Source organism: Salmo trutta, chromosome 14, assembly GCF_901001165.1.
Source record: "Salmo trutta chromosome 14, fSalTru1.1, whole genome shotgun sequence".
Lineage (NCBI taxonomy): Eukaryota > Metazoa > Chordata > Actinopteri > Salmoniformes > Salmonidae > Salmo > Salmo trutta.
The window spans coordinates 84,213,259-84,281,147 of NC_042970.1; the positions used below are offsets into that span (position 1 = coordinate 84,213,259).

Consider the following 67,889-nt stretch of genomic DNA (forward strand, 5'->3'; position numbering starts at 1 on the left):
ACCAACATTACAATGGGGTCTAGTTGAACTTAGTTTCTGGACCGGACCATAGTTGTATTCCAACTGTCAGTTATGAGGAGAATGTGTTTGAGTGTGTCTGTTAGTCATGGGAAGAACACTCCTGTGGTCCTTGCAGCTCCATGGCTGGGGGTGGAGGGGGTCTGGGAGGGGGGTCTGGGGCTGAAGAAAACCAGGGGGCTGGGAGCGGGTCTGGGGCTGGTGGGAGGGGAGAGGGTACTACAGGACCCCCCCCCCCCCCCAGTCAATAACACAGTCAATACAGTCAAATTCTATTTTATTCATGCGTGTGTTTATGCGTGCGTGTGTATATAGTAAAAATCACATGTAACCCTCTCACCAGGCTCGAATATGACTCTCACAATATTAACTTATGCAGAGTATCTCAGCAGCATGGGATGTTAGGTGAGAAGGACATCTCCAATAAGAATTCCTATTGTAAACTATCTAGGGTTATGACAATAGGGTATTAACTTCAGAATAAATGATTATAGGTTTTTGTTATTGAATCAGGATAGACCATCCCATGCATTAAATTAAATTGAGACAATCAATGACTCCACCACCTCAATATACATAACGTTTCATATGTGTATTAAAACATTTTCAAACACAAATACATTTTCAGACACAACAAAAGAAATAGAAAATAATAAACCCCAATGAGTCCAAATTATTTCAAGTTCGCTTAAATAAACCGTTGGCGCGCGTTGGAGCTCAAAAAATTATGACACCCAAAAATATCCTGAAGCACCTCACGTGGTGGTTACTCACTGCTTGGTAGATATTCCCTCAGCGAAGTATGGCAATTCCATGCAGGTTTCCTCACAAAGTCCAAGGCAAGCACAGCTACCCATGCAGACAGTACTCCTTAGCCGTAACCGATATCCCATGGGAACACGAACTCGTTAAGCTTCCCAGGCAATTATCTCCCAGTGTCACACGATGCTAGGCTAACCTCAATGCTGACAAATACCTCCACGACGAGACGGTAGCTTCAGTCTTTACTGAGTTTTAACAAAATTATAACAACTCTTTTATAAAATAAAACATGTATTTCCCTTCATGTCTTAGTAGCTATGGGTTTTGTTGTAGTTCTGTCGTCGTCTTTTATAATTTTTCTTCACCAACCGTCCTGAGGTAAAACGACCATCCTTTCATCAACGTCTTTTTTCCTCTCTTTTTTTCCCAGGCCTCCCGTTAACCAGGTCAACACCCATTGGCCACAACTTAACAAGCGACCTTATTGGTCAAAACTTACAATTCAAAGTAAAACAAACTATTCACTTATACATTAAATAAATATTTCTTCAAAAGCATAATGCATTAACAACATTACAGGTTAGGAGTAATTCAATTATCTTTTAAATATATAACCAATTAATTATAACAAATAAACTCAATACCTGGTTCAAACAAGGGTATTACACACATATAGAATTTAATGGCAGGTTGTCGTTATAGGTGATATATGTGTGTTTGTCCTGAACTTTGTTGCTCTTTTAAATTATGTGAGAGCTCTGAGGAGTATATAACTTGCCTAAATATTCTGAAATAACTTTACATTTTTTTGTAAGATAAGCAAGCATGAGATAGGCATGGTCTAACTGACAACCAAAAACACACAACCAAAAACACATATCTAAGTTTAGCTTTCTTAATTAACCTGAAAATGAGTAGTTATCTCTGGTTGTTTATCAAAGTTGTCACGACTTCCGCTGAAGTTGGTTCCTCTCCTTGATCGGGCGGCGCTCGGCGGTCGACGTCGCCGGTCTTCTAGCCATCGCCGATCCACTTTTCATTTTCCATTGGTTTTGTCTTTGTTTCCCACACACCTGGTTTTCATTTCCCAGTTACTGGTCATGTATTTAACCCTCTGTTTTCCCCATGTATTTGTGTGTGATTGTTTATTGTCAAGGTTGGTATGTTTCCGGCTGGTTTTTTCCAGGTGCTGTTTGCAACCGTTATTGTTCGCACATTGGTATTGTTACTTTGTGCTATTTTCTTAAGTAAAGTGCATTGTTCACTTATCTCTGCTCTCCTGCGCCTGACTTCATGCACCAGCTACACCCACCGCCTGACAAAAGTTGATAAATGATGCTACTTTGTAGTATACCCTTCTGTTGAGTAAGGTTTCTCATGTATTTACCTGCAAACTACGGTTTCATGGAAGAACAACCCAGCAAATTTATTATGAAGGTAACACATTGCTAACCAAAAGGAGCGTCTGACTGGTTGAATTGAGATAATGAAAGTTAGCTCATTAAGTATTGATTTATGCAGATAGAAATTGAATACATTTCTGGAGGAATATACACTTTAATTAAAATGTGATCCTCATGTCAGATTTCACTCTTTCAGCTTGGTGTCACGACTTCTGCCAAAGTCGATGCCTCTCCTTGTTCGGGCGGTGCTCGGCGGGCGACATCACCGGTCTTCTAGCCATCATTGATCCATTTTTCATTTTCCATTGGTTTTGTCTTGTCTTCCTACACACCTGGTTCCAATCCCATTCATTACATGTGTATTTAACTGTTGAATATTTTATCAACGTTTATAATGAGTATTTCTGTAAACTGATGTGGTTCTCTGCAAAATCACTGGAAGTTTTGGTGGCAAAACATTTTCTAAACATCACGCGCCAATGTAAAATGGGGGTTTTGGATATAAATATGAACTTTATCAAACAAAACATGCATGTATTGTGTAACATTGAGTCCTGGGAGTGTCATCTGATGAAGATTATCAAAGGTTAGTAATTAATTTTAGCTGTATTTCTGGTTTTTGTGACGCCTCTCCTTAATTGGAAAATGGCTGTTTGGCTTTTCTTGTTTAGGTGATGTCCTAACATAATCTAATGTTTTGCTTTCGCCGTAAAGCCTTTTTGAAATCGGACACTGTGGTTAGATTAACGAGAATCTTATCTTTAAAATTATGTATAATACTTGTATGTGTGAGAGATTTGAATTATGAGATTTTTGTTTTTTGAATTTGGCGCTGTGCTATTTCACTGGCCGTTGTCAAATCGATCCTGCTAACGGGATTCGCGTGTTAAGGGGTCACTAAGAGGCTAAGAAGCTCAGCTTGGCGGACCGAAACTATGTGGGGGACCGGGAACTGTTGGCTGTCAAAGCTTTCATGGAGACATTGGCTTAAGGGGGCTAAACACCCCTTTCTCATCTGGACTGACCACCGCAATCTGGAGTACATCCGGGTGGTGAGGAGACTGAATCTTCGCCAGGCAAGGTGGGGCCATGTTTTTCACCCATTTTGTTTACCCTCTTTTACAGACCAGGCTCCCAGAACGTTAAGGCAAGCGCACTATCCCGGCTGTATGACACAGAGGAGCGGCCCATGGATCCCACTCCCATACTCCCCGCCTCTTGTTTGGTGGCGCTGGTAGTGTGGGAGCTGGACGCGGACATTGAGCGGGCGTCACGTGCAGAGCCCGCTCCCCCTCAGTGTCGTCTGTACGTTCCATCTGCTGTCCGCGACCGGCTGATCTATTAGGTCCACACGTCACCCTCTGGTCATCATGGGATCGGTCGGACGGTGCGCTGTCTTAGTGGGAAGTACGGGTGGCCCAATTTAGTTAAGGACGTGAGGGTTTGTTTCCTCCTGCTCAGTGCAAGGCTTCTAGACACCTGCCCAGAGGTAAGTTACAACCCTTACACGTTCCACAACGGCCGTGGTCGCACCTGTCGGTGGATTTCCTAACCGATCTTCCACCTTCACAGGGTAACACCATGATCCTGGTTGTTGTGGATCGTTTTTCTAAGTCCTGTCGTCTCCTCCCTTTGCCCGGTCTCCCTACGGCCCTACAAACTGCGGAGGCCCTGTTTACACAAGTCTTCGGCACTACGGGGTGCACTACGGGGCACTACGGGGTGCCTGATATAGTGTCTGATCGGGGTCCCCAGTTCACGTCAAGGGTCTGGAAGGCGTTCATGGAACGTCTGGGGGTCTCGGTCAGCCTTACCTCAGGTTTTCACCACGAGAGTAACGGGCAGGTGGGGAGAGTTAACCAGGATGTGGGTAGGTTTCTGAGGTCTTATTGCCAGGACGGGCCGGGGGAGTTAGCAGCGTTCGTGCCCTGGGCAGAGATGGCCCAGAACTCGCTCCGCCACTCCTCCACTAACCTTTCTCCCTTTCAGTGTGTATTGGGGTATCAGCCAGTTCTGGCTTTTTGGCATCAGAGTCAGACCGAGGCTCCTGCGGTGGACAACTGGTTCCAGCGCGCGGAGGAAACATGGGACACCACCCATGTCCACCTTCAGCGCGCTGTACTGCGCCAGAAAGTTGGCGCAGACCGTCACCACGGTGAGGCCCCGGTGCGAGGGTCTGGCTCTCAACTTGAAACCTGCCCCTCCGCATGCCCTGCCGGAAGCTGGGTCCGCGGTTTGTGGGGCCGTTTAAAGTCCTGAGGAGAGTGAACGAGGTATGTTATAGGTTACAGCTTCCCCCAGATTACCGCATTAACCCCTCGTTCCATGTGTCTCTCCTCAGGCCGGTGGTGGCTGGCCTGCTCCAGGAGGCTGAGGTGCGAGAGGTTCCTCCTTCCCCTCTGGACATCGAGGGGGCCCCTGCGTACTCCGTTCGATCCATCCTGGATTCGAGATGTCGGGCGAGGGGCCTTCAGTGCCTCGTGGACTGGGAGGGGTATGGTCCGGAGGAGAGATGCTGGGTTCCGGTGGAGGACGTGTTAGATACTGTCACAACTTCTGCCGAAGTCGATGCCTCTCCTTGTTCGGGCGATGCTCAAAGGTCGACGTCACCGGTCTTCTAGCCATCATTGATCCATTTTTCATTTTCCATTGGTTTTGTCTTGTCTTCCTACACACCTGGTTCCAATCCCATTCATTACATGTGTATTTAACCCTCTGTTTCCCCTCATGTCCTTGTCAGATTGTTTTGTTTGTATGCTTGTGAATTATGGATTGGTGCGCAACGGGTTCTTGTACCCACTTTTATTTATTATGTACTTTGGGTTTTGGAGTTTTGTTAAACGCTATTAAACTACTCCATTTATACCAAGTTCGATTCTCCTGCGCCTGACTTCCCTGTCACCTACACTCACGACATTACACTTGGAAACTCCATTGTAAGTATAGGGCATTGCACTGTGCATTGCCTTCTGGTGTTCTTTAAAGTTCTTCCCACAGTGAGAGACTGATAAAAATCTGTTGGTAATCCAAATTGGAAAATTGGCACATTTCAGTTAAACACAGAAATAAACTCTCACATAATTTTTTCAAGTGCTCGATTAACATTTATATTTTACATAGTCATTCCACGAGTGATTACTGTGCGCATAATCTGTGACTAAATTAAAATGCAAAAATCTGATCTATTGTTACCTGAAACTTTCCCCACAAGTGTTCCCTTTCAATTGCTACCACGGTTATGCATGTGCTTCTCATATTTTTATTTTAAAGGATTTGCATTTGGGCCAGTCCATGTAAGCCAATTTCTTCAGGTGTAAAGGGTTAAAACTATAATTTTGATGTTTTGGATGGTCAGTCCTTACATCCATAGCTCAGTCTATGAATTTGAGTGTTTACATCTCTCCAGCCTCATACCTCAGATGTTTACCAAAAAAAGTGACCCCTTTGTTGTTGTTGGAAACCCAGATTGCTCCATTAATTAAAGTACAATATTTATGATATGAAAAAGCTGTTTGCTGAGTAATAAGTCCACAGTCACAAAGGAAGTGTATGTAGATCCACATGTTTTTAATCAATGCTCAACATTTCACCATGAAAATCATATTTTATGCAACACAGGAAAATGGTAAGACTGATCTTCAATACTTTGGTCTTGTTTATTCAGCAACTTCTTTTCCCTGTAAGAAGAAAGATAGAATATAATGGATCAGTAATAATAATGAACATGATAAATATATGGATAGAATATAATGGATCACTAATAATAATGAACATGATAAATATATTATGAACACTTGGAAAGAACACTGTATAATGGAACAAGCATTCTAAGACTCAGTGCTCAGCTTGAATTTTCAACTTTTAAGTACCAGCTTAGATTGAAATAATTAAGTTTTTTTGCCCTACTTGAAATGTGCTTCTTGCAGATCTGTATTGATCTCTGTGAATAATTAATCATTGGTGCTGTTGTGGTCAAATTTGAACATGAGTCAGGTTCAGGTTTAGCGGCAGTTCTGTACCTTTCCAGTGTCACGGGTCTTGGCTCTGAGCTTGTTGACCTGAGTCTCAGCGATGTCAGCACGCTCCTCAGCCTCCTCCAGCTCATGCTGAACCTTCCTGAACTTAGACATGTGCTGGTTTGCTGCTTCCTCCTGGGTGAGATAAAGAGAGGGAGAGCAGAACATCAGCATTCATTAAATACTTTTTTCTGAAGATAAATATGTTTTCGAATGTATGCTTTCAGAGTATTTGACTAAGTCTGTGACTCACCGCTTCCTCAGAATGCCTCTTGTAGGCCTTCACTTTCATCTGCAGCTTATCTACCAGGTCCTGAAGTCTGCCAACGTTCTTCTTATCTTCCTCAGTCTGTGGGAGAAGATCAAAGAATCAATGTCTCATAGTTTTATACACAAACCTACCTGTGTTAGAGTTAAGTGTGTGAAGGATGCACTTTCTCTTACCTGGTAAGTGAGCTCCTTGACTCTGCGCTCATACTTGCGGACTCCCTTGACTGCGTCTATACCTCTTCTCTGCTCGACCTCCACCTCAGTCTCGAGCTCACGCACCTTTGTGAAAAAAATAAACGTATGCATTTGTTTGAGCTGGTAAAATCAGATGTAACAAATCTTTGTAAAACAGGTAGAGTCTTCTACCTAGTCAAGGAGCACAATTGTTGTCTGTTCCTATGTACTATTTACAATTTTTATTGAAGGGGTCTATAATTATAACAACTTTTCATTATCTCGGTCAGTGGTTCCCAAAGTGGAATTTACATTTCAGATGCCCTCTCCGAGTTGGGCATCTCCGGCGCGGCTCACTCTTGGATTACGTCCTACCTGACAGGTTGCTCCTACCAGGTGGCGTGGCGAGAATCCGTCTCCGCACCACGTGCTCTCACCACTGGTGTCCCCCAGGGCTCAGTTCTAGGCCCTCTCCTATTCTCGCTATACACCAAGTCACTTGGCTCTGTCATATCCTCACATGGTCTCTCCTATCATTGCTACGCAGACGACAAACAATTAATCTTCTCCTTTCCCCCTTCTGATAACCAGGTGGCGAATCGCATCTCTGCATGTCTGGCAGACATATCAGTGTGGATGACGGATCACCACCTCAAGCTGAACCTCGGCAAGACGGAGCTGCTCTTCCTCCCGGGGAAGGACTGCCCGTTCCATGATCTCGCCATCACGGTTGACAACTCCATTGTGTCCTCCTCCCAGAGTGCTAAGAGCCTTGGCGGTGACCCAATCCTGTAGGTTCATGCTCTACAACATTCGCAGAGTACGACCCTGCCTTACACAGGAAGCGGCGCAGGTCCTAATCCAGGCACTTGTCATCTCCCGTCTGGATTACTGCAACTCGCTGTTGGCGGGGCTCCCTTCCTGTGCCATTAAACCCCTACAACTCATCCAGAACGGCGCAGCCCGTCTGGTGTTCAACCTTCCAAAGTTCTCTCACATCACCCCGCTCCTCTGCACACTCCACTGGCTTCCAGTTGAAGCTCGCATCTGCTACAAGACCACGGTGCTTGCCTACGGAGCTGTGAGGGGAACGGCACCTCCGTACCTTCAGGCTCTGATCAGTCCCTACACCCAAAGAAGGGCACTGCGTTCATCCACCTCTGGCCTGCTCGCCTCCCTACCTTTGCGGAAGCACAGTTCCCGCTCAGCCCAGTCAAAACTGTTCACTGCTCTGGCACCCCAATGGTGGAACAAGCTCCCACACGACGCCAGGACAGCGGAGTCAATCACCACCTTCCGGAGACACCTGAAATCCCACCTCTTTAAGGAATACCTGGGATAGGATAAAGTAATCCTAATAACCCCCCCCAAAAAAAAATATATATATAGATGTGCTATTGTAAAGTGGTTGTTCCACTGGATATCATAAGGTGAATGCACCAATTTGTAAGTCGCTCTGGATAAGAGCGTCTGCTACATGACGTAAATGTAAATGTAAAATGTTGATAACAACAGCAGATTTAACTAACAGGGATCTGTGGAAAATGTGTCCAATACAATGTAATAATATTAACCCACAATTGATGTTCTTAACCCTTAGATGCACAACATGAGCCTGGGAGGCTCACAGTGATATTGGTATCCACAGTACTCCATCACTGATCATTTTTTCCCCCAACTCAATTCTTATTGTATTTGTAATATACTGTATATTACTATTTATACATTTTGGCATGTATTTAACAGTGTATAGTTCAGTACCCGTATGGCCTCTAGAGGCCGACACTCGCCTGTTTTAATGTTGTGAGGTTGCTTCCACCACAGATAGCACGAGCTCCCCATGGTAGAAACATTGACTATGGCAGTTAAGAGACGTTTGCCAAGTAAGTCAAAAGCGAGACAGAAGCACCGACATAAATTATTTTTGAAGGTAAGTGGGAAAGCACTATATCAAAGTAATGTTTCCAGAGTATGTACATGTGTTTGTTAAGATGTTATGTTGTTTTTTCACGCTTTTATGAACTTATGAAAATCCGCTAACCTACAAGCTAATTTAGCCTTCTAGCTGGTAGCCCCACATAGCAACGCTAGCTTCCCTAGCAACAGCCTTTTTGCAGCAGATTGAATGAGTCAAGTTGCAAGCGATCTAGAGAGAGAGAAATTAAACAATGTAACGAGATGAAGCCTAACAAATGATTACAATGAGATGGATTGGATGCATGTACAGTATATTATACCGTGTGTTGATATTTATTGAGAATTGTTATTTATTATCATGAATGAAATGGCAGTTTAGAAGAAGTCTGCCAGGACAATTGTACAAGCTTGAACGAAGCAACTACATGAATACATTTGTATATCTTTATTTTAAGGTCATGGCTACAATACTTCTCAACTCCACTAAATAAGTGTAACATATTCCCCAAAATTATGATTTTGAACATAAATGTAGCCTAATTCTTGCGCCTATCATCCCGTTAGCGGGATCATTTTCCAGCGAAAACTCCTAGCGACATTAGCATAACGAAATTCAATATTTTTTTTTTTCAAATATAGGGCTGTCTCATATCGTTTTATAGATACACCTCTCTTGAATCGACCCTCGTTGTCCGATTTCAAAAAGGTTTTACAGGAAAAGCACAATATTAGATTATGTTAGAGGAGTACATGGTAAAAGTCGCATCATATGAATTTTCCGAGCAAGCACACCCATCACATATAACCAAAAAACAGCTAAATGCAGCACTAACCTTTTACAAACTTCATCAGATGACACACCTAGGACATCATGTTACACACAGCATGCAATCTTTTGTTCAATAAAGGTCATATTTCTATATAAAAACAGCATTTTACATCGGCACCTGAGGTTGACTAACTATTTTCCCATATAATGCGTCCCGGGAAACAGTGCTACAATTTTATAAATTACTATTCGAAAACGATTTTTTTAATATATATTGTCAATCTAAGATTTATAGATGAATATCTCTTGAAAACACCCGTCGAAACAGATTTTAAATTAACTTTACAGGGTAATCACACTTTGAGATCAAATGGGATGCGATACCCAGAAATTGAGCTCGAAAACCTAGCTCGGCGCCATCTTTGAACAATAGCAAGTAACATCTGATATTGTATAATATCGCCAATAATCCCTCACCTTTAGTTGTCTTCATCAGAAAACACTTCCCGATGTCCCAGGTCCATGACAAATGTATTTTCGGTCGAAAAAGTCCATGCTTTATGTTCCATTAGCTTCCTGTTGTTAGCGCGTCCTAAGGCTGTAATCAAATGTTGTTCCGTGCGCGGCACCTGTCTAACGCAAAATGACTGTTTACGGTTAGTTAGGTTCGTTCAAACATGTCAAACGTTGTATAAAATAATCGTCAGGGCCTGTTTCAACAAGAGAGCCAATCAGATTCGAGTGGGACGATGTCATTGTGTTTCAAAAGGCTTCCAAAGGTGGGGGCAGACACGGCCGCCGACGTCACAATGCTCATGGCCCTACTACTCTGACCAATTGCCACATCGTCTCTTTCACTGAGTTTCTACCGCAGAACCCTCAAAACACTTTGTAAAGACTGGGGACATCTAGTGGAAGCACTGGAAAGTGCTCAATTATAATTTTTTTACGTTGTGATTTATAGGTAAGGCTGTGAAGTCGAGTCCACAATTCAGATTTCCACTTCCTGGTTCAATCGGTCTCGGGGTTTTGACTGCCATACGAGTTCTGTTATACTCACAGACACCATTCAAACAGTTTTAGAAAATTTAGGGTGTTTTCTATCCATATAAAATAAGTATATGCATGTCTTAGCTTCTGACTTTGATTAGTAGGCCGTTGAAAATGGGAACAATTTTTTTTCAAAATGCGCTGTGGCGCCCCCTATCCTAGGGTAAGTCCAACAGGCTAATTTAAGCTTTTAAAACTGCAACATTTTCTCTCCGCCACATGGCAAAATGTGTAGAATTTCAAGAACTTAGCTCTAAAATTACAAAATATTATTTCTGTCCAAAGGCAAAATGTGTAGAATAGCTGAACATTTGTTTTAAAACTGCAAAATGTTGTTTCTGAGGCCAAAAGGTGATTTTAAAATGTTCTTTCCCAGGGGCCGAGACATGATTAGTCCAGCCATGCACTGTAGAAGTCGTAGCAAATTCAAAGATGATTTGCACCTATCCGGTATACATGACAATAAAACATCATTTTTAATTGAGAGAAATCGTCTCCTGTGTAATTTTATATGATCAAATACATGTCCAGCAATCATTCTTTTAATCCACCCTGATCCACCCTGCTGATAACTCACCCTGGACTCCAGTTTCTGGAGCTGCTTCTTGCCTCCCTTCATGGCCAGATTCTCAGCCTCATCCAGGCGGTGCTGCAGGTCCTTGACTGTGACCTCCAGGTTCTTCTTCATCCTCTCCAGGTGAGAACTGGTGTCCTGCTCCTTCTTCAGCTCCTCAGCCATCATAGCCGCCTGGAAAAGTAGTTTGTTTAATTCATCATAATGTTCCTCTGAGAACTTTGTTGTGCTTAACCAGCCCTGCTACCATTGGACCTTGAGGACAAATCAAATTGATGTAATTCAAGTACTCACGTCAGTGATGGCCTTCTTGGCCTTCTCCTCTGCATTCCTGGCCTCCTGGACGATGTCGTCCACCTCTCCCTGCACCTGCACCAGGTCAGTCTCCAGCTTCTTCTTGGTGTTCAGAAGGCTGGTGTTCTGAAGGAGGAAACAAGACGATTTGTTTGACTCTCAAGAGAACTTACAAGGTTGAAATTCTGAAAATCTAAAAGCAAGGACTGTCAAATTCCAGGTGTGTGTAAATGTTATGCTTGGTTGATTTTCATTAGAAATGGCTATTGACCCATACCTGGGAGTGCAGCAGTCCAACACGCTCGCTGGCATCTACCAGCTCAGTCTCAGCCACTTTGCGGCCTCTCTCTGTCTGCTCGAGAGCAACTCTCAGCTCCTCGATTTCAGCCACCATCAGCCCGTTTCTGCGCTCTACCATGGCTACCTGCTCCTTCATGTCTTCTGCAGCACGGACGGCATCATCAAGGTGCAATTGGGCATCCTGTGGTTCACAATGACATATGTTCATTAGGACTTGTGGAAGTAGGGGTGATAGGATGGGTGATAGAAACGTTCTTTGTTAAGAATTTACTCAATATCCCTACCTTTCTACAGTATATAGTTCAATCTATTCAATTCCTCTGTTCTATTATTTTCTACAGATTCACAAACAAATCCCTAGCCATGTTCAGATTTTAGAGCCTGATGTCCCAGTCCCTTTACCTTGAACTGTCCCTGGATATTCCTCAGCTGTTTCTGGGCCTCAGAAGCCATCCTGTTGGAGTGGCTCAGCTGGATCTCCATCTCATTCAGGTCTCCCTCCATCTTCTTCTTCACCCTTAGGGCATCATTCCTGCTCCTGACCTCAGAGTCCAGGGTGCTCTGCATGGAGTCAACCACCCTCTGGCTGTTCCTCTTGATCTGCTCCATCTCCTCGTCCTTCTCAGCGATCTTCCTGTCTACCTCACCCTTGATCTGGTTCAGCTCCAGCTGCACACGCAGAATCTTGGATTCCTCGTGCTCCAGTGTTCCCTGGACAAGCAGAAGCAGTCAGGCCAATTGTGTTCAATATATTTAGATGTAGGAATTAAATATATATGACTACAATAAACTCCAATACAGGGATCATTGAACTGTAGCTGGTGTTGGCTAGTGTAACACTGCTTTTCCATCAAACAGCTGTAGTTTGTACCTCAGCCTCCTCCAGAGCAGTCTGGATCTCAGACTTCTCTGTCTCCATGGTCTTCTTGGCCTTCTCCAGCTCATGGATGCTCTTGCCAGTCTCTCCGATCTGCTCAGTCAGGTCAGAGATCTCCTCTGCACACACACACACACACACATAGGAGCAGTTTAGACTTGGGAGATTTTCAGTGGATATTGCCAATGTACTGAAGTTAACATTGAATCAAAATAACAGTTAATTAAGCAACAGCACTTCATATGGTCTTGCAAATCTAATTGCCCTACGCATCCTTTGGTTGTTCAAAAGGAATAGTGATCACAAATAAAAAATATAGATATTTTGATCTGTACATGAAAACTCTGAAATGGTCTAATATTAGTTTTGATGATTGCAGTTCCCTCCATTTTCAAAACACTAGTCAAACATGAGCCAAATAGAACTGCTGTCAAATGCTCACGTTGCAGGTTCTTGTTCTCTCTCTTCAGAGTCTCCAGATGATCCAGAGCCTCCTCGTAGGAGTTCTTCATCTTGAAGAGTTCAGTGCTCATAGAGCGAGCCTCCTTCTGAGCTCCTTCCAGCTCAGCCTGACCCTCCTCATACTTCTGCTTCCACTCTGCCAGAACCTAGGGGAATCCATGGGATTGTCTTTAGAAGTCATTGATGAAGAGTTTTGAATCTGAAATATGCTACAATTAATCATATAGCAGACAGAAAATATCAGCCTATGGTGAGGTTTCTTTGTTTTCACCTTGTCAAAGTTCCTCTGCTTCTTGTCGAGGTTGGCGGCCAATGCGTTGGCTCTCTCAACATCAATCATGAGGTCCTCCACCTCTCCCTGCAGCCTCTGCTTGGTCTTCTCCAGGGAGGCACACTTGGAGTTGGTCGCCTCAATGGTCTCCTCGGCCTCCTGCAGACGCTGGGCCAACTTCTTCCTGTTGGACAACAGAGGGAGGTTTAATGAGCTCAAACAAATGTTACAAAACATATTGATGTAACATTTTCTCAGAGCCCCCTACCACCCTCACCACCAATACCCTATATTTTAGTTTTTGCTGTTCCGTGCGACTCACTTGGCCTCCTCCAGCTCCTCTGTGCGCTGGATAGCATCAGTTTCATACTTAGTCCTCCACTGAGCCACCTCACTGTTGGCCTTGGACATGCCGCGTTGCAGCTCTGCCTTGGCCTCCTGCTCCTCCTCAAACTGTTCCCTCAGGAGGTCACAGTCATGGCGGGCAGACTGGACACCGTGGGCCAGTGCGTTTTTAGCCTGTGAGAGAAAAATACAAAGAGAGATTGGAGAGATTCAAACAAATTATAGTAGAACTCTCTGAGGGTGGTGTCATCACCATGTATATGAAGATATGTCTTTAAACCAGGGTTCTCCAACTGGCGGGGTGCGATTTTAGTTGGCCCCTCAAGTTTTCTGAATAAAATAATATTTTGGTGGGGGGGGATCATAAAAGACTGTAAAAACACCAACAAATCTGCTCCAAGTGATTTTAATTTTGGAAATCTGTTCCAAAGTATTCCCATGCACAACAGACAGATATATCTCATAAGAGGCGTCATGCCCATAGGGGGCACGTGTCCCCTCAGATTTGTCCTACTGTTGTTTCTCTGTAATACTACTAGCTACCTTGCAATTTTATGAAGTTGGCTTTAGTCAGCCCCGATACTGTAGGTTCCCAAAATCCCAACCTCATAACCTGCTACCAAGAAGCCATTTTAGGCTATCAATCAAGGTAGAGTGGCTAGCTTGTCTAACTATCTTAGCTGACATGCCTGCTAGAAAGGCTGGTAGTCTTAAGAAAAGCAATCAATAACTAAATGTACTCAATAAGACTCAAATTCCTTTCAATCTTTCACCCAGATTTTAGCAGAGATAAAGAGAAGCATATTTCACTTCTTTAAAAAAAATAACCTCCAGTCAGGAAGACACAGACAGCTCAAGAGGTATGCTTAGATATGTCAAAAAACAGAAATGTTTTTTTTTACAATGAATTAAGTATAACGATTATGGCTATAGATTGCAGGAAAAAGCTGTGTCAGGTGTTTGAAAAATGCAAAAATCTCCAACCTCAGGACCACCCCCCCCCAGCCACCCTCACGTACTTTGTGACCCACCAGATTTTTGTTTTGGGTGCATGACATCCCTGTATGTGATCGCATGCAAATTTAAGCAAGGTTTGAAATGATAATGTTTTAGTCAAATATTATATCTGTTTGTGCTTCTTGCATTCAATTGGCAGTCTACAAATTATTTGTAATTATGTCCTGACCGTCCGCTCAAGAAAATAATTATCACGCGGCTGAATCTAGTTGAAGATCCCTGCACTAAACTCTGGGGTCGGTGGAGTCCATTTTGGGTCCCTTACCTTGACCTCTTCCTCAATCAGCCTCTTCAGCTCCTCCACCTGCTGAGTGAAGGCCTGTTTTCCTCTGGTCAGCTGAGACACCAGGGCTTCCTTCTCCTCCAGCTGGCGGCCAAACTCACCTGCAGGGATAGAGGGACATCTTGTTAATGAGGTCTCTGTTTTCTAAGATTGAAAATGTATTTTAATGTATCATAGGGAATGTTGTTTGGTGGTGAATAGTACAATAGAAACTATGTGGACCAGTGGAGGCTCCTCAGAAGAGGAAGTGGAGGATCATCCTCCTTGGGGAAATTTAGAAAAAATAAAATTGTGAAACATTAAAAAAGTTATATAGAACTATACCAAATATATTCACGTCACCAAAAAATGTATTAAAACACAATGTTATGAAATGAAGGTCTACAGTAGCCTCAACAGCACTCTCTAGGGTAGCACCATGGTGTAGCCATGTTTCCATTCAACAGCTAGTTTCCATCCTCCTCGGGTACATTGACTTCAATACAAAACCAAGGAGGCTCATGGTTCTCACCCCCTTCCAGAGACTTACACAGTAATAATGACGACGTACTGCAACCTATCATAGCTCTTGCACCATGAACTGACATGTTGTCCACTCAATCAAAGGACTAGCGAATGAAGATTTTTTTCGCCTGATCAAAGACAGCTGATATGTTTTGCACTGAAGTCCAGAAGGGAAAAGGTGAGACGAGGAGAGCACGTAGATGCGAGAAGGAATTATACAATGAGCAAAATGATCATGCTGTTTGTATGTGGCTTCTATGAAAGTGAACTGTGTTTGCGTGTGATCAGGGTATTATTCATTCCATCGATTCTGTTGAAAACCTTTCTTAAACGGAAGCAAATGGAACAAAATTAGGATAAACATACCTGAATTTGTCCAATAGAAACTCTTGTTTGCAACTGTTGGACTATTGATTACAACCTAGATTAGCTAGATGCAGGCAAGAGTGTGCAAGGCAGTATAGAATGTGTCACGGTCTCTCATCTCGATTACTCAAATTTTTCTCTCGACCTGTGCACATACATTGTAAACTGTCATTCATAGGCTAGGTTGTAGCAACCTCATGATAGGTATAGGGAACATTTGAGTATCATGTAGTATTCTAAACCTATCGATGTTACATTGAGCTGGATGAATCGAATGTGAAAGAGTCATCCAATATTCTGTTATAGAAATAAGGCCAAGCTCCTAAAATAAAAAAAATCATCTTAAACATCACCGACCCGCACTAATGTGGACTATGGACATAAATCCCCAACACATTTTATTGTGTTCTACTGAAGTAAAGCATTAGTTTGTTGTTCATTGCTGATGGTACCATTTTCTGTCAGGAGTCTGGCCCTCTGTCCGCTGATGTCATTGACCTGGCGAACATTCTCATCATTCTTAGTCTTGAGCTCGCTCAGCTGGTCCTCAAGAGTACGGCACATCTTCTCCAGATTGCCCTGTTAGTGAAACATGTTCCATCATTACTTTATATATGTGACTCCTGTCAACTTCAGTTCACTTGAATGGTAATGTAGTTGACCATCCTCAACACTGCTTGACCAAAACATTACTACTCACCTTAGCCTTGGCGACGGCCTCCATGTTGCTAGAGAGGTCATCAATCTCCATCTTGTACTCGCTCTTCTCCTTCTCCAGCTTCTGCTTGACGCGCTGCAGGTTGTCGATCTGCTCCCCGAGCTCAGCCACACTATCGGCCTGCTTCTTGCGCAGAGCGGCGGCTGTGGCCTCATGCTGCAGGGTGGACTCTTCAAGATCACGACGCAGCTTCTGGAACTCAGCCTCACGCTTCTTGTTCATCTCAATCTGAGCAGCAGTGGCGCCTCCGGCCTCCTCCAGCCTCTCGCTGATCTCCTCAAGTTCCCTGGAGAGATCGGCCCTCTGCTTCTCAACCTTAGCCCTGGCAGCACGCTCAGCCTCAATTTCCTCCTCCAGCTCCTCAATACGGGCCTAGAACAGGGGCAGGAGCAGGGGGGATGAACACTACAATACAATTCAACCTCACAAAATAATAATAGTATGTGTATTTTGCATAAATGTGTTTAATACAAAGACAATTAATATTTTCAGTAGACAGTGTCCAATTTAGGAACCGAACTACCATTTTGAAGCACCGTCTTTACAACGGTAAGAAGCACTAGCAAGAAGCACCACCTTCCAACCTATTCAGCCATCAGAATCTACCGGGAAAAATGTGTGCTACCAGAATAATGTTTTTCAAGTCTGTGTTTTTCTGTTCTGGAGCTTTTAACCTGGATGTGTCTGGAGCTTAGATCCCTAGATGTACTATACCTGGAGTTCCTTGATCTTCTTCTGCAGCTGAGCTCCCAGAGACTGCTCATCCTCAATCTTGCTGAGGAGCTGAGTTGTCTCAAAGTCCTTCCTAAGAAAAACAAATATGCCGACTGCAGAGTTAGTTTCGGTTCGATAGTGTAAAGGGAGAGTATTATACCATTCACATTGCTTTTAAAGGGATACTTCAGCATTTTGGCAATAAAGCCCTGTATCTACTTCCCCAGAGTCAGATGAACTTGTGGATACCATTTTTATGTCTCTGCATCCAGTGTGAAGGAAGTTAGAAGTAGTTTTGCAAGCCAATGCTTACTAGCATGCTAGCAGTTACCAAATACTTCCGGTCATTGCGCTAACAGTTAGCAACTTCAAACTGCAATCAGAGACATAAAAATTGTATTCACAAGTTCATCTGGCTCTGGGGAAGTAGATAAAGGGCTTCCAAAATCCTGAAGTATTCCTTTAAGAATCACATGTATACGCTGATTCGCAATTACAATAATTAGCCAAAAACAACCATTATAGCGGATAATACTGTAGTCATTTGTTTGTGTTTACTTCTTGATTTTCTCATCAGCTTGCTGCTTGTCATTCTCCAGGTCCATTATGGACTCCTGGGCCAGTTTCAGATCTCCCTCCAGCTTTCTCTTGGCTCTCTCAAGATCCATACGGAGCTTCTTCTCTTGCTCCAAAGAACCCTCAAGCTAGAAGATAAAGACACATATATTGTTCAAATCTAAACAACTGAAGATATCATTTTACATACTATCATGGCCAAAATGTCAAACTCCACTCACGTCGTCCACTTGCTGTTCCAGCTTGGTCTTGGCCTTGGTCAGAGTGTTGACTTTGTCCTCCTCTGCCTGCAGGTCATCCAGTGTCTGCTGGTGGGCCTCTTGGAGGGCTTTCTTCTCCTTGGTCAGCTTGGCAACACTCTCATCCATAGACGCCATCTCCTCTGTCAGGTTTTTAACCTGAAAATGGCCACAACATAATTATACTTCACCATAAAGGGGAGATTTAGTTTGTTATATATTGCATTCATTTCATTTAGATTAGAACTGCATCAACAATTACTGTACTATAGATTCAACATTAGATAGCAGTGTTCACCATGCCAGTGTACTGAATGGAAGTCATAAATGAGGGGGAGCAGAACATACCCACAATACAACTTGAATTCAATTTCTGTTAAGCTATGTTTTGAGTTGATTATTGTTTGGATTATTGTTTGGTTAGACTGTCTATGGTAAGACAAAAGACCTTGTTTTCAGTGGCGTGCTTCTCCTTCTCCACTTTGGCCAGGGTGAGCTCCAGGTCATCAATGTCCTTCTTCAGCTCAGAGCACTCATCCTCCAGCTTCCTCTTCTTGGCAGTCAACTCAGCATTGATCTCCTCCTCATCCTCCAGCCTCTCGGTCGTCTCTTTGAGTTTGGCTTCCTGCTGGATCTTGCTCTTGATGAGCCCCTCACACCTTTCCTCAGCATCGTTCAGACTCTCTCCTTCCTGGTTTCAGAACAGGAGAAAATATCAGCGGCCTAACTTTGTGTATGAAAATACAGACTTCATTTAGTCAATATTTCGGACCAAATCATGAAATATATAAATAACATGGGCAATAACAGTGTACGTGTGTGTGTGTGTATGTTTTTGTGTCTGTAAATGTGCCCTTATGAAGGTCGTTGCTGACTCACAGATGCGACTTGGAGTGCCAGGTCGTTCTTCTCCTGCGTCAGGGCCACCAACTTCTCCTCCATTTGCTTCTTCGTGGACAGAGCCTTGGCCAGGTCTGCTGTCATCTTCTCATAGTTCTCCTTCATGTTGGCCAGCTCCTTCTCAGTCTCAGCGCTCTGCAGCAGGGGCTTGATCTTGAAGTACAACTTCATCCATGGCCAGGTTTTCACATTCATGAATGAGCGGATGTTGTACTGGATGGCGTAAATTGATTCTCTGGTTGACAGAAAGGATGGAGTGGCATGGTGAGTGACATCCCACTGGGCACAGACGTGAGTTCAACATCTAGTTTTGATTTACATTTGGTTGAGTTGTCAACTAACGTGAATTCAACGTGAAATCGAAGTCGGAGTCGAAGAACAACAAATCCTCTGCCCCCTTCTCTATACAGCTGAGGAATCGGTGTAGGGAAATGTAACCTATCTTAAACTCATAGACAGCTCTCTAGATGCAAGGACTGACAGGTCATGCATGCTAAGCTCAACATGCATTTGATATTTTTCAAAAATGAATGGGTTAATATCACAAATTTAAATGACAGTTGAACAGCCAAATAAAGCTAGAATCTTTAGTTGCCACATCCATTTCTGGACTTGTATATAAAATAACCCAAAAGCTTTAGTAGACCATTATAAGATGTACTTTCTCATTCTGAACATCTCACAGCATATACAGTATGTAATCATAATACATTAGATACAGGTGGTTGACAGAAAGCTTTGCCAAGATGTCTACTATTCCTCACCTCCTCTCCATCATCTTGCTAAACTCTCTCCTCATGAGGAATCCACGGCTGAGAGCCTGGACCATGCCGACCAGAGAGGCCAGCTTCTCATCTCTCATCTCCTCCAGGACACCCAGCAGACCGGCTTTGAAGAACACCTGAGACACAAGTTAACATGGTCAATGGAACCACAGATGGTGACAGATAGAAACGGTTAAATCAAAAGAGGGGAACAACACCACTAGATTGATTTAAACAACATTAACGTTATAATGGTTACAAACAAACCATGTGATAGGTTGTTTCTAAGTTGTTAGTTATTGTACTGTTGTACAGTGCCTTCAGAAAGTATTCACAGCCCTCAACTTTTTCCAGCTTGAATTTAAAGTTGATTACATTGAGATTTTGTGTCACTGGCCTTCACACAATAGCCCATAATGTCAAAGTGGAATTATGTTTTTAGACATATTTTTACAAATTAATTAATTTGAAATGAAAAGCTGAAATATCTTCAGTCAATAAGTATCCAACCACTTTGTTATGGCAAGCCTAAATAAGTTCAGGAGTAAAAATGTGATTAACAACTCGCATAATAAGTTGCATGGACTCACTCTGTGTGTAATAATAGTGTTTAACATGATTTTTTCATGACTACCTCATTTCTATACCCCACACATACAATTATCTGTAAGGTCCCTCAGTCGAGTAGTGAATTTCAGACACAGATTCAACCACAAAGACCAGGGAGGTTTTTCCTATGACTCACAAAGAAAGGCACCTATTGGTAGATGTGTAAATAAAAGACATTGAGTAACCCTTTGAGCAGGGTGAAGTTATTGATCACACTTTGGATGGTGTATCAATATGTAACCGATGTGAAATGGCTAGTTAGTTAGCGGTGGTGCGCGCTAATAGTGTTTCATTCGGTGACGTCACTCGCTCTGAGACTTGAAGTAGGGTTTCCCCTTGCGTTGCAAGGGCCGCTGCTTTTGTGGCGCGATGGGTAACGATGCTTCGTGGAGTGTCAGTTGTTGATGTGTGCAAGGGTCCCTGGTTCGAGCCCGGGTTGGGGCGAAGAGAGGGACGGAACCTACACTGTTACAAATACACGCAGTCACTACTAAGATATAGGTATCCTTCCTAACTCAGTTGCCAGAGAGGAAGGAAACCTCTCAGGGATTTCACCATGAGGCGAATGGTGACTTTAAAACATAATTTAACGGCTGTGACAGGAGAAAACTGAGGATGGATTAACAAAATTGTAGTTTCTCCACAACACTAACATAAATGACAGAGGGAAAAAATGGAAGCCTGAACAGATTAAAAATATTCCAAAACATGCATCCTGTTTGCAATAAGGCACAAAAGTAAAACTGCAAAAGAATGTGGCAAAGAAATGTACTTTATGTCCTGAATACAACGCGTATGGCAAATCCAACACAACACAACACTGAGAACCACTCTTCATTTTTCTAAGCACAGGCAAAAACCCTAAAGGAGAACCTGGTTCAACCTGCTTTACAACAGACACTGGGAGGCAAATTCTCCTTTCAGCAGGACAATAAACCAAAGCAGAAGGCCAAATATACACTGGAGTTGTTACCAAGACGACACTGAATGTTTCTGAGTGGCCAAGTTCCAGTTTTGACTTAAATCGGCATGAAAATCTATGGCAAGAATTGAACATGGCTGAAAACAGACACATCATCTAGCAATGATCAACAACCAGCTTGACAGAGCTTGAAGAATTGTTTAAAGAATAATGGTCAAATAATGTACAATCCAGGTGTGGAAAGCGCCTGAGAGACTTACCCAGAAAGGCTCACAGCTGTAATCGCTGCCAAAAGGAAGTCTAACATGTGTTGGCTCAGAGCGTTGAATAATCAAGATATATTAGTGTTTTATTTTTCATAATTATTTTTTACAAATGTTCGAATTTTTCTTACACTTTGACATTAGAATATTTTGTGTAGCTCATTGACAATAAATCCCAACTAAATCCATTTAAATCCCAACTTTTCACACATTTTTTTTTTTGAAAAAGTAAAAGGGTGTGAATACTTTCGGACTGTTGATAAATAATGTACAGAGATACAGATAACTGCAGCCATACCACTCTAACACCATGCACATGATAATGAGTTTAGTTTCTCTTCCAAACTTGTAATGAATGACTTTGAAGAAAAACCTACAATGTTTTTCTACTTTTTCCATTAGTTAAATGAAGAAGAAGGAATAAAATAATGGATATACCAACTAAAGAGATTTTAAATGATCATAGTAGTTTTGTTGTCATCTATTCCTGGGGGTATTTGACTGACCTTGGTGTGTCCAAATTTATAATCCTCATGATTCACATCAATGGACCCAAGCAGCTTCTCAGAAGCCTTCTTGTTGTCCATGAACTGGCCCTCAGGGATGACACTGGCATTCAGTACTTTGTACCTAAATGAGAAGACAGTTTTAAAGTATGTCAAGTTGAAATAAGTTGGTTATATTACATAAAAGGTAAGACTATTCTGATGCTGGGAAAACAATTGGAGCAGATCTTTCTGTGATTGTGCATCTGTGCAGTTGTGTTTGTGTGCCTGTACCTCTGCTTGAAGTCAGCATAGATGATTCTGCTGGGGAAGCCCTTTCTGCAGATCCTGATACCTTCCAGTACTCCATTACACCTGAGCTGGTGGATAACCAGGAAGTTCTCCATCAGACCTGGTAAAACAAACCAAGTCTCTTTTAATATTCATAAATAGGTTATAGATTGGGATTGTTAAAGTCACTGATACTGTACTGATAACATTACCTTTTACATATTTAACTCAATATTTCTTTTACCTGGAGTCTTTGACTCGTTGGGGATCAGGCAGCGCACAAAGTGAGGATGAGTGCTCCTCAAATTGGTCATCAGCTTTTGTAAGTTCTCCTGTCAGGGGATTACAAACCATTGTCACAGAAATCATTTATGATAATCAATGCACCTTTTGAAGGACTGAATAAACACATTTCAAAAGCTCACCCTGAACTGGGAGGACACAGTCTGCATGGAACCACCCTTCTTCTTGCCTCCTTTCTTGGCTTTATCTGTTAAAATGGGGAAAAGTTAGAGATAACTAGAAAAGTACATTTCCTAGAGTGGGTGGAATAAATATAATAATAATAATAATAAGAGTATGTAAGAAATCTAGAATGGTCTTGTCTTCAGCAAGCAAACTAATTATAAACCAGAGAATCTCTGGTTAACTTCACACTTATCTAGAGGCAAATGCTGCCAATGAGATTGTTTAAAATAACACCTATTGTTTTATTAAATTAACCGAGTGTATGAATAAATCAACCCAGTGATAAACCCTGAGAAATTCTGATACATTCAAAGACTTTAAAGAAAATTGTAACTAGTGCTTAATTAAATATTTTGACGTGATGCTGGTCTTACCCTCAGGTGGGGCAGCAGGATACAGGGCTGCCAAAATTTTGACTCCTGACTTCCCGTACAGTTGACAAACTGAGTCGTTCAGGGGATCCTTGTTCTTCTCCAGCCACCCAGTGATGTTGTAGTCCACAGTGCCGGCGTAATGCACCAGGGAGAAGTGGGCCTCTGCCTTGCCTTTGGCAGGCTTGGGCTTCTCAAACGCCTGTGTTTTGCCAAGATGCTGGGAGTACAGCTTGTCCTTGAAGGTAGTGTCTGAAGACTTGGGGAACATGCACTCCTCTTCAAGGATGGAGAAGATGCCCAATGGCTTTATGAAAGAGATGTATATCCAATTAGTGATATTTACACTTAGGATCACATTAATTCCTTTAGTAAACATGCTATTATAGGATTATATTCATTTAGAGGTACATAATAGGAAACATATTGAGATCTCAACAGTCAGATACGTTTTACCACTGATAATATCTCAAACAGAGCTACATAATGGTCCATTACAATCTTCACAGACAGTTTACCTTCTCAATAAGCTCAATGCAGGCAGCCAAATCCATGCCGAAGTCAATGAAGGCCCAGACGATTCCCTCCTTCTTGTACTCCTCTTGCTCCAGGACGAACATGGTGTGGTTGAAAAACTGTTGCAGTTTCTCATTGGTGAAGTTGATGCACAGCTGCTCCATGCTGTTGTACTGTTGATGGAATTTTAAAAGGGATCATTTCATCATACAAGGCTGTAATCCATCTCAATCACAACTAGTTGTCTTGTTCTGGTCTCATACTCACATCAAAGATCTCAAACCCGGCAATGTCAAGCACACCGATATAGAACTGCCTTGGATTCTTGGTGTCCAACATCTCATTGATACGGATGACCATCCACAAGAACATCCTCTCATAGATGGACTTGGCCAGAGCACTGACTGAGTTATTAACCTGCAATGATAATACCTCAAATGAATATATGAGATAATGACCATTTCTAGTGATAAGGTGATGATAAATTTGGGAAAACAACAATACTATTCAAAAAAAGCTATGCACTCTCCCCAAAATAATTCCGGTCCACAGATAATGGTAGATGCTTTGTTTGGCTTTGTTTGGCCTTACCTGAGGCACAGTCTGTCCCTTGGTCACATACTCGTTGCCAACCTTCACTCTTGGGTAGCACAGAGCCTTCAACATCTCAGCTGAGTTCAGGCCCAGCAGGTAGCCAATTTTATCAGCCACTGGAGAGAGAACCAACAACAACAGATTCAGGCAGGCAAGATCGTATTGTCTGATGTTAAACTGGCAAAATAGTTTGTCCAACTTCTTTGTGGGTTAGGTTTTGATTCACCCACATCCATCATTTCAAATCATTTGTGGAGGTTGTACTTGTTCTCCAAAAATGATCTCCTGCCTGATTTTCATGTGGCACTGTCTGTCTTAGGTGTTCTATTTCTATGTTGGTGACTGGGAATGGGACTAATGTTATACATATTGTATATCTATGAGTGGGACTCACCCTCTGTGCCGTCTGGCTCGGCCTGCTCCTCACGCTGCTTCTGCTTGAATTTCAAGTTGCCATGGTGCAATACAGCTCCTGTCAGCTTGTAGATGCCAATCTTCTCATCGTTAGTGAAGCCCAGGATTGTAATGGCATCCTGGCATTAAAGATGAAGTACAACAGTGATGAACTGAACAGTAGTTTTGGTCTGTTACACTACAGTTCTGCGCTATCCAGAACAAATGGGATGGATAGATTTGACTCTTGACCAACACATTAGTAGATGGCAACACAAAATGTGTTTTACACAGTTCCACAGGGACTTAGTGGCGCTCTCTTGTGGATGTCTTACATGTATGTGCCTCAAGGCGAAGTGTGAAGGCATGAAGAGTTCCTTGAGGCAAATGTCTAACTAACACAAGGCATTTAGAATCAAACAAAAAATACATGAAAATTCCCAGCTGCCACCAAGTTGGATTTTCACAGTGCATTCAGTGTGTATGGTGGTCCTACCCATTCTATATGTAGAGTTTGGTTAACCCTTTGTTTGACTCACATCTGTGGCATCCAGCTCTTCCTTGTCGTCGATGCTGGCCACAGCGATCTGACCCTGGCTGCACATGGGGAAGTCGTATGGGTTGGTGGTGATGAGCGCCATTTCTGTGGAAAATGGACAACAGCTTGTCAGTTAAATCTCTTAGATTTCTGCTGTCCTACCTTTACAGTATCTCTCCCTCCTGTACTCAATAGATGGACTCAATGATACATGTAGTATATAATAAAAAGCATAAAGAGGGGACTGAGACTTGTGAACAACTGCATCACAGTGCATTACTGGATATATATTTCCCAAAGACCTGACCCGTGTCTAGATGCCTTGTTACCTTGGATGTAATCATTGTAATAGTATTATTAGTGTGTACTATGAATATTTTTAACAAGTTCCACAGATGGGGGTGGGAATAATTTCCCATGGACCTCTACTTTGTCGTACCAACTATCTCAGGTTTGTGGCCTGTCATCATCTGGAAGAAGATGTGGTAGCCTCTCTCATCGGGAAGCTGAAAGGACACTCTGGACTTCTCCAGCAGGTCTGAGGGTGAAAGAGAGAGAGAGAGAGAGAGAGAGAGACAGAGAGAGAGAGAGAGATTATAATATTAGATTACATTTGTCTATATGATCTCCAAAAAACAATCTGTGTGAATTTAGGAAAGCATTGAGAAACAATCAATACCAACTCACAGGTCTCAATGTCAGCTTTAGCCAGTTTACCACCTTGGAAGTGAATCCTGATGAATTTACCCTATAGTAGAGCATGGGGATTAAAAATAGATCAACAAATTAATCTAAACTTTTACTTTGATAGACCCTTTTAAATGTTACAGCTTGTTGGACATCTATTGATATGACAATAGGGAACTACTGAATTACATTTTAAGGTAACTTCCACAGTATGCCCTTCATACTTACAAAGCGAGACGAGTTGTCGTTCCTCACTGTCTTGGCATTACCGTAAGCCTCCAGTAGAGGGTTAGCTGCAATGATCTGATCCTCAAGAGACCCCTGATTGAGACAAACACAAGTTGCTCAGAAACTGGTAAAACACATTTTTCTTGATTGATCACATTTCTTGAAACATGATTCAACCAAACTGAAATAAAAAGGCAATCATAAGACCAACCTACCTGCATTTTGCTGGGGTCGACTTCCTTCTTCTTCTCTCCACCAGACACTGCAATGGTGGCGAAGTACTGAATGACACGCTTGGTGTTGACAGTCTTTCCTGCACCGGATTCTCCTCTGGTTTATATGACAGAGAAAGAGGGGGTTTAGTTACGTTTGAGTGTTAGATTGGCTTTCACTAAGAAATAGCATACAAAAATACACTGTTAACCTGTGTTCTGACATAAGTCTTTAACAAATACTTATTCTCATCGACTTGTTATTACACATAGCCTAATGCTCTAATCTAGTCATAATGTCATGTATTTCATCACACCAACTGACCAAACTTATTACAATAGAAACACTTTCTCAAGTGACATTTTCGTAAACAACTTACGTAATCAGGACGGACTGGTTCTCCTTATCTGGAACCAGAAAATACATTGATTATCATACTCAAGCAACATTATGGGGACATTATTTAATTCATAGCATCATGAATTTAATATCTTACATTATTTTATTATTTATATATTTTACTATCCATCTATCTATCCATTCAACCAACCATCCATCCATCCATCCAATCAACCATCCATTCATCCAATCAACCATCCATCCATTCATCCATCCATCCATCCAACCGTCCATCCATCCATTTATCCATCCATCCATCCATCCATGAGAGCTCGTACCAATCAGCATGAACTGAAAGGCGTTGTCAGAGACGGAGAAGATATGGGGTGGAGCCTCCATCCTCTTCTTCCCTCTGTAGGCGTTGACAACCTCTGCGTCGTACACTGGGAGCCACTTGTAGGGGTTCACCGTGGCACAGAAGAGCCCAGAGTAGGTCTGGATGAATAATCAAATTAGGGGATTAACAAAATCAGATTTATGTGAGGATGTGGGTGTACTTTGGTATACTGATGTGGGTCAACTGTATTGATTTGTTTTGGTTTCTACCATTCATTTATGTGTGTATTTCTTATGTTCATGTATGTGAGTGTTTGAATGTGCAGGTTTCTTACATAGATCATCCATGCTGCATAACGCTCTTTGAGGTTATACAACACAGAGGCTTCATTCAGGTAGGTCATCATGGCCATGTCCTCAATCTTGTCGTACTTAGGGGGGTTCATCTCATAGATGTCTGCATCTTTGAACTCTTTTCCTTCCTGAAACAGTCAGACATATAGATTACACGCAGATCAAACTGGACACGACTGAATGCTTTTTGCTCATTAAATACAAGTTTAATCATTTAAAAAATGCATATCCACATTTAATCCACTACTTTGTTATCACCTGACACATAACTGGAGATTCTTTACTAGTCAATAACAAAAAATCCTTGCCATTTTTAAGTAGCTGCGTTAAAGATGATGTGTTTGAAGGTTATATTCTGCTTACAAAAAAGAAGAAATGCTTCATAATATATATTTTGTTAAATATTTTTTTTGAAATGTTTTTGATCATTTCAATGATTTTTCAAGAAATTGAGTAATTGCACAAACTTGAAACTTTTCAGATCAGGCTTACCTCCTTAGTGCCGTCAGGTTTCGTGACTGTCACAGTACACTTCCCATCGGCCCTGGCAGTGACTAAACCTTTAAGGTACAGCTCCACCTTGTCTGCCACATAGCAGGCGTTCTTTGAATCAAATGGTGCGGCTTGTGCCTCCATCCTCTCCTTCTCAGACTTCCGAAGGTATATGGCAGCTTTGCCGTAGATTTGCATCTCCGCGTCCGTACTCATGGTGACGGATTACTAGGAAAGAGATGAAACAAGAAACATGATTGACTCTGTGGTGCTTCCTCCCCAGACAACAGAGTTAGGTGAGTGGTATCTCTCTCAGAATATTCTCATCACTTTTATGTGAATAGTCAAACCATGTCTCACCTTCTTTTTCCCCTCCTACAAATGAATGTGTACTTCTTAGAGGACCCTGTGAAACATAAGGTGTTGTGAAAACACACAAGTCTAAACCAGTGGAGGCTGCTGAGGGGAGGAGGGCTCATAGCAATGACTGGAGCGTAGCAAATGGAATGACATCAAACACCTGGAAACCATGTGTTCTATGTATTTGATACCATTCCACCTTTTCCTCTCCAGTCACTACCACAAGCCCATCCTCCCAGATTAAGGTACCAATTGGGGAGGATGCGTAGGTCCAAAGCCTCATCATTTTGTCCTCAACCATGTCCAATTCAACTTTTATACCTTTATTTAACTAGGCAAGTCAGTTAAGTACAAATACTTATTTTGCAATGACAGCATATCCCCGCCAATCCCTCCCCTAACCCGGGCAATGCTGGGCCAATTGTGTGCCGCCCTATGGGACTCCCGATCACAGCCTGTTGTGATACAGCCCGGAATCGAACCAGGGCCTGCAGTGACACCTCTAGCACTGAGATGCGATGACTTAGACCAGGTTGCAGTTGCAAATTAGATCTTGTTCTCAACTAGCCTACCTGGTTAAATTAAGGTGAAATAAAGACTGCTGTGCCACTCAGGAGCTGAGGTGCCACTGGTAACTTTCATTTTCCTAGTGACAACACACTTTACTACTATTTTTTTATTTGATTAAAATGAATTCCACTGAAAACCCAGTTACATTCTAGACCCCTCAATTTACAAACAAATGAAAATTAGAGATTTAAAGTAAAACATTTAAAGTAAAAAACAAATGTTACATTTGATTGCATATTGTCAAATCTTACAAGAGACATGCAGAAGTCAATTCAAACAGTGCAGTTAGCTACTGCCTCAGTTGCTGAGTGCAAAGATGAGACAAATGTAAAAATCTAAAGAGGTGTAGAGGTCTTACCACAGAGGAAGAAGGTATCTGACTTATGGATGTTGGAGCCTCAGCCTCCTTATATCTGGTTGGAAGTGCTAACCAAGCAAAAGTTAATTATGGACCACTCTGGGAAAGGAAATGAATTGGATGAGAGACCTCTGTGTGTTTGTGTCTCACTAGCACCTCCCACTTCCAGGAGCACCACACTCCCATTACATTACTTTCTAATGTCGTAATTGTCTGAATTTAATTTCACAGAATTTACTTCAGCAAGATTTCATTACTAATTGTTCTAACAATATCAAAAGTTTGATTTTCAAATTGATTTCAATGTTACTACCACTGAACCTCATATACTGTAATGGACTGAGTCCATGTTTCCCCACTACCACTAAAATAGTTTTCATTAAATCTAATCTGACCTTATTTAGTTCCATTTTTGTGACATTAATCCTCATCAACAACTTTATATATATGTTCACCTGTTATTTCTATTATTTAGCTTGTAAACACATCTGAACTGTCTCCTCACCTCATGCTTGTGACGGAGTTGGCCGTTACCTCGTGCTTTGCTTAGTTTGATTTATCACTCTGGTGGAACCATATTAAATTAAGATTTAAAAGATAGAACGGAAATATTTCAATTTCAGTTCATAAAACTTTAAAATTGAATGTGTCGTTTTTATCTACAGTATGATATATTGAAGATGCTGGAGGCTTGTTCTATTTGTCTCACATTTCAGTTGGTTAAAACCTCTTACATAACACCAGTACAGTATTTCAATAATCTTATCCACTCATATTGCTGACAGCGAATTAACTGCCTCAAACTTTTATAACACTCTGAAGTTAACCGCTTAGCAGCTGAACTGGCTTCAATAAAACTGATATAAAATGAGTAGGGAATAGTTATAATAAAGTAACAGATTCCTTTACATTTACATTACATTTCAATCAATCCTTTATATAACCGTTTTGATAACTTTTATAAAAGACAGCTCTCGCCACTTGTAGAGAAATTATTTTTAAGTAGTTGAGCAAGTTCTTTTTTCAAGTCAGTGATTTCACATTCTTCAATGTTGATCACATCTCTCCTGCTTTCAAACCTTCACATTCAAATAGTCCTTTAAGTTATTTGTGTCTCATATGGTGCAGCTAAATTAATGTTCAGTAGGGTGAAACCTTACAGAACATTCAGGCAGAAATGTATTGTGAAGAACAGTTATGACTGTCTGTCAGGTAGAACAGGGAAGCATGTCAGCTCTATTCAATACATCTCTATCAGCAATGTTCAGAACATTTCACCTCCCTGAATACACCCTGTTTGTTCAGGTTCAGTGTCCACCCAGCACATCAGTACAAGAAGCCCAATAGGGGGGAGCTGCTGGATACACTAGTTGAGCAGGGTGACCATCTGGAAGGATCCCATCAAGGACTTTTCATTTCTTGGACTGTGCTCTCGTCTTCACTTCAGTCAAGGTTTATTGTTTGATGTGTCTGCCAACACCGCCAAATTCTGGCACAGATGCCACTGTTATTAGACAAGATATTTACTTAACGTGTTTGTAAGTTGAGAGAACATTAGCACCATGCAGACTAAACGTTTATGACATTAAGTTATTTTAATGTGCAAAAATGGAATACGTACACCTGCAGGGCCGGCTCCAAGCATAAGTGACCAATGCGGTCGATAGGGGGCCCCAGGGGTTGCTAGGGGGATTCAGTCAGGGTCTCAACTTACTGTTAAGAGTTAGAATAGTGTAATAAGGTGCAAGTTATAAATGTGGTTGTGCATCAGCAGTTTTTCTCTTGTTATGTCAGTCACTGAAAATCACTCAACTATACATGTCAGCTAACATTTTTTTGATTGGTAAGTTAGTCTAGCCAGCTATCTAAACTTGTAGTAATCATGGCCAAATACCGACCCGGTATGTAGGGCACGTGCCGAGGACCCCTGAACTCCAGGGGGACCCCATTGATTTTGTTAATCAATCTCACTCAGATATCATTAACATGGAATAAATCCTGGCAAAATGTGTAGAATTGCAAGAAATTGGCTTAAAAGAGCAAAATAAATTCTCTGCCCCATGGCAAAATGTGTCGAACTGGTAGCCTAGTGGATAGAGCGTTGGAGCAGTAACCGAAAGGTAGCTGGATCGAATCCCTGAGCTGACAAGGTAAAACTCAGTCGTTCTGCCCCTGAACAAGGCAGTTAACCCACTGTTCCCCAGTAGGCTGTCATTGTAAATAAGAATTTGTTCTTAACTGACTTGCCGAGTTAAATAAAGGTAAAAAATTCTCTCCACCATAAGGAAAAATTAATAGAATTTAAGGAAATTAGCTTACAAGAGCAAAAAAATGATCTCTGCCCCATGTCTAACAGTAATCTGTGCCGCAAAGGTCATGTTGTCAACAAGGCAACGTGATTGATAGTTCAGAAACATACATCTCTTTTCCATAAGATATATTTGAATTTTCAAACTAGTTTTCATTGGGAAGGAAGATAAAGCCTTTTTATCAAAAGTAATCACTTTTGTATGTAAAAACACAGAATCGTACTCATCACTCCGCGTGCTTAATTAATTCACTTTTGTTTTGAGACGACTTTGCTGTCGGACTAAATGGTGAACCAGGGTCACGCCCTGGAGGCAGCCTGGTTCCAAAACGAATGCAATAGACACTAACCCCTTTGACCCGGGGCATGCCGTGGACATTAATAGAACTCCCTCACTGGTATTTTGACCAACCTTGTTAAGAGCTGATCTGATTGGTCAAAATACCAATGATTGAAAAAAAGTTCAGACTTGGGCTGCCTGTCTAAATGCAACCTAACATACTGAATCTGATTTCAAATAATTAAGGGCTAAATTTAGATTATGACAATTCAAATGTTTTTTATGTTTTTTTTGTTGATTCAGTTGAACCCGCTGTGTTAGTGCTGGGGTGGAATAAAAGCCTGCACACCATGAGGATGGGCTCTCCAGAACAGGAGTTGAAGGCCCCTGATATACTGTTAGTAACTGCCAGACATTATTAAGCAGTTGAGCAAACTATCATTATAAAATTCATTGTACATATTTGACGTATTTTGGCATTGCCTTGGGACGATAGCAACTCTTGATCCAATCAATTTCAAAGGTGCTTTAAACGACTCAGTCTGTGCTCACAAAGTAGTTTTATCACCACAGACAGGAGTTTGCCTGAGACACCCCAGTGCCTTGGCTCACGTCAGCATTTTATTTACATGATTCAATCCATTCAAATGTCACAGCCAGTAAAAATCTAAATCTGGATATGAGAGGCGGGGTCATGCTGTGTCATGGATCCACATGACAACCAAGAATGGCTAATTAAGGTTTTATTTTCCAGGTCACATATCTTGCTGTAAATATATTATGGTGTCAGCAATGTGAGGACCTCATGGTCGACTAATAAGGTCAAAATAATGTGCTGGCCTGTATCAGATCTCTCTGTGGTCTACAGTATAGGTATGAGGTCTTCACCTTTCAGGATAGAGTGTGAAGTCAATGGAGGGCTAAATGTAATATTTACAAGGATCTAATACATTGACACGGATAAACACTTGTAGTCCAAATTATTACTCCCTGTCAGTGACCTCCAAACATGGCCATGATCCAAACTGGGTGTCAGAAATACATGCAGCCTAAAGTAGTTTGGGATTTCTTCATGACCCTGCGTCATAGAGATGGTATCAAACCACATCTGCTGAACTGTTCTTGAAACTCCAATTTACCAAAGCCACAGATAATGTACTAGCCCAATATGGACATGTTCAGAAATGGTTGTGTCAGAATAATCCCAGCTTCCACAGCAATATATCTAAGTTAATTTGGCATTGCTTTATTGCTTCATCTCCAGATCTGCTTCCATTTGAGCCGTGCACCAGAGGATATGACCATATATGATATAGATAGTAGGAAGACACAGTCATGTCCATAACAGAGAACATCAATAAAACTGGGAATCCCACAACCTCCCTTCAGCTGCAGCTGTTGGAACACAAGCGTCTCTGGGGGAGCAGGGGACTCATTCTAGCCAAGCCTTTTGAAGAGTCAGGACAAGTGACAGTCCAATCCACAATATCAGGTATTCCCAAACTGGGGTACACGTACCACAAGGGGTACGCACAATGTCGTCGGGGGTACGCCAAATTAAAACATGATTCACATCAAACATTTCTTTTTTAAATCATTATTATTATTTTTTGTAATCTTCACGTTTTCAAACAGTCCATTTATATTTTCCAACGGGGCTATACATTTGGGTGAGGTTTTTTTCTCGTCTGAGTAGCCTCGTTACACTGGCAAAAATACAATTTGACCCTCTAGTGTTCAGCAAAATAACAACACAATGTCAAATACATGTGGCCTAGTCAAATAATTAACATAATTAACAAATAATTAACATCCAATCACATTAACCATTACTCTCTCGTGGGAATTCCATTAATGGTCCGTATGTAGCCAAACGTATGCCCTTTTTTTCCATTTTTGGCTAAAATAACATACCAAATCTAACTGCCTGTAGCTCAGGACCTGAAGCAAGGATATGCATATTCTTGATACCATTTGAAAGGAAACACTTTGAAGTTTGTGGAAGTGTTAAATTAATGTAGGAGAATATAACACATTAGCTCTGGTAAAAGATAATACAAAAAAAAAACATTTTTTATTTAAGTTTTTTTATTTCCTTTTATGTACCATCATCTTTGAAATGCAAGAGAAAGGCCCTAATGTATTTTTCCAGCCCAGGCGTAACTTAGATTTTGGCCACAAGATGGCAGCAGTGTATGTGCAAAGTTTTAGACTGACCCAATGAACCATTGCATTTCTGTAAAGAAAATTGTATCAGGTCTGCCCAAATATGCCTAATTGGTTGATTAATACATTTTCAAGTTCATAACTATGCACTCTCCTCAAACAATCACATGGTATTATTTCACTGTAATAGCTACTGTAAATTGGACAGTGCAGTTAGATTAACAAGAATTTAAGCTTTCTGCCCATATCAGATATGTTTATGTTCTCGGAAATGTTCTTGTTACTTACAACATCATGCTAATCACATTAGCGCACGTTAGCTCAACCGTACAGCGGGGGGACACCGATCCTGTAGAGCAGGTATTCCCAAACTGGGGTACGCATACAGCAAATAAAAATGTGATTCACATTTAAAATATATGTGTATATTTATATTTTCCAACGGGGCTATACATTTGGGTGAGGTTTTTTTCTCGCCTGAGTAGCCTTGTTTCACTGACAAAAATAAAATTAAACCAACTAGTATTCAGCGAAATAACAACACAATGTCAAATACATGTAGCCTAGTCAAATAATTAATTAAGTTCCAATCACATTAACCGTTACTCTCTAGCGGGAATTCCACTAACGGTCCGTATGTAGCCTAAAGTAGCTGCTGCTCATGTTGGTATCTGTACTGACGGCGCAAAGGCCATGACAGGGAGACATAGTGTAGTGGTAACGCGCGTGTATGCAGTTGCACCAGACGCCACTTGGGTACACTGCAGCATCCACCGAGAGGCTCTTGCTGCCAAGGGAATGTCTGACAGCTTGAAAGACGTTTTGGACACTACAGTGAAAATGGTTAACTTTGTTAAAGCAAGGCCCCTGAACTCGTGTATTTTCTGCAATGGTATGGGCTGCGACCATGTAACGCTTTTACAACATACAGAAGTGCGCTGGTTATCAAGGGACAAAGTATCGACACGTTTTTTTTAAAATTGAGAGACGAGCTTTAAGTTTTCTTTTCTGATCATTTTCACTTGTCGGACCACTTGCATGATGACGAGTTTCTCACACGACTGGCCTATCTGGGTGATGTTATTTATCACCTGAATGATCTAAATCTAAGGACTACAGGGACTCTCCACAACTAGATTTAATATGCGGGACAAAATTGAGGCTATCACTAAGAAGTTGGAGCTCTTCTCTGTCTGCATTGACAAGGACAACAGACATGTCTTTCCATCATTGTATGGTTTTGTGTGTGCAAATGAACTAAAGCTTATGGACAATGTCAAATGTGATATAGCGAAGCACCTGAGTGAGTTGGGTGCGCAATTACGCAGGTATTTTCCCAAAACGGATGACACAAACAACTGGATTCGTTATCCCTTTCATGCCCTGCCTCCAGTCCACTTACCAATATCTGAACAAGAGAGCCTCATCGAAATTACAGCAAGCGGTTCTGTGAAAATTATATTTAATCAGAAGCCACTGCCAGATTTCTGGATTGGGCTGCGCTCTGAGTTTCCTGCCTTAGCAAATCGTGCTGTTAAGACAATGATGTCCTTTGCAACCACGTACCTATGTGAGAGTGGATTCTCGGCCCTCACTAGCATGAAAACTAAATACATCCCAACATTGCAGAGTTATGTGCATCTTTTCAAGCACACCCTTCTTAATAACCTGTGTTGAGTTAGTCACAATTGTCAATGAACAAATAAGGTTTTATATGTAAGATGGTTAAATAAAGATCAAAATGATTGATTATTGTTATATTATTATTTGTGCCCTTGTCCTATATGATCTCTTTGTCTCTTTCCACGAGCCGGGTTGTGACAAAAACTCACACTCATTCATAAATGTATTGTATCGTGTGTGTGTGATGCAGGCTTACAATGATGGCAAAAAACATCATTTGAGAGTGTGCTGATCCTGGTGCTAGAGGGGGTACGCAGCTGGAGGTTGAATGTTTGAAGGGGTACGGGACTATATAAAGTTTGGGAACCATTGCTGTAGAGGAAGGCATTGTTCAATGCTCAATGTTAAATTCAAAACTTTCTAGGATCACATCTAAGGTAATATGACAACAATTTGAATTACACTTAGCAAATCAACTTGGATGGAGGGACACAACACACTCCCCGCCTCTCGTCATGTTCTGTTCAGCCGTTAACGAGAACCACATATTACTATACCATATGATGTGGTTAGCTGATATGTTAAAGGGATAGTTCACCCAAATTACAAATGAACACATTGGTTTCCTTACCCTATAAGCAGTCTATGGACAAAGTATGACTTCAATCCTTTGGATTAGTTTCCCTGGCGGTGGCTGGCACCAACATTCCCTCTAAGCTGCACAGGTGTGCAGTAGACTGCTGCGCAGCTCCCCGGGACTGCCGCGCAGAAGAAATATCAGCCCACAGAGAGAAGCACGAGATTGAACTAATGCTGTCAGCTTTCTAGAGTTTTCCCTGTTAGTTAACACTATCAACGTTTCCTTTTACTGTTGCAATTGTGATTGGATGAACACAATATTAGACACTTTCAAGAGAGCTTTATGTTGCCAAGTGTGCACATTTTGCTCATATCCTTTGCTACTTAGTGAGTGATTAGCCCAGTTACAGATCATTTATAGTCAGCAATAGGGGAGTGATTGCTTCCTACAAGACCACAAAACGTGTACATTTCTAGACATCTTTGAAAAGTGAGTCAGGTATAGAGCTTTTTTTTGTCTTAAAGGCGCAGTGTTTCATTTTGAGACAGGCTTCAATAAGTTAAGTAGCTAATAGGCAGAGGGTAGCATACTTTGTCTGATTCTCTGTAATACTGGTGTGGGAACAGTAATACATTTTATTTGGTAAAAATGGTTTCTTGCATCAAACAACACAACATTTTCAGTCACCTCCAGGATAATGTCAAGCCCTGCATGTTCTTTTTCAAACTTCTCATGGAATGTAGTCGTACATTGAACACCTCCGACTGGCTGCTACTGTAGGCTGAATGATAGAACAGCTATTTCCATGTTAAAATGTTATGGGATGCATTGTTTTTTAGTTTTTTGATGGTAGACCACTCTGGTAGGCCAACATTATGATCAAATAGCCACAGTAGTCTACTTGGCCACTGTTAAAACTGTAACTTAAAGCGGGTACAGCCTTTTCACAGTAAACATGCGCTGGAAGTTGCACTGAATTTTCATAATGTTCAAGTTTGCACTCAGCAGACCTGAAATTTGCTCAGTGCCAAAAGAAAACATTGGCTGGCATCGTTTCCAAATGCAAGCGTTTTAGCATTTGTGACACAAATCCCATTCATGTCATGACACAGATATTAGCATTCTTCATGCATCATGTTCAATTCATCGATAAGGGACTTTGTTGAGCATCACAATACATTTTTGATACTTTCAAATTATTTGGAAATGTTGTGTGAAAAATGCTAATATCGGTCCCATGACTTTGTGTCACAATTGCTAAAACGTTAGCATTTGGAAACAGTGTCAGGGAAACTAAACCCAAGCATACTGTCACAAGTGTCGTTGAAGTGCAAATACAACTACCCACAAAAACCCAAACCAAAAACACACCTATATATAGGACTCTCAATCAGAGGCAACTAGCAACACCTGCCTCCAATTGAGAGTCCAACACCCAAACCTAAACATTGAAAAACTAAACTAGACAGAACGTAGAAAACATACAAAACACAAACACTCTGCCACGTCCTGACCAAAACTAATACAATTACTCCCTCTGCTGGTCAGGACGTGACAGTACCCCCCCCCCCTAAAGGTGCAGACCCCGAATGCACCTAAAAGAAAAGACAAAAACCCCCAAACAACAAAAAATATCCCCCTAAACTAAAGGGAGGGAAGGGAGGGTGGCTGCCGTCAACGACAGCACTGTGCTACACCCCCCCTCCCCAACCCACCTATATAGGAGGCGGCTCAGGTGCGGGACGTGGACCTCGCTCCACCTTCGGCGTCGCCCACTTAGGTGGCGCCCCTGGCTGCGCCCGGCTGGCGGGCGGCGATGGCTGCGCCCGGCTGGCGGGCGGCGATGGCTACGCCCGGCTGGCGGGCCGCTCTGGCGGATCCGGAACGGCGGGCCGCTCTGGCGGATCCGGAACGGCGGGCCGCTCTGGCGGATCCGGAACGGCGGGCCGCTCTGGCGGCTCCGGAACGGCGGGCCGCTCTGGCGGCTCCGGACAGACGGGCCGCTCTGGCGGCTCCGGGCAGACGGGCCGCTCTGGCGGCTCCGGGCAGGCGGGCGGCTCTGGCGGCTCCTGACTGGCGGGCGGCTCTGGCGACTCCTGACTGGCGGGCGGCTCTGGCGACTCCTGACTGGCGGGCGGCTCTGGCGGCTCCTGACTGGCGGGCGGCTCTGGCGGCTCCTGACTGGCGGGCGGCTCTGGCGGCTCCTGACTGGCGGGCGGCTCTGGCGGCTCCTGACTGGCGGGCGGCTCTGGCGGCTCCTGACTGGCGGGCGGCTCTGGCGGCTCCTGACTGGCGGGCGGCACTGGCGACTCCTGACTGGCGGGCGGCACTGGCGACTCCAGACTGGCGAGGCTGGGCTGACGCACTAGATGCCTGATGCGTGGGGCTGGCGTGCATGGGGCTGGCGGCCTTGAGCGCAGGACTGGCATCACCCCTACCGGCTGGATGCCCACTTTCTCCTGGCACATGCGGGGTGCTGGTACTGCGCATACTGGCCTGAAGATGCTCGGCCTCGCCACTGTACCCATCACCCCAAAGCACGGGACCTGTCCAGTTCGTCTCTGCCCAACAAGGGTACAGGGAGCTGGCCTGGGGCTCCATCCTCGCCCCGCCAAACTGCCCTTGTGCCCCCCCCAAAGAAAAATCTTGGGGCTGCCTCTCGGCTTCCCTTACCAGCCGTGTTCCCCAGTCCTCGCCAGATTTCCTCCGCTGCTTGGTCCTGTTGTGGTGGGTAGTTCTGTCACAAGTGTCATTGAAGTGATGAGACCAAGGCGCAGCGGGTACCGGAATACTCATACTTTAATTTATTATATAGAGTGAGTAACGGGAAAAACAAGAAACAGAAACGACAGCTAACAGATTTGCAGGCTAACATAACGCAGTGCAAATACAACTACCCACAAAAACCCAAACCAAACACACACCTATTAATAGGACTCTCAATCAGAGGCAACTAGCAACACCTGCCTCCAATTGAGAGTCCAACACCCAAACCTAAACATTGAAAAACTAAACTAGACAGAACGTAGAAAACATACAAAACACAAACCCTCTGCCACGTCCTGACCAAAACTAATACAATTACTCCCTCTGCTGGTCAGGACGTGACACATACATTGCTGTCATACCTTGTCCATAGACTGCTTACTGGGTAAGGAAACCTGTGTCATTTTGCAACTTGGGTGAACTATCCTAAACATCAATCCAGGCGTTCTGAGATCTGGCATTCATCTGCAATGTAGTCAGCATGGAGGGTGGCCATTGTGTGTAGCCTTTCCTGCAGTCAAATGACCAAATCGCCGTGTAATGACCTCATGGGTGGAATGTTATTTATAATTTTTCATAATTACATACAGTTCAAGTTGAAAATTTACATACACTTAGGTTGGAGGCTTTAAAACTCGTTTTTCAACCACTCCACACATTTCTTGTTAACAAACTATAGTTTTGGCAAGACGGTTAGGATATGCATGACACAAGTAATTTTTCCAACAATTGTTTGCAGACAGATTATTTCACTTATAATTCACTGTATCACAATTCCAGTGGGTCAGAAGTTTACATACACTAAGTTGACTGTGCCTTTAAACAGCTTGGAAAAATCTGGAAAATTATGTCATGGCTTTAGAAGCTTCTGATAGGCTAATTGACATCATTTGAGTCAATTGGAGGTGTACCTGTGGATGTATTTCAAGGCATACCTTCAAACTCAGTGCCTCTTTGCTTGACATCATGGGAAAATCAATAGAAATCAGCCAAGACCTCAGAAAAAAAGTATAGACCTCCACAAGTCTGGTTCATTCAGCAATTTCCAAACACCTGAAGGTACCACGTTCATCTGTACAAACAATAGTGTGCAAGTATAAACACCATGGGACCATGCAGCCGTCATACCGCTCAGGAAGGAGACTCGTTCTGTCTCTTAGAGATGAACGTACTTTGGTGCGAAAAGTGCAAATCAATCCCAGAACAACAGCAAAGGACCTTGTGAAGATGCTGGAAAAACAGAGACAAAAGTATATATATCCACAGTAAAACGACTCCTATATCAACATAACCTGAATGGACACTCAGCAAGGAAGAAGCCACTGCTCAAAAACCGCCAGAAAAAAAGCCAGACTACGGTTTGCAACTGCACATGGGGACAAAGATCGTTCTTTTTGGAGAAATGTCCTCTGGTCTGATGAAACAAAAATTGAACTGTTTGGCCATAATTGCCATCGTTATGTTTGGAGGAGAAAGTGGAGGCTAGCAAGGCGAAGAACACCATCCCAATTGTGAAGCACGGGGGTGACAGCATCATGTTGTGGAGGTGCTTTGCTCCAGGAGGGACTGGTGCACTTCACAAAATAGATGGCATCATGATGGAGGAAAATGATGTGGATATATTGAAGCAACATCTCAAGAAATCAGTCAGGAAGTTTCAGCTTGGTCGCAAATGGGTCTTTCAAATAGACAATGACCCCAAGCATACTTCCAAAGTTGTAGCAAAATGGCTTAAGGACAACAAAGTCAAGTTATTGGAGTGGCCATCACAAAGCCCTGACCTCAATCCTATAGAAAATGAGTGGGCAGAACTGAAAAAGCATGTGCGAGCAAGGAGGCCTACAAACCTGACTCAGTTACACCAGCATTGTCAGGAGGAATGGGCCAAAATTCACCCAACTTATTGTGGGTAGCGTGTGGAAGGCTACCCGGAACATTTGCCCCAAGTTAAACAATTTAAAGGCAATGCTACCAAATACTAATTGAGTGTATGTAAACTTCTGACCCACTGGGAATGTGATGAAAGAAATAAAAGCTGAAAGAAATCATTCTCTCTACTATTATTCTGACATTTCACATTCTTAAAATAAAGTGGTGATCCTAACTGACCTAAGACACGGAATTATTACTAGGATTAAATGTCAGGAATTGTGAAAAACTGAGTTTAAATGTATATGGCTAAGGTGTATGTAAACTTCCGACTTCAACTGTATGTAATAGCTAGCTAGTACTTGCAACAGTATATTATATTAGGGGTTTTAACCGGTTCAGGGAACAGAACCAAAAAACGGAAAATAACGTAATTTTCACAGGAACAGAAACAGAGCAATGTATTTTGCCTGTTGATGTGTATTACCTGCTTTATAATGTGTATTACTGTGTTCATAATGTATATTACCGTGTTTATAATGTTTGTTGCTGTGTTTGTGTATTACCGTGTTTATGTGTATTTCTGTGATTGTAATGTGTATTACCGTAATTCCACCACTAGAGGGCTAATCATTACGGAAGTGTATATATGCCAAAAAATCTATTTGTAAACCAAATTGGAAAATTTGGCACATAATATCAGTTAAATACAGATATATACTCACATAATTGTTTCAGATGCGCTATTAACATTTATTTTTTACAAAGTCTTTCCACGAGTGATTAATGTGCGCATAATCTATGACAAAATTAAAATGCAAAAATCCGTTCCCCTTTCAATTGCTACCACGGCGGTTATGCATGTGCTTCTCATATTTTTATTTATTTTAGAAGCATTTAAATTTGGGCCAGTCCATGTAAGCCAATTTCTGCAAGTGTAAAGGGTAACTATAATTTTGATGTTTTGGATGGTCAGTTCTTACATCCATAGCTCAGTCTATGAATTTGAGAGTGTGTACATTTCTCCAGCTTCATCCCTCAGATGTTTACCAAAAAAAGTGACCGCTTTGTTGTTGTTGGAATCCCAGATTGCTTGTTTAATTAAAGTACAATATTATTATGGTATGAAAAAGCTGTTTGCTGAGTAATACGTCCACAGTCACAAAGGAAGTGTATGTAGATCCACATGTTTTTAATCAATGCTCAACATTTCACCATGAAAATCATATTTTATGAAACACAGGAAAATGGTAAGACTTTGATCTTCAATACTTTGGTCTTGTTTATTCAGCAGCTTCTTTTCCCTGTAAGAAGAAATATAGAATATAATGGATCAGTAATAATAATTAACCTGATAAGTATATGGATAGACTTGGATAGAACAATATTATGAACACTTGGAAAGAACACTGTATAATGGAACAAGCATTTTAAGGCTCAGTCCTCAGCTTGGATTTTCAACTTTTAAGTACCAGCTTAGTTTGAAATAATCATATTTTTTTGCCCTACTTGACATGTTCTTCTTAGAGATCTTCGAAACAGTTGAGTGAGTGTAAAAGGTCAGTATTGACCTCTGAGAAGACTGAATCATAGGTGGTGTTGATGTGGTCATATCTGAACATGAATCAGGTATAGGTTTAGCAGCAGTTCTGTACCTTTCCAGAGTCACGGGTCTTGGCTCTGAGCTTGTTGACCTGAGTCTCAGCGATGTCAGCACGCTCCTCAGCCTCCTCCAGCTCATGCTGAACCTTCCTGAACTTAGACATGTGCTGGTTTGCTGCTTCCTCCTGGGTGAGATAAAGAGAGGGAGAGCAGAACATCAGCATTCATTATATAACTTTTTCTAAAGATAAATATGTTTTCGAATGTATGCTTTCAGAGTATTTGACTAAGTCTGTGACTCACCGCTTCCTCAGCGTGCCTCTTGTAGGCCTTCACTTTCATCTGCAGCTTATCTACCAGGTCCTGAAGTCTGCCAACATTCTTCTTATCCTCCTCAGTCTGTGGGAGAAGATCAAAGAATCAATGTCACAATAGTTATATACACAAACCTATCTGTGTTAGTGTCAAGTGTGTAAAGAATGCACTTTCTCTTACCTGGTAAGTGAGCTCCTTGACTCTGCGCTCATACTTGCGAACTCCCTTTACAGCGTCTACACCTCTTCTCTGCTCGGCCTCCACCTCAGTCTCGAGCTCACGCACCTTTGTGAAAAAAATAAACGTAGGCATTTGTTTGAGCTGGTGAAATCAGATGTAACGAATCTTTGTAACACAGGTAATCTTCTACCTAGTCAAGGAGGCACAATTGTTGTCTGTTCCTTTTCACAATTTTTATTGAAGTAGTCTGTTATTATAACAACTTTTCATTATCTCGGTCAGTGGTTCCCAAAGTGGAATTTATATTTAAAATGTTATGAATATTGATAGCAACAGCAGATTAAACTAACAGGGATCTGTGGAAAATGTGTCCAATACAATTTAATAATATTAACCCACAATTGATGTTCTTAACCCTTAGATAGACAACATGGGCCTGGGAGGCTCACGGTGATATTGGTATCCACAGTACTCCATCACTGATCATTTTTTCCCAAGTCAATTCTTCTTGTATTTGTAATATACTGTATATTACTATTTATACATTTTGGCATGTATTTAACAGTGTATAGTTCAGTACCCGTATGGCCTCTAGAGGCCGACACTCGCCTGTTTTAATGTTGTGAGGTTGCTTCCACCACAGATAGCACGAGCTCCCCATGGTAGAAACATTGACTATGGCAGTTAAGAGACGTTTGCCAAGTAAGTCAAAAGCGAGACAGAAGCACCGACATAAATTCATTTTGAAGGTAAGTGGGAAAGTACCATATTAATGACAGTAATGTTTCCGGAGTATGTACAAATATTTGTTAAGATGTTATGTTGTATTTTCACGTTTTTCTGAACGTTTTTCTGAAAATCTGCTAACCGTCAAGCTAATTTAGACTTCTAGCTGGTAGCCCCACATAGCAACGCTAGCTTCCCTAGCAACAGCCTTTTTGCAGCAGATTGAATGAGTCAAGTTGCAAGCGATCTAGAGAGAGAGAAATTAAACAATGTAACTAGATGAAGCCTAACAAATTATTACAATGAGATGGATTGGGTGCATGTACAGTATATTATACCGTGTGTTGATATTTATTGAGAATTGTTATTTATTATTATCATGAATGAAATGGCAGTTTAGAAGAAGTCTGCCAGGACAATTGTACAAGCTTGAACGAAGCAACTAGATAAATACATTTGTATATCTTTATTTTAAGGTCTTGGCTGCAATTCTTCTCAACTTCACTAAAGTGAGTTGCAAAAGTTGCAAAAATCAGTGAAGCTGGAGACCCATATCTCCCTCACTAACTTTAAGCACCAGCAGCTCACAGATCACTGCACCTGTACATAGCCCATCTGTAAATAACCCATCCAACTTCCTCATCCGCAAACTGTTATTTTTTTATTTTATTTTTTTGCTCCTTTGCACCCCAGTATCTCTACTTGCACATTCATCTTTTGCACATCTATCACTCCAGTGTTTAATTGCTAAATTGTAATTATTTTGCCACTATGGCCTATTTATTGCCTACCTTCCTTATCTTGCCTTATTTTCACACACTGTATATAGACTTTTTCTCTATTGTGTTATTGACTGTATGTTTGTTTATTCCATGTGTAACTCTGTGTTGTTGTTTGTGTCGCACTGCTTTGCTTTATCTTGGCCAGGTCACCAATGTAAATGAGAACTTGTTCTCAACTAGCCTACCCGGTTAAATAAAGGTGAAATATATATATTTTTTAAAGTGTAACATATTCCCCAAAATGTTGATTTTGAACATAAATGCATCCTGAATTAAGCTTTTAAAACTGCTACATTTTCTCACCGCCACATGGCAAATGTGTAGAATTTCAAGAAATTAGCTCTAAAATTACCAAATGTTATTTCTGTCCAAAGGCAAAATGAATAGAGTAGCTGAACATTTGTTTTAAATCTGCAAAATGTTGTTTTTGGTGCCAAAAGGTGACTTTAAAAAAAATTCCCAGGGGCCGTGCACTGGAGAAGTCGTAGCAAATCCAAAGATGAAGACTTGTAGACAATCCCATTGCGACCTTAGCTAGCTAAGCTCATGCGCAGAAACACATCATCGGGTCTAACAGTTGTGCTGAACAGCACATGTTCATGGAGTCAAAAGCACTCCTTCGGTAGATAATTATTTTTGATTAAATTTAAAACGTGTCAGTTTGTTACTTTCACTAGGTTGTAGTAATGACCGTTTCAGCTACTTAAAGTTAGACTCAATTATCTTAAGACATTGGCTCGAATCTAGGTCTTGCCTTTAGATTTCAAGGAAATTAACAACCAAGGATGAATTTTTCACTTCTCCCATAGACATCTCAAACCCTGGTCTGGTCTGAATCGCAAGCATTCCCGGAAGTCTTGCAATTTTGCACCTTTGGGTTTAGAAACACTGTGGTAAAACTACCTGGATGCTATTTTTACTGAACTCTTAAGTAGGAATTGTATTCTGATAATATGAGGGGGTCCCTAATGAATTTTCTATCACAAAAGGGGTCCCGTTTCAAAAAGTTTGGAGACCCTTGATTGAGGTGGTTTAGGGTGGCAGGTATCCTAGCAGTTAAATGTTGCTAGTTCAAATATCTGAGCCTTCAACGTGAAAAAAATGTGTTGATGTCCAAGGCACTTAACCCTAATTTGCACCTATCCGGTGTATATGACAATAAAACATATGTTTTAATTGAGAGAGAGAGTCTCCTGTGTAATTTTATATGATCAAATACATGTCCAGCGATCAGTCCTTCAATCCTCCCTGATCCACCCTGCTGATAACTCACCCTGGACTCCAGTTTCTGGAGCTGCTTCTTGCCTCCCTTCATGGCCAGATTCTCAGCCTCATCCAGGCGGTGCTGCAGGTCCTTGACTGTGACCTCCAGGTTCTTCTTCATCCTCTCCAGGTGAGAGCTGGTGTCCTGCTCCTTCTTCAGCTCCTCAGCCATCATGGCCGCCTGGAATGGTAGTTTGTTTAATTTATGCACCAATCATAACATCCCTCTGACATCTTTACTGCGGTTAACCAGCCCAGCTACCATTTCCCTTGAGGACAAATCAAATTGATGTAATTCAAGTACTCACGTCAGTGATGGCCTTCTTGGCCTTTTCCTCTGCATTCCTGGCCTCCTGGACGATGTCGTCCACCTCTCCCTGCACCTGTACGAGATCAGTCTCCAGCTTCTTTTTGGTGTTCAGAAGGCTGGTGTTCTGAAGGAGGAAACAAGACGATTTGTTTGACTCTCAAGATAACTTACAAGTCACAAGGCTGAAATTCTGAAAATCTAAAAGCAAGAACTGCCGAATTCCAGGTGTGTGTAAACGGTAAGCTTGGTTGAGTTTCATTAGAAATGGCATTTGACCAATACCTGGGAGTGCAGCAGTCCAACACGCTCGCTGGCATCTACCAGCTCAGTCTCAGCCACTTTGCGGCCTCTCTCTGTCTGCTCCAGAGCAACTCTCAGCTCCTCGATTTCAGCCACCATCAGACCGTTTCTGCGCTCCACCATGGCTGCCTGCTCCTTCATGTCCTCTGCAGCGCGGACGGCATCATCAAGGTGCAATTGGGCATCCTGGGATTCACAATGACATAGGTTCATTAGGACTTGTGGAAGTAGGGGTGATAGGATGGGTGAAGGAAATGTTAATTGGGAAGAATTTACTCAATATCCCTACCGTTCTACAGTATATAGTTCAATGTATTCAATTTATCTGTTCTATTCTTTTCTACAGATTCACAAACAAATACCTCTCCATGCTCAGGTGTTTGAACCTGATGTCCCAGTCCCTTTACCTTGAGCTGTCCCTGGACGTTCCTCAGCTGTTTCTGGGCCTCAGCGGCCTGCCTGTTGGAGTGGCTCAGCTGGATCTCCATCTCGTTCAGGTCTCCCTCCATCTTCTTCTTCACCCTTAGGGCATCATTCCTGCTCCTGACCTCAGAGTCCAGGGTGCTCTGCATGGAGTCAACCACCCTCTGGCTGTTCCTCTTGATCTGCTCCATCTCCTCATCCTTCTCAGCGATCTTCCTGTCCACCTCACCCTTGATCTGGTTCAGCTCCAGCTGCACACGCAGAATCTTGGATTCCTCGTGCTCCAGTGTTCCCTGGACAAACAGAAGCAGTCAGGCCAATTGTGTTCAATATATTTGGATGTAGGAATTAAATATATATGACCACAATAATCTCCAGTACAGGGATCATTGGACTGTAACTGGTGTTGGCTAGTGTAACACTGCTTTTCCATCAAACAGCTGTAGTTTGTACCTCTGCCTCCTCCAGAGCGGTCTGGATCTCAGACTTCTCTGTCTCCACGGTCTTCTTGGCCTTCTCCAGCTCATGGATGCTCTTGCCAGTCTCTCCGATCTGCTCAGTCAGGTCAGAGATCTCCTCTACACACACACACACACACACACACACACAGGAGCAGTTTAGACTTGGGAGATTTTCAGTGGATATGTCGATGTACTGAAGTTAACATTGAATCATAGTAACCGTTAATGAATTAACAGCACTTCATATGGTCTTGCAAATCTAATTGCCCTCCACATCCTTTGGTTGTTCAAAGGAATAGTGATCACAGGTTAAAAAATATATATATTTTGATCTGTACATGAAAACTCTGAAATGGTCTAATAGTAGTTTTCATGATTGCAGTTCCCTCCATTTTCAAAACACTAGTCAAACATGAGCCAAATAGAATTGCTGTCAAATGCTCACGTTGCAGGTTCTTGTTCTCTCTCTTCAGAGTCTCCAGATGATCCAGAGCCTCCTCGTAGGAGTTCTTCATCTTGAAGAGTTCAGTGCTCATAGAGCGAGCCTCCTTCTGAGCTCCTTCCAGCTCTGCCTGACCTTCCTCATACTTCTGCTTCCACTCTGCCAGAACCTAGGGGAATCCATGGTATTTTCATCAGAAGTCATTGATGAAGAGTTTTGAATTATAAATATGCTACAATTATACTACAATTAATCATATAGCAGACAGTAAATATCAGCCTATGGTGAGGTTTATTCATTTTCACCTTGTCAAAGTTCCTCTGCTTCTTGTCGAGGTTGGCGGCCAATGCGTTGGCTCTCTCAACATCAATCATGAGGTCCTCCACCTCTCCCTGCAGCCTCTGCTTGGTCTTCTCCAGGGAGGCGCACTTGGAGTTGGTCGCCTCAATGGTCTCCTCGGCCTCCTGAAGACGCTGGGCCAGCTTCTTCCTGTTGGACAACAGAGGGAGGTTTAATGAGCTGAAACAAATGTTACAATACATGTTGATGTAACATTTTCTCAGAGCCCCCTACCACCCTCACCATCAATACCCTATATTCCCTTATCTCACCTCATTTGCTCACATTGTATATAGACTTATTTTTCTACTGTATTATTGACTGTATGTTTGTTTTACTCCATGTGTAACTCTGTGTTGTTATATGTGTCGAACTGCTTTGCTTTATCTTTGCCAGGTCACAGTTGTAAATGAGAACTTGTTCTCAACTTGCCTACCTGGTTAAATAAAGGTGCATTTTTTTGTTTTAAATATAAATAAATGTTTTAGTTTTTGCTGTTCCATGCGACTCACTTGGCCTCCTCCAGCTCCTCTGTGCGCTGGATGGCATCAGTTTCATACTTAGTCCTCCACTGAGCCACCTCACTGTTGGCCTTGGACATGCCGCGTTGCAGCTCTGCCTTGGCCTCCTGCTCCTCCTCAAACTGCTCCCTCAGGAGGTCACAGTCATGGCGGGCAGACTGGACACCGTGGGCCAGTGCGTTTTTAGCCTGTGAGAGAGAAATACAAAGAGAGATTGGAGAGAGTCAAACAAATTATAGTAGAACTCTCTGAGGGTGGTGTCATCACCATGTATATGAAGATATGTCTTTAAACCAGAGTTCTCCAACTGGTGGGGTGCGATTTTAGTTGGCCCCTCAAGTTTTCTGAATAAAATAATATTTTGGCGGGGGGGGGACCATAAAAGACTGTAAAAACACCAACAAATCGGCTCCAAGTGATTTTAATTTTGGAAATCTGTTCCAAAGTATTCCCATGCACAACAGACAGATATATGTGATCAGAGGCGTCATACCCATAGGGGGCACAGGGGCACGTGCCCCTTCAGATTTGGCATGTTGTTTCTCTTTAATACTACTAGCCACCTTGCAATTTTATGAAGTTGACTTTAGTCAGCCCCGATACTGTAGGTTCCCAAAATCCCAACCTCATAACCTGCTACCAAGAAGCCATTTTAGGCTATCAATCAAGGTAGAGTGGCTAGCTTGTCTAACTATCTTAGCTGACATGCTTGCTGGAAAGGCTGGTAGACTTAAGAAAAGCAAGCAATAACTAAATGTTCTGAATGAGTCTCAAATTCCTTTCAATCTTTTACCCAGATTATAGCAGAGATAAAGAGAAGCATATTTAGTTTCTTTAAAATAAAAAGAACCACCAGTCTGGAAGATACAGACAGCTGAAGAGGTATGCTTATTTATGTTGAAAAACAGACATTTTTTTTTTACATTGAATTAAGTATAAAGATTATGGCTATAGATAGCACGAAAAGCTGTTTCAGGTGTTTAAAAAAGAAAATCTCCAACTTCAGGACGGGGGCCTACCCCCCCCCCAGGACCGCACCCCCAGCCACCATCACGTACTTTGTGACCCATCAGATTTTTGTTTTGGGTGCATGACGTCCCTGTATGTGATCGCATACATGCAAGGTTTGAAATTACAATGTTTTAGTCAAATATTATATATGGTTGTGCTTCTTCCGTTAAATTGGCAGTCTACAAATTATATGTAATTATGTCCGGACCATCCACTCCAGAAAAAAAATCAGCACATGGCTGAATCAAGTTGAAGATCCTTGCTCTAAACTCTGGGGTCGGTGGAGTCCATTTTGGGTCCCTTACCTTGACCTCTTCCTCAATCAGCCTCTTCAGCTCCTCCACCTGCTGGGTGAAGGCCTGTTTTCCTCTGGTCAGCTGAGACACCAGGGCTTCCTTCTCCTCCAGCTGGCGGCCAAACTCACCTGCAGGGATAGAGAGATATCTTGTTAATTAATGACGTCTCTGTTTTCTAAGATTGAAAATGTATTTTAATGTATCATAGGGAATGTTGTTTGGTGGTGAATAGTACAATAGAAACTATGTGGACCAGTGGAGGCTCCTCAGAAGAGGAAGGGGAGGATCATCCTCCTCGGTGAAATTACATTGACTTCAATACAAAAACAAGGAGGCTCATGGTTCTCACCCCCTTCCAGATACTTACACAGTAATAATGACGATATACTGCAACCTGTCATAGCTCTTGCAGCATGAACTGACATGTTGTCCACTCAATCAAAGGACCAGAGAATGAATCTAGTACAGAAAGCATATGCTACATCTAGGTAGCACTGCAGTGCATAAAATGTGGTGAGTAGTTGACTCAAAGAGAGAGAAAGAACATAGTTTAACATATACATTTCTTTAAAAATGAAGGGGAAGCAAGAAAGAGAGAGAGATGTATTTATTTTACTTTCACTTAGCGAGCAAATGCAGCTAGCTAGTTTAGCCTACTCAAACACCCGGCTCAAACAGAGACAGATGCTAGGTTAGTTAGCTGTCTGTGGCTATCCAACAATATAACTCTTCCAAGCCAAGGTAAGCTTTTGGTTTTATTAATTTATTGCCAGTGGGATCCACTGCGTAACTGCTAAACTGCTTGCTGACTGTACTGCATTGTTGTAGCGGGTTTACTAAAGCGTTAGTTCCCGTAGCTACGTTGACTAGCTATGGCGTTAGCTAATATGGTGACATCGATGTAGGCTGTGTGTAGCGGTTAGTGGTTATGCTATGATGAATTTTTTTTTGCCTGATCACAGACAACTGATGTGTTTTGCACTGAAGTCCAGAAGGGAAAAGGTGAGACGAGGAGAGCACGTAGATGCGAGAAGGAATTATACAACGAGCAAAATGATAATGCTGTTTGTATGTGGCTTTTATGAAAGTGAACTGTGTTTGCGTGTGATTAGGGTATTATTCATTCCGTCGAATCTGTTGAAAACCTTTCTTAAACGGAAGCAAATGGAACAAAATTAGGATAAACATACCTGTCCAATAGAAACTCTTGTTTGCAACTGTTGGACTATTGATTACAACCTAAATCAGCTAGATGCAGGCAAGAGTGTGCAAGGCGGTATTGAATGTGTCAGGGTCTCTCACCTCGATTACTCAAATTTTTCTCTCGACCTGTGCACATACATTGTAAACTGTCATTCATAGGCTAGGTTGTAGCAACCTCATGATGGGTATATGGAACATTTTGAGTATCATGTAGTACTCTAAACCTATCGATGTTACATTGAGCTGGGTGAATCGGATATGAAAGAGTCATCCAATATGCTGTAATGAAATAAGGCCAAGCTCCTAAAAAAAATATGACCGTCCTCCTTCATCTTAAACATCACCGACCGGCACTAATGTGGACTATGGACATAAATCCCCAACACATTTTATTGTTTTCTACTGAAGTAAAGTATTAGTTTGTTGTTCATTGCTGATGGTACCATTTTCTGTCAGGAGTCTGGCCCTCTGTCCGCTGATGTCGTTGACCTGGCGAACATTCTCATCATTCTTAGTCTTCAGCTCGCTCAGCTGGTCCTCAAGAGTACGGCACATCTTCTCCAGATTGCCCTGTTAGTGAAGCATGTACCATCATTACTTTATATATGTGACTCCTGTCAACTTCAGTTCACTTGAATGGTAATGTAGTTGACCATCCTCAACACTGCTTGACCAAAACATTACTACTCACCTTAGCCTTGGCGACAGCCTCCATGTTGCTGGAGAGGTCATCAATCTCCATCTTGTACTCGCTCTTCTCCTTCTCCAGCTTCTGCTTGACGCGCTGCAGGTTGTCGATCTGCTCCCCGAGCTCAGCCACACTGTCGGCCTGCTTCTTACGCAGAGCGGCGGCTGTGGCCTCATGCTGCAGCGTGGACTCTTCAAGATCACGACGCAGCTTCTGGAACTCAGCCTCACGCTTCTTGTTCATCTCAATCTGAGCAGCAGTGGCGCCTCCGGCCTCCTCCAACCTCTCGCTGATCTCCTCAAGTTCCCTGGAGAGATCGGCCCTCTGCTTCTCAACCTTAGCCCTGGCAGCACGCTCAGCCTCAATTTCCTCCTCCAGCTCCTCAATACGGGCCTAGAACAGGGGGCAGGAGCAGGGGGATGAACACTACAATACAGTTGAAACAATCGAACCTCACAAAGTAATAATAGTATGTATATTTTGCATTAATGTGTTAATACAAAGACAGTTAATATTTTCAGTAGACAGTGTCCAATGCAGGAACCAAACTACCATTTTGAAGCACCGTCTTTACAACGGTAAGAAGCACTAGCAAGAAGCACCACCTTCCAACCTATTCAGCCATTAGAATCTACCGGGAAAAATGTGTGCTACCAGAATAATGTTTTTCAAGTCTGTTTTTCTGTTCTGGAGCTTTTAACCTGGGTGAGTCTGGAGCTTAGATCCCTAGATGTACTATACCTGGAGTTCCTTGATCTTCTTCTGCAGCTGAGCTCCCAGAGACTGTTCATCCTCAATCTTGCTGAGGAGCTGGGTGGTCTCAAACTCTTTCCTGAGAAACACAAATTCGCCAATTACAGAGTTAGTTTTGGTTCGATAGTGTAAAGGGAGAGTATTATACCATTCACATTGCTTTTAAAGGTATACTTCAGCATTTTGGCAATAAAGCCCTGTTTCTACTTCCCCAGAGTCAGATGAACTTGTGGATACCATTTTTATGTCTCTGCATCCAGTATGAAGGAAGTTAGATGTAGTTTTGCGAGTCAATGCTTACTAGCATGCTAGCAGTTACCATAGAATTCCAGTCATTGCGCTAACAGTTAGCAACTTCAAACTGCATGCAGAGACATAAAAATTGTATTCACAAGTTCATCTGGGGAAGTAGATAAAGGGCTTCCAAAATCCTGAAGTATTCCTTTAAGAATCACATGTATACGCTGATTCGCAATTACAATAATTAGCCAAAAACAACCATTATAGCGGATAATACTGTAGTCATTTGTTTGTGTTTACTTCTTGATTTTCTCATCAGCTTGCTGCTTGTCATTCTCCAGGTCCATTATGGACTCCTGGGCCAGTTTCAGATCTCCCTCCAGCTTTCTCTTGGCTCTCTCAAGATCCATACGGAGCTTCTTCTCTTGCTCCAAAGAACCCTCAAGCTAGAAGATAAAGACACATATATTGTTCAAATCTAAATAACTGAAGATAATATCATGGCCAAAATGTCAAACTCCACTCACGTCGTCCACTTGCTGTTCCAGCTTGGTCTTGGCCTTGGTCAGAGTGTTGACTTTGTCCTCCTCTGCCTGCAGGTCATCCAGTGTCTGCTGGTGGGCCTCTTGGAGTGCTTTCTTCTCCTTGGTCAGCTTGGCAACACTCTCATCCATAGACGCCATCTCCTCTGTCAGGTTTTTAACCTGTAAATGGCCACAACATAATTACTTCACTATAAAGGGGAGATTTAGTTTGTTATATTATTGCATTCATTTCATTTAGATTAGAACTGCATCAACAATTACTGTACTATAGATTCAACACTAAATGGCAGTGTTCACCATGCCAGTGTACTGAATGGAAGTCATAAGTAGGGGGAGCAGTACTTGCAATGATTGTTGGGGAGTACAACGTAACTGAAATTCCACTATTGTTCCTTTATTTTTCCTACACCCCCAGTACAACTTGAATTCCATTTCTGTTAAGCTATGTTTTGAGTTGATTATTGTTTAGATTATTGTTTGGTTAGAGTGTCTATGGTAAGACACAAGACCTTGTTTTCAGTGGCGTGCTTCTCCTTCTCCACTTTGGCCAGGGTGAGCTCCAGGTCATCAATGTCCTTCTTCAGCTCAGAGCACTCATCCTCCAGCTTCCTCTTCTTGGCAGTCAACTCAGCATTGATCTCCTCCTCATCCTCCAGCCTCTCGGTCGTCTCTTTGAGTTTTGCCTCCAGCTGGATCTTGCTCTTGATGAGCCCCTCACACCTTTCCTCAGCATCGTTCAAACTCTCTCCTTCCTGGTTTCAGAAAAGGAGAAAATATCAGCGGCCTAACTTTGTGTATGAAAATATAGACTTAATTAAGTCAAATAGGTCGGACCAAATCATGAAATATATAAATAACATGGGCAATAACAGTGTTCATGTGTTTTTGTGTCTGTAAATGTGCCCTTATGAAGGTCGTTGCTGACTCACAGATGCGACTTGGAGTGCCAGGTCATTCTTCTCCTGCATCAGGGCCACCAATTTCTCCTCCATTTGCTTCTTTGTGGACAGAGCCTTGGCCAGGTCTGCTGTCATCTTCTCATAGTTCTCCTTCATGTTGGCCAGCTCCTTCTCAGTCTCAGCGCTCTGCAGCAGGGGCTTGATCTTGAAGTACAACTTCATCCATGGCCAGGTTTTCACATTCATGAATGAGCGGATGTTGTACTGGATGGTAAAGATGGAATCTCTGGTCGAACCGAAAATATAGAGTGGCATGGTGAGTGACTAGTTTTGATTTACATTTGGTTGAGTTGTCAACTAACGTGAATTCAACGTGAAATCAGCAAAACATTTCACCATGTGTTAGTTTAAAAGTTGGGTGAAAAAAATATTAAATTCCCTAAGGTTAATGATATTTTTGAAATCCATGTTTTTTCAATATCATCACATTGAATTTTCTGGTTGAAATGACGTAGATGTAACGTAATTCAACCAGTTTTTTGCCTATTGGGATGCTGAAAAAAGTGACTTTCTGGGAGTCGAAGAACAACAAAACCTCTGCCCCTTTTTGTTTACAGCTGAGGAATCGGTGTAGGGAAATGTAACCCCACTCATAGACAGCTCTCTAGATGCAACAACTGACAGTCATGCTAAGCTCATGAGGAATTTTATGTTCTTCAAGAATGAATGGATAAATATCACAAATGTATATGACAATTGAACAGCCAAATCCCAAACTGCAACTATAAAGCTAGAATCCTTAGTTGCTACATCCATTTCTGGACTAAATGAATTAACCCAAAAGCTTTAGTAGAACATTATAAGATGTACTTTCTCATTCTGAACAACTCACAGCACATACAGTATGTAATCATAATACATTAGATACAGGTGGTTGACAGAAAGCTTTGCCAAGATGTCTACTATTCCTCACCTCCTCTCCATCATCTTGGTGAACTCTCTCCTCATGAGGAATCCACGGCTGAGAGCCTGGACCATGCCGACCAGAGTGGCCAGCTTCTCATCTCTCATCTCCTCCAGGACACCCAGCAGACCGGCTTTGAAGAACACCTGAGACACATGGTCAATGGAACCACAGATGGTGACAGATAGAAAGGATTGAATGAAAAGAGGGGAACAACACCACAAGAATTATTTAAACAACATTAACTTTGCAACGGTTACAAACATACCATGGGATAGGTTGTTTCTAAGTTGTTAGTTATTGTACAGTTGTAGATTAATAATGTACACAGATATCTACAACCATACCAATGTAACACAATGCACACGAAAATTAGTTTAGTTTCTATACTTGTGATGCATGAATTTGAAGAAAAACACTACAATGTTTTTCCACCTTGTCCATTAGTTAACTGAAGAAGATAGAAGAAAATAATGGATATACCAACTGAAGAGATTTTAAATGATCATTGAAGTAGTTCTTTGACAGGAAGTGCCCGTGCTCAGGTCTGTTCAACGCTGGTCCGAACAATCGGATTCCACGCTTCAAGATTGCTTCGATCACGTGGACCGGGATATGTTCCGCATAGCGTCGGACAATAACATTGATGAATACGCTGATTCGGTGAGCGAGTTTTTTAGCATGTGCCCACACCGTCTATTAAAACATTCCCCAACCAGAAACCGGGGATTTATGGCAGCATTCATACAAAACTGAAAGCGCGAACCACTGCTTTTAATCAGGGCAAGGTGCCCAGAAACATGACCGAATACAAACAGCGTAGCTATTCCCTCCGCAAGGCAATCAAACAAGCTAAGCATCGGTATAGAGACAAAGTAGAGTCGCAATTCAACGGCTCAGACACGAGAGGTATGTGGCAGGGTCTACAGTCAATTACGAACTACAAACGGAAAACCAGCCCCGTCGCGGACCACGATGTCTGGCTCCCAGACATACTAAACAACTTCTTTGCTCGCTTTGAGGACAACACATTGCCACTGACACGGCCCGCTACCTAAAACCTGCAGGCTCTCCTTCACTGCAGCCAACTTGAGTAAAACATTTAAACTTGTTAACCCTCGCAAGGCTGCCAGCCCAGACGGCATCGCCAGCCACGTCCTCAGAGCATGCGCAGACCAGCTGGCTGGTGTGTTTATGGACATATTCAATCAATCCTTATCCCAGTCTGCTGTTCCCACATCCTTCAAGAGGGCCACCATTGTTCCTGTTCCCAAGAATTCTAAGGTAACTGAGCTAAATGACTATTGCCCGTAGCGCTCACTTCCATCATCATCAAGTGCTTTGAGAGACTAGTCAAGGACCATATCACCTCCACCCTACCTCCACACTACCTGACACCCTAGACCCACTCCAATTTGCTTACCGCCCCAATAGGTCCACAGACGACGCAATCGCAATCACACTGCACACTGCCCTAACCCATCTGGACAAGAGGAATACCTATGTAAGAATGCTGTTCATCGACTACAGCTCAGCATTTAACACCATAGTACTCTCCAAACTCGTCATTAAGCTCGAGACCCTGGGTCTCGACCCCGCCCTGTGCAACTGGGTCCTGGACTTCCTGACGGGCCGCCCCCAGGTGGTGAGGGTAAGTAACAACATCTCCACCCCGCTGATCCTCAACACTGGGGCCCCACAAGGGTGCGTTCTCAGCCCTCTCCTGTACTCCCTGTTCACCCATGACTGCATGGCCATGCACGCCTCCAACTCAATAATCAAGTTTGCAGACGACACTACAGTGGTAGGCTTGATTACCAACAACGACGAGACGGCCTACAGGGAGGAGGTGAGGGCCCTCGGAGTGTGGTGTCAGGAAAATAACCTCACACTCAATGTCAACAAAACAAAGGAGATGATCGTGGACTTCAGGAAACAGCAGAGGGAGCAGCCCCCTATCCATATCGACGGGACAGTAGTGGAGAAGGTGGAAAGTTTTAAGTTCCTCGGCATATACATCACGGACAAACTGAGATGGTCCACCCACACAGACAGCGTGGTGAAGAAGGCGCAGCGGCGCCTCTTCAACCTCAGGAGGCTGAAGAAATTCGGCTTGTCACCAAAAACACACAAACTTTTACAGATGCACAATCGAGAGCATCCTGTCGGGCTGTATCACCGCCTGATACGGCAACTGCTCCGCCCACAACCGCAAGGCTCTCCAGAGGGTAGTGAGGTCTGCACAACGCATCACCGGAGGCAAACTACCTGCCCTCCAGGACACCTACACCACCCGATGTCACAGGAAGGCCAAAAAGATCATCAAGGACAACAACCACCCGAGACACTGCCTGTTCACCCCGCTGTCATCCAGAAGGCGAGGTCAGTACAGGTGCATCAAAGCGGGGACCGAGAGACTGAAAAATAGCTTCTATCTCAAGGCCATCAGACTGTTAAACAGCCATCACTAACATTAAGTGGCTGCTGCCAACATACTGACTCATCTCTAGCCACTTTAATAATGAAAAATTGATGTACTAAATGTATCACTAGCCACTGCCACTTTATATAATGTTTACATACCCTACATTACTCATCTCACATTTATATACTGTACTCTATACCATCTACTGCATCTTGCCAATGCTGTTCGGCCATCGCTCATTCATATATTTTTGTGTACATATTCTTATTCATTCCTTTACACTTGTGTGTATAAGGTAGTTGTTGTGAATTTGTTAGGTTAGATTACTTGTTAGATAATACTGCATGGTCGGAACTAGAAGCACAAGCATTTCGCTACACTCGCATTAACATCTGCTAACCATGTGTATGTGACAAATAAAGTTTGATTTGATTAATTTGATTTGACTAACCTTGGTGTGTCCAAACTTGTAATCCTCGTGATTCACATCAATGGAACCAAGCAGCTTCTCAGAAGCCTTCTTGTTGTCCATGAACTGGCCCTCAGGGATGACACTGGCATTCAGTACTTTGTACCTGAATGAGGAGAAATGTGTAACATATGTCAAGTTGTTTTTGTTTGGTTATATTACGTAAAAGGTAAGCATATTCTGATGCTTGGAAAACCCTTGGAGCAGATATTTCTGTGGTTGTGTATGTATGTGTGTGTGTCAGTGTCTGTGTATGTGTGTGCATGTACCTCTGCTTGAAATCAGCATAGATGATTCTGCTGGGGAAGCCCTTTCTGCAGATCCTGATACCCTCCAGTACACCATTACACCTGAGCTGGTGGATAACCAGGAAGTTCTCCATCAGACCTGGTAAAACAAACCAAGTCTATTTTAATACTAATAAACAGGTTAAAGATTGGGATTGTTAAGATTTGTCACGTCCTGACCAGTATAAGGGGTTATTGGTTATTGTAGTTTGGTCAGGACGTGGCAGGGGGTATTTGTTTTATGTGGTTTGGGGTTTAATGGGATATGTATTTATGTAAGTGGAGTGTTTGATTTATGTGGTCCGGGGTTTTTGGGTAATGTTCTTGTTTTGTATTTCTATGTTTTTCTATGTTGTGTATTTCTTTGTGTTGGCCTGGTATGGCTCTCAATCAGGAACAGCTGTACATCGTTGTTGCTGATTGAGAGTCATACTTAGGTAGCCCTGTTTCACCTGTCCCTTTGTGGGAAGTTGTTGTTGTACTGCTGTGTGTTAGCCTGCAACACTGGTCGTTCGATCTTGTTTTGTTTGTTACGTGTTCTAATAAAGTTAAGATGAGCACTCAACCCACGGCGCCTTGGTCCATTACGTACGACGACCTTTACAAGGTTACTGATACTGTAATGATAAGATGACATATTTAACTCAATATTTCTTGTACCTGGAGTCTTTGACTCGTTGGGGATCAGGCAGCGCACAAAGTGAGGATGAGTGCTCCTCAAGTTGGTCATCAGCTTATGTAAGTTCTCCTGTAGGAGGGTTACAAACCATTTTCTCAGACATACTGTAGTTTATGATAATTGCACCTTTTGAAGGACTAAATATGCAGATTTCAAAAGCTCACCCTGAACTGGGAGGACACAGTCTGCATGGAACCACCCTTCTTCTTGCCTCCTTTCTTGGTTGTATCTGTTAAAATGGGGAAAAATAAAAGATAACTAGAAAAGTACATTTCCTAGAGTGGGTGGAATAAATAGAATAATAGTAATAAGAGTATGTAAGAAATCTAGAGTGGTCTTGTCTTCAGCAAGCACACTAATTATAAACCAGAGAATCTCTGGTTAACTTCACACTTATCTAGAGGCAAATGCTGCCAATGAGATTATGTTAAATAAGACCTACTGCATGATTAAATTAACCAAGTCTATGAGTAAATCAACCCAGTAATAAACGTTGAGAAATTGTGATATATTCAAAGACTTTAAAGAAAATTGTAACTAGTGCTTAATTAAATCATTTGACGTGATGCTAGTCTTACCCTCAGGTGGGGCAGCAGGATACAGGGCAGCCAAAATTTTGACTCCTGACTTCCCGTACAGTTGACAAACTGAGTCGTTCAGGGGGTCCTTGTTCTTCTCCAGCCAGCCAGTGATGTTGTAGTCCACAGTACCGGCGTAGTGCACCAGGGAGAAGTGGGCCTCTGCCTTGCCTTTGGCAGGCTTGGGCTTCTCAAACGCCTGTGTTTTGCCAAGATGCTGGGAGTACAGCTTGTCCTTGAAGGTAGTGTCTGAAGACTTTGGGAACATGCACTCCTCTTCAAGGATGGAGAAGATGCCCAATGGCTTTATGAAAGAGATATATATCAAATTAGTGATATTAACATTTAGGATCGCATTAATTCCTTTAGTAAACATGCTATTATAGGATTATATTAATTTAGAGGCACATAATAGGAAACATATTGAGTTTTCAACAGTCAGATGTGTTGTGCCACTGTGATAATGTCTCACACAGCGAACCCTATTAGCTTTGCTGTTGCAGTCTATTATATTCCTCACACAGACAGTTTACCTTCTCAATAAGCTCAATGCAGGCAGCCAAGTCCATGCCGAAGTCAATGAAGGCCCAGACGATTCCCTCCTTCTTGTACTCCTCTTGCTCCAGGACGAACATGGTGTGGTTGAAAAACTGTTGCAGTTTCTCATTGGTGAAGTTGATGCACAGCTGCTCCATGCTGTTATACTGTTGATGGAGTTTTAAAAGGGATAATTTCATCATACAAGGCTGTAATCCATCTCAATCACAACTAATTGTCTTGTTCTGGTCTCATACTCACATCAAAGATCTCAAACCCGGCAATGTCAAGCACACCGATATAGAACTGCCTTGGATTCTTGGTGTCCAACATCTCATTGATACGGATGACCATCCACAAGAACATCCTCTCATAGATGGACTTGGCCAGAGCCATGACTGAGTTATTAACCTGCAATGATAATACCCCAAATTAATATATGAGATATTGACCATGTCCAGTGATAAGGTGATGATATATTTGGGAAAACAACAACACTATTAAAAAGAAAGCAATGCACTCCTCCCCAAAATAATTGCTTTGTTTGGCTGCCTTACCTGAGGCACAGTCTGTCCCTTGGTCACATACTCGTTGCCGACCTTCACTCTGGGGTAGCACAGAGCCTTCAACATCTCAGCTGAGTTCAGGCCCAGCAGGTAGCCGATTTTATCAGCCACTGAAGGGGAAAAAAACAACAGATTCAGGTACACAAGATCGCTTTGTGGGTTAGGTTTTGATTCACCCACATCCATCATTTCAAATCATTTGTGGAGGTTGTGATTTGTTCTCCAAAAATTATCTCCTGCCTGACTTTCATGTGGCACTGTCTGTCTTAGGTGTTCTATTTCTATGTTGGAGACTGGGAATGGTCTACATATTGTATATTTATAAGTGGGACTCACCCTCTGTGCCGTCTGGCTCGGCCTGCTCCTCACGCTGCTTCTGCTTGAATTTTAAGTTGCCATGGTGCACTACAGCTCCTGTCAGCTTGTAGATGCCAATCTTCTCATCATTAGTGAAGCCCAGGATTGTAATGGCATCCTGGCATTAAAGAGGAAGTACAACAGTGATGAACTGAACGGTACTTCGCTCAGTTACTCTACAGTTCTGTGCTGCTTACTGCAGAACAAATGGGATGGATAGATTTGACTCTTGGCCAACACATTAGTAGATGGCAACACAAAAGGAGTTTTACGCAGTTCCACAGGGCACTTAGTGGTGCTCTCTTGTGGATGTATTAAATGTATGTGCCTCAAGGCAAAGTGTGAAGGCATGAAGAGTAACTTTACGTTCATGCTTAACTAACACAAGGCAATTAGAATCAAACAAAAAACACATGAAAATTCTCAGCTGCCACCAAGTTGGAATTTCACAGTACATTCAGTGTGTTTCGTGGCCTTACCCATTCCCTATCTAGAGTTTGGTTAACCCTTTGTTTGACTTACATCTGTGGCATCCAGCTCTTCCTTGTCGTTGATGCTGGCCACAGCGATCTGACCCTGGCTGCACATGGGGAAGTCGTAAGGGTTGGTGGTTATGAGCGCCATTTCTGTGGGCAACGAAGAACACCTTGTCAGTTAAATCTCTTAGATTTCTGCTGTCCTACCTTTACAGTATCTCTCCCTCCTTTACTCAACAGATGGACTCAATGATACATGTAGTATATAATAAAAAGCATAAAGAGGGGACTGAGACTTGTGGACTAGTGCATCACAGTGCATTACTTTATAGATATTTCCCAAAGACCTGACCCATGTCTAGACGCCTTGTTACCTTGGATGTAATCATTGTAATAGCATTGTTAGTGCGGGCTATGAATATTTTAAATAAATTCCACAGATGGGGTGGGAATAATTTCCCATGAACCTCTACTTTTCCGTACCAACTATCTCAGGTTTGTGGCCTGTCATCATCTGGAAGAAGATGTGGTAGCCTCTCTCATCGGGCAGCTGGAAGGACACTCTGGACTTCTCCAGCAGGTCTGAGGTTGAAAGAGAGAGAGAGATTATAATATTAGATTAAATTTGATGATATGATCTCCCCAAAAAAATCTGTGTGAATTTAGGAAAGCATTGAGAAATAATCAAAACCAACTCACAGGTCTCAATGTCAGCTTTAGCCAGTTTACCACCTTGGAAGTGAATCCTGATGAATTTACCCTATAGTAGAGCATGGGGATTAAAAATAGGTCAACAAATTAATCTAAACTTTTACTTTGATAGACCAATTTAAATGTTACAGCTTGTTGGACATCTATTCATATAACAATAGGGAACTACTTATTTACATTTTCCCAATATAAGTTAACTTCCACAGTATGCCCTTTATACTTACAAAGCGAGACGAGTTGTCGTTCCTCACTGTCTTGGCATTACCATAAGCCTCCAGCAGAGGGTTAGCTGCAATGATCTGATCCTCAAGAGACCCCTGATTGAGACAAACACAAGTTGCTCAGAAACTGGAAAAGCACATTTTTCTCGAATGATCACTTTTCTTGAAACACGATTCAACCAAACTGAAATAAAAAGGCAAACATAAGACCAACCTACCTGCATTTTGCTGGGGTCTACTTCCTTCTTCTTCTCTCCACCAGACACTGCAATGGTGGCGAAGTACTGGATGACACGCTTGGTGTTGACAGTCTTTCCTGCACCGGATTCTCCACTGGTTTATGTGACAGAGAATGAGGGGTTTTAGTTACATGTTTGAGTGTCAGATTGGCTTTCACTAAGAAATAGCATAGAAAAATAAACTGTTAACCTGTGTTCTGACACAAGTATTTAACAAATAATACTTCTCATCGACTCGTTATTACACATAGCCTAATGCTCTAATCCATTCATAATGTCATGTATTTCATCACACCAAGTGCCCAAACGTATTACAATAGAAACACTTTCTCAAGTGACATTTTAGTAAACAACTTACGTAATCAGGACGGACTGGTTCTCCTTATCTGGAACCAGAAAACGCATTGCTTATCATACTCAAGCAACATTATGGGGACATTATTTAATTCATAGCATCATCATGAATTTCAATTTGGAACATTTTCCATTCAAGGGTAGTGAAATGAGATATTCCCAGCAAACTGTTCTAACCTAGACTAGAAAACAGTAGATACTTCTCTAAAGCATATTTTAATGTCCATCTATCCATCCAACCATCCATCCTTCATCCATCCATCCATCCAACCAACTGTCCATCCATCCATTTATCCATCCATGAGAGCTCGTACCAATCAGCATGAACTGAAAGGCGTTGTCAGAGACGGAGAAGATATGGGGTGGAGCCTCCATCCTCTTCTTCCCTCTGTAGGCGTTGACAACCTCTGCGTCGTACACTGGGAGCCATTTGTAGGGGTTCACCGTGGCACAGAAGAGCCCAGAGTAGGTCTGGATGAAAGAATAATTAAATTAGGGGATTAGTAAAGTCAGATTGACATTTACCTGGATTTATGTGAGGATGTGGGTGTACTTTGGTATACTGATGTGGGTCTACTGTATTGATATGTTTTGGTTTATACCATTTAATTATGTCTAGTACTGTATGTATGTATTTATTATGTTCATGTATGTGAGTGTTTGTATGTGCAGGTTTCTTACATAGATCATCCATGCAGCATAACGCTCTTTGAGGTTATACAACACAGAGGCTTCATTCAGGTAGGTCATCATGGCCATGTCCTCAATCTTGTCGTACTTAGGGGGGTTCATCTCATAGATGTCTGCATCTTTGAACTCTTTTCCTTCCTGAAACAGTCAGAAACCTAGATTACACGCAGATCAAACTGGACATGACAGAATGCTTTCTGCTCATTAAATACAAGTTTAATCATTTAAAAAATGTATATCCACATTTAATCCAACTACTTAGTTATCACCCACTGACACATAACTGGAGATTCTTGACTAGTCAATAACAAACATTATTTTCCATTTTAAATAGCTGTGTTAAAGATGATGTGTTTGAAGGTTCAATTCTGCCTACAAAAAAACAAGAAATCCTTCATAATATTTATTTTGTTAAAGATTTTATATTGAAATGTTGATGATTTTTTCAGAAATTGAGTAATTACACAAACTTTAATACTTTCACATCAGACTTACCTCCTTAGTGCCGTCAGGTTTCGTGACTGTTACAGTACACTTCCCGTCGGCCCTGGCAGTGACTAAACCCTTAAGGTACAGCTCCACCTTGTCTGCCACATAGCAGGCGTTCTTTGAATCAAATGGTGCGGCTTGTGCCTCCATCCTCTCCTTCTCAGACTTCCGAAGGTATATGGCAGCTTTGCCGTAGATTTGCATCTCCGCGTCCGTACTCATGGTGACGGATAACTAGGAAAGAGATGAAACAAGGAACATGATTGAATCTGTGGTGCTTCCTCCCCAGTCAACAGAGTTAGGTGAGCGGTATCTCTAACAGAATATTCTCATCACTTTTTATGTGAAGACTCAAACCATGTCTCACCTTCTTTTCCCCTCCTACAGATGAATGTGTACTTCTTAGAGGACCCTGTGAAACATAAGGTGTTGTGAAAACACACAAGTCTAAACCAGTGGAGGCTGCTGAGGGGAGGAGGGCTCATAGTAATGACTGGAGCGTAGCAAATGGAATGACATCAAACACCTGGAAACCATGTGTTTTATGTATTTGAATCCATTCTACCTTTTCCTCTCCAGTCACTACCACAAGCCCATCCTCCCCAATTAAGGTACCACCATCCTCCTGTGGTCCAAAGCCTCATCATTTTGTCCTCGAAAGGCTAGAAAGCATTTATCTCAATCATTACAGCCATGTCCAATTCAACTACAGGTGCAACTCGTGACTTTCATTTTCCTAGGGGCAACTCACTTTATTTTTATTAAAATGAATACCACTGAAAACCCAGTTACATTCTAGACCAATTTACAAACAACACCAAAAATGAAAGTTACAGATTTAAAGTAAAACATTTAACGTAAAATAAATGTACCATTGTAAACCAATGCCATTTGATTGCATATTGTCAAATCTTACATACAAGAGACATGCAGAATTAAATTCAAACAGTGCAGTTAGCTACTGCCTCAGATGCTGAGTGCAAAGATGAGACAAATGTAAAAATCTAAAGAGGTGGAGAGGTCTTACCACAGAAGAAGAAGGTATCTGACTTATGGATGCTGGGGCCTCAGCCTCCTTATATCTGGTTGGAAGTGCTAACCAAGCAAAAGTTAATTATGGACCACTCTGGGAAAGGAAATGAATTGGATGAGAGACCTGTTTATTTCTGTGTATCACTAGCACCTCCCACTTCCAGGAGCACCACACTCCATTACTTTTTAATGTCATATTTGTCTCTGAAGCGAGATTTGATTACTAATAGTTATAACAATATCAAAAGTTTGATTTATCAAATTGATTCCAGTATTACTACCACTGACCCTCAAATACTGTAATGGGGTGAGTCCATGTTGCCAAACCACCACTAAAATAGTTTTCATTAAATCTAATCTGACCTTATTTAGTTCCATTTTAGTGGCATTAATCCTCATCAAAAACTTGATATATATGTTCACCTGTTATTTATATTATTTAGCTTGTAAACACATCTGAACTGTCTCCTCACCTCATGCTTGTGATGGAGTTGGCCGTTACCTCGTGCTTTGCTTAGTTTGATTTATCACCCTGGTGGAACCATATTAAATGAATATTTAAAAGCTAGAACGAAAACATTTCTATATCAGCTTTTAAATCTAATGTGTAGTTTTTATCTACATTATGATCTATTGAAGATTCTGGAGGCGCTTTTATTTGTCTCACATTTCAGTTGGCTAAAACGGTCCAGTAGAATTCTTATGACTTACACAACACCATACCAGTATTTCAATAATCTTATCCACTCATATTGCTGACAGCGATATAGCTGCCTCAAACTTTTATAACACTCTGAAGTTCACCGCTTAGCAGCTGAGCTGGCTTCAGTAAAACTGTTATGAAATGAATAGCGAATAGTTACAATAAAGTAACAGATTCCTTTACATTTACATTACATTTCAATCAATCCTTTACATAACAGTTTATATAACTTTTAGAAAAGACAGCTCTAGCCACTTGTAGAGAAATTATTTTAAGCAGTTGAGCAAGTTCTTTTATCAAGTCAGGCATTTCACATTCTTCAATGTTGATCACATCTTTTCTGATTTCAAACCTTTGCATTCAAATTGTTGTTAAAATGCTATTTGTGTATAATATGGTGCAGCTAAATTAATGTTCAATAGGGTGAAACCTTACAGAACGTTCAGATAGAAATGTATTGTGAAGAACAGATAGAACTGTCTGTCAGGTAGAACAGGGAATCGTGTCAACTCTCTTCAATGCATTTCTATCAGCAATGTTCAGAACATTTCACCTCACTGAATACACCCTGTTTGTTCAGGTTCAGTGTCCACCCAGCACATCAGTACAAGAAGCCCAATAGGGGGGAGCTGCTGGATACACTAGATGAGCAGGGTGACCATCTGGAAGGACCCCATCAAGGACTTTTCATTTCTTGGACTGTGCTCTCGTCTTCACTTCAGCCAAGGTTTATTGTTTGATGTGTCTGCCAACACCGCCAAATTCTGGCACAGATGCCACTGTTATTAGACAAGATATTTACTTGACGTGTTTGTAGGTTGAGAGAACATTCACACCATGCAGACTAAACGTTTATGACATTAAGTTATTTTAATGTGCAAAAATGGAATACGTACACCTGCAGGGCCGGCTCTAAGCATAAGTGGCCAATGTGGTTGCTAAGGGGGCCCCAGGGGTTGCTAGGGGGATTCAGTCAGAGTCTCAACTTACTGTTAAGAGTTAGAATAGTGTAATAAGGTGCAAGTTATAAATGTGGTTGTGCATCAGCAGTTTTTCTGTTGTTATGTCAGTTACTGACAATCACTCAACTATACATGTCAGCTAACATTTTTTTGATTTGTAAGTTAGTCTAGCCAGCTATCTAAACTTGTAGTAATCATGGCCAAATACCGACCCGGCATGTAGGGCACGTGCCGAGGACCCCTGAACTCCAGGGGGGGCCCTATTGATTTTGTTAAACAATCTCACTCAGATATCATTAACATGGCATAAGTCATGGCAAAATGTTTAGAATTGCAAGAAATTTGTTTAAAAGAGCAAAAAAGTATCTCTGCCCCATGGCAAAAATGTGTAGAACTGCTTTAAAACTGCAACATTTCTCTACATGTCGTTCAGTACAAACCATTCCGCAACGTAGCAAACGTTCAAGCGAACTGAACGCAACTCATGTGTTTAAATGTTTGTTGAATAGTTGGGAGTTAGAGGTCAGCAAGGAAAGACCTGTTTGTTTTTGTTTTATTGCAGCCAATAGCGACAGTCAGATGTGATGTGAACAGGCAAAAGCGGTGAAGGAGGAGCGCCCTTCTCAAATCTAACTGTAATCTGCGCCCCTCGGTCATGTTGTCAACAAGGCAACGTGATTCATCGTTCAGAAACATACATCTCTTTTCCATAAAATTTGTTTGAATTTTCAAACTAGTTTTCATTGGGAAGGCAGATAAAGCCTTTTTTTGTATGTAAAAACACAGAATCGTACTCATCACTCCACGTGCTTAATTAATTCACTTTTGTTTTGAGACGACTTCGCTGTCGGACAAAATGGGGAACCAGGGTCACACCCGGGAGGCAGCCTGGTTCCAAAATGAATGCAATAGACACTAACCCCTTTGACCCGGGGCATGCCGTGGACATTAATTAATAGAACTCCCTCACTGGTATTTTGACCAACCTTTTTAAGAGCTGATCTGATTGGTCAAAGTACCAATGATTGAAAAAAAATCCGAATTGGGCAGCCTGTCTAAACGCAGCCTAACATACTGAATCTGATTTCAAGTAATTAAGGGCAATATTTTTGAGAATTTGATTCAGCTGAACCTGCCGTGTTATTGCTGGGGTGGAATAAGAGTCTGCCCACCATGAGGATGGGCTGTCCAGAACAGGAGTTGAAGGCCCCTGATATACTGTTATTAACTGCCAGACGTTAAAAAGCAGTTGAGAGAACTATCATTATAAAATGCATTGTACATATGAC

General features: G+C 42.1%; 2 protein-coding genes across 2 annotated transcripts; both read right to left on the minus strand.

Annotated features, from left to right (window-relative positions):
• Window positions 1–5,729: 5,729 nt before the first annotated feature.
• LOC115147683 (myosin heavy chain, fast skeletal muscle) lies at window positions 5,730–28,068 on the minus strand. Its single transcript, XM_029689982.1, has 40 exons — window positions 28,043–28,068; window positions 27,683–27,910; window positions 27,172–27,318; window positions 26,839–26,995; window positions 26,541–26,568; window positions 26,164–26,278; window positions 25,949–26,041; window positions 25,721–25,781; window positions 25,473–25,571; window positions 25,035–25,138; window positions 24,497–24,635; window positions 24,100–24,218; window positions 23,776–23,925; window positions 23,511–23,681; window positions 22,996–23,299; window positions 22,579–22,643; window positions 22,398–22,485; window positions 22,157–22,274; window positions 21,884–22,007; window positions 19,584–19,720; window positions 18,799–19,054; window positions 18,368–18,610; window positions 17,902–18,078; window positions 17,663–17,808; window positions 17,105–17,195; window positions 16,373–16,762; window positions 16,125–16,251; window positions 14,785–14,903; window positions 13,480–13,676; window positions 13,158–13,341; window positions 12,867–13,032; window positions 12,419–12,543; window positions 11,950–12,258; window positions 11,525–11,728; window positions 11,248–11,373; window positions 10,957–11,127; window positions 6,644–6,748; window positions 6,453–6,548; window positions 6,203–6,334; window positions 5,730–5,860 (listed from the first exon to the last, which is right to left on the minus strand). The coding sequence occupies exons 2-40, from the start codon at window positions 27,896–27,898 to the stop codon at window positions 5,840–5,842; spliced, it is 5,820 nt and encodes a 1,939-aa protein (XP_029545842.1). The 5' UTR covers window positions 27,899–27,910; window positions 28,043–28,068; the 3' UTR covers window positions 5,730–5,839.
• Window positions 28,069–41,733: 13,665 nt separating this feature from the next.
• LOC115147685 (myosin heavy chain, fast skeletal muscle-like) lies at window positions 41,734–64,297 on the minus strand. The gene is made up of 40 exons (XM_029689984.1): window positions 64,271–64,297; window positions 63,910–64,137; window positions 63,406–63,552; window positions 63,039–63,195; window positions 62,729–62,756; window positions 62,350–62,464; window positions 62,135–62,227; window positions 61,899–61,959; window positions 61,683–61,781; window positions 61,246–61,349; window positions 60,703–60,841; window positions 60,358–60,476; window positions 60,062–60,211; window positions 59,797–59,967; window positions 59,264–59,567; window positions 58,850–58,914; window positions 58,667–58,754; window positions 57,989–58,106; window positions 57,702–57,825; window positions 54,835–54,971; window positions 53,892–54,147; window positions 53,472–53,714; window positions 52,945–53,121; window positions 52,718–52,863; window positions 52,166–52,256; window positions 51,428–51,817; window positions 51,180–51,306; window positions 49,543–49,661; window positions 48,218–48,414; window positions 47,672–47,855; window positions 47,370–47,535; window positions 46,917–47,041; window positions 46,448–46,756; window positions 46,023–46,226; window positions 45,739–45,864; window positions 45,441–45,611; window positions 42,660–42,764; window positions 42,468–42,563; window positions 42,218–42,349; window positions 41,734–41,866 (listed from the first exon to the last, which is right to left on the minus strand). The coding sequence occupies exons 2-40, from the start codon at window positions 64,123–64,125 to the stop codon at window positions 41,846–41,848; spliced, it is 5,820 nt and encodes a 1,939-aa protein (XP_029545844.1). The 5' UTR covers window positions 64,126–64,137; window positions 64,271–64,297; the 3' UTR covers window positions 41,734–41,845.
• Window positions 64,298–67,889: the final 3,592 nt, after the last annotated feature.

Excerpts from the sequence above, each read along its gene's own strand:
- LOC115147683 (XM_029689982.1), bottom strand. The coding sequence starts at position 27,898 with ATGAGTACGGACGCGGAGATGCAAATCTACGGCAAAGCTGCCATATAC. Across the intron at positions 13,342-13,479 it reads GAGGAGCTGGAGGAGGCCAA|GAAGAAGTTGGCCCAGCGTC; the intron begins GTGAGTCGCACG and ends GTTGTCCAACAG. Across the intron at positions 5,861-6,202 it reads AGACCCGTGACACTGGAAAG|GGAAAAGAAGTTGCTGAATA; the intron begins GTACAGAACTGC and ends TTCTTCTTACAG.
- LOC115147685 (XM_029689984.1), bottom strand. The coding sequence starts at position 64,125 with ATGAGTACGGACGCGGAGATGCAAATCTACGGCAAAGCTGCCATATAC. Across the intron at positions 58,915-59,263 it reads TCCTGCTGCCCCACCTGAGG|ATACAACCAAGAAAGGAGGC; the intron begins GTAAGACTAGCA and ends CCATTTTAACAG. Across the intron at positions 53,122-53,471 it reads AGCACGCCACTGAAAACAAG|GTTAAAAACCTGACAGAGGA; the intron begins GTCTTGTGTCTT and ends GGCCATTTACAG.